We start from the raw sequence: 70951 nt of genomic DNA on the forward strand, positions 1-70951 counted from the left end.
TTAACAAGATCATCATAAGAAGGTGATTCATATTCTCATCATCACTATCACTATCATCATTGCTAGCATGTTCATCACCACTACTATCATCATTTGATACCTTGCGATCACCCTTGGTCATAAGGCATAGGTGTGTAGAGGATGATGGCGGTGGTGGCAGTGAAGATGATGAAGAGTCAATAACAATGGCGGCCACCTTCTCGTTGTCACTATCATCATCGGATGAGCCACTAGATGAATCAATGTCCGTGAGCCAATCACTGATGATGTATGTCTTTCCACTTTTCTTCTTCTTGTGGAAGTCCTTGCCATCTCTCTTCTTGTATGGCTTGTTTTTCTTCTTCTCATCTTCTTCTTTATTGCTTGAGTCATCTTTCTTGCCCTTGTACTTGTTCTTGAACTTGTCTTTCTTAGGCTTAGTGCATTGGTGTGCTAGATGACCAAGTTCTCCACAATTGTAGCAATCCATCTCTGAGATTGGCTTCCTTCTAGAGCTAGTGAAGAACTTCTTTTTTTGCCATCAAACTTGATGCCACTCTTGTTAAGCTTCTTTAGCATCTTGGCAGTTCTTCTCACCATGAGAGCAAGACTTGCATCATCAATCTCATCATCACTTGAGCTCTCATACTCAAGCCTTGCTTTGCCCTTCTCTTGGCTAGCTTTGAATGCTAAGTCTTTTTCTTTCTTCTTTGTAGAGGATGAGCCATCTTGAGGTGTGATGTGCATGTACATCTCATGAGCATTGATATTTCCCAAGATTTGTGTTGCTGTAGCGGTGGAAAGATCATCTTGATGAAGCACAGTCATAATATGCCCATATTTGTCAATGGGGAGGACACTCAAGATTTTTCTTACAACATCAGATGGTTGCATTTGAGTGAGTCAAAGCCCATTAACTTCCTCTACAAGAACATTCAAACGAGAGTACATCTCATTAGCACATTCTTTAGAAAGCATCTCAAAAGAATTTAGCTTTTTCATGACAAGATGATAGCGTTCCTCACGCTCACTCTTTGTTCCCTCATGGAGCACACAAACGTCTGACTATAGTGCATGGGAGTCCTTGTGGTTCCTTACCCGGTTAAACACATCTTTGCAAAGGCCTCTAAAGATGGTGTTCCGGGCCTTTGCATTCCATTTCTCGTAATTCATCTCATCGCCTTATAGGTGCATAGCAACCCAAGGTTTTGGGAAGCCTTGTGAGGCGGCTCTAAGTATACCAACATCTAGAGCTTCTAAATACGCCTCCATGTGGAATTTCCAATATGGAAAATCATCCCCCTCAAAGATAGGAGGAGGACCATCCCCGTGAGACATCTTTCTCTAGACGGTTAAGTCTAAATACGTGAGCACGAGGCTCTAATACTAATTGAAAGGATCAAGATGCCCAAGAGGGGGGGTGAATTGGGCTAATTCTAAATTTCTTTGCAATAATTAAACCCTATGATTAGCCCAATTAACCTCTTGTGCCTAGAAAGTGTTTCTATTGATCTAAGGCACAAAAGTTTAACAACCTATGTTCCAATCCTACTCTAGCATGGCAATTTTATGAATGTAAATAACAAAAATTGAATTGCTCAAAGTAAAGAGAGAAGGAGGAACGCGGCGATGTTTTGCCGAGGTATCGGAGAGTCGCCACTCCCCACTAGTCCTCGTTGGAGAACCCGCGCAAGGGTGTAGCTCCCCCTTGATCCGTGCAAGGATCAAGTGCTCTCTACGGGTTAATTCTTCGACACTCTATCACGGTGAATCACCCACAACCGCTCACAACTTGAGTTGGGTCATCCACAAGCTCCGTCGGATGATCACCAAGCTCCCAATCACCACCAAGCCATCTAGGTGATGGCGATCACCAAGAGTAACAAGCATGAACTCTCACTTGACCACAACAAGCCTAATGAGAAGGGTGGATGCACACTTTGCTACTCTTGCTTTCACTAATGAGGGCTCTCTTTGGGATTCTCAAATCTCAATCACCTCACTAGGACCTTGCTCTTCTTGGTACTCTCAAAGGTGTTTCTCAGCTGTTGGAATGAGCAAAAGTACCCCCTCACACGAATGGAGGAAGTATTTATAACCTTGGTTGAAAAACGAACCATTATGTGCCTCTACGGGGTGACCGGACGCTCCGATCATGTTGACCGGACGCTCCGGTCAGTTCACCCTGACTTTCAGTGTTTAAGTTGTGTCCAGACGCTGGACAGCGTTCGGTCAGCACTGACCGAACGTGTTTGGTCGTGTTTTTCCCTCTCTGGAACCTTACTTGAGTCGACTGGACGCTGGCACCCAGCGTCCGATCACTCACCTCTCAGTGTCCGGTCGCACCAGATGATTTCACCTTGATCAAATGAACTGACCGGACTCTGCTCCAGCGTCTGGTCACACCGGAACAAGCGTCCGGTCAGTATTTGACCCTCCATTCACTTCTAACTCTTGATCATACATGAATAAAGTTTGCTCCAATGGATCTAAGGGCTTTTTAGGAGCTACCTAGTGCTAGTTTTAGCAAGTGTGCACTACACCTAACCCACTAGACTCACCTAGGTCAAGCTACCCATCCATACCCCCCTTAATAGTATGGCCAAAGGAAAAACAAAGTCCTAAACTATCTCTAAGTGTCTCTTTAACTCCAATCAACACTTAGAACTAGTCCATCCTTAACATTGTCGTCCATCCTTTGAAAACTAAAATGATTTCCATCGTAGGGGCATGACCACCATGATAGCCCAATCGATCTCCATTATCGTGACCTAACTCAATTGCCTCTGCAAAACACATGTTAGTTATAGTAATCACGTATTGTCATTAATCACCAAAATACAACTAGGGGCCTAGATGCTTTTAGCCCCCATTCCGGCAGTAGGGAAAGAGGCCGCGAGTCGGTGTCGCGACGCGGAGCTCTCCGCCTATTGAACGGCGGTGGTTTCTACCAGCACCCGGAGGTTCTGGTGGATCGCCTGCTCCTAGGAGTCGACAGGCTCGGGAAGGCCGCGCAGAAGCATCGTTGTAGCGGCGATGTTCTGGCCAGCCCAAGCGAACTGTGGGGGATTATTTCCTCCATCCATGATGTTACGCTGAACCTGACAGGCGTGACCCCATGCGTCGATCACCGGGTTACGTGCGCATGGTGCAGCATGCTGCGCTGAGCGCGCCGGCGCGGGTGGCGGTAGGCTCTGCCGCCTTTGTCGTAGCTCTTCGCCATGCTCCTACACTCAAGCCAGGGCCTCTACACAAGGGTCCGGAGGGGTGTGAGTCTGTAGGGACTCCGCTACCACCGGTGACTGTCTCGGGGCATCCACCATAGCGCACTCTTGGGACAGATGGTGGCTAGGTGCCACGACGTCGCCGATGTTGGAGCCGTCGCTTTCAACCTCGTCATCCATGAGGTCGTGGAAAGAGGCGGGAGCGTACCCACCATCCCCACAAATTCAGATGTGAGAGGGGGCGGTGTTAGCAACTTTTGGAGCCCCCGTGTGTACGTGTTCACGGGGGACGTGAGGCCATAGGGGAACTGGTCGTATGGTGATTGTGGTGGGGACAACAAGGTCCCTCCGTAGAGTTGGCGAAAGACATTAAATAGCGAGTAAAGAACAATATGTACGTTACTCACAACGAGGTTTGAGCCCAGCGTGGGCTCAGAGCAAAGCGCAGGTGTCTTGTCATTGAGGTCATCGGGTGGTCCGGAGCCGATGGAGGGCGCTCCTCCTCCGACGGGCGCCGGGACAAGTGCCTCCTTGCGGAGGTAAAGCACGTCAAGCCGGGCGGCGACAAAGTCTAGGCTTCCGAAGAGGAAGGTCTGGGACGGCTCGAAGATAGGAGGAACCCACATCCCAACAGGTGGGAGCGTGGGAAACTCCAGCGAGCCAAAGCGAATTATATCGCTTGAGCCCATCATGACGAAGATGGTGGAAAGGTGGGCCATCCGATGACCAAAAGCGTGAACATACAGCATCCTCCCCATGGACGGCGCCAACTATCGGTGCGAAAAGTGACCAACACGTAAATATTTATAGTTTTGTCGTACGTTATGATCGGATGTGGCCTAGCACTCAATGATACAGGGTTTATACTGGTTCAGGCAACGTGCCCTACGTCCAGTTCCAATCGATCGGAGACTTTATTACTGAGTCTAGGTGCTCAAAGTTTGCTGTGGGGTTACAAACGAGTGGGAATAAGATGGGGGTATCAGAGGTCCGGTCCGACTCTAGACCGAAGGGCCAAGAGTGACGGGAGCTCCAACATGAGCTAAGTATTGGAACGTATGCTCTGTGTGGCTTTAGAGTTCTAGAGCCTAGCAGAGAGAGAGTCGGAATGGCTCATCCTTTTTGGAAGAGAGCGCATCTCCTTTTATAGATGAAGGGGATAGCCTTACAAGAGAGAGAGAGAAAGAGAGTGCGTGTGTGCTATCTAGTCTTGTTGCCCACGCCGTCGGGTACAAGACGGTTTGTCGGCGTCGACAACACTGTTGACGCCCAGATGCATGCAGTAGGCTCCATCGTGTTCTTCTGGTATGGCAAATGTCAGCGCCTACTATACTGTGGGACAAATGTCGGCGCCTACAATACTGTTCGTGTTCTGACATGTCTAGAAGGTTGCAGAGCACCATTCTGACATGGTCTGACAGTACTATCCTGCAGGTGTGCAGGGTACGGTCCTCGGTATTACGGTTGACTTGAGCGCCTTGCCTTATCTGCTTCGCCTGACTCTTGGGTCTTTACCGAGCGGGCGTCCCCGTTCGGTCGTTTCTAGTTGGCTCCGACCGCACCGGTCAGAGAAGAACCGTAAATAGAGGTTCAGTGTATCCCCGGTCAGAGACGCAGGTCGAAGTCAGAAGCGAGCGTCATCCCCTCCTTGGCCAGGCCTCCCGATCGTAGACGCGGGTCGGAGTCGAAAGCGAGCGGCGCCCCCTCCTTGGCCAAACCTCCCGGTCGGAGCCACGGGTCGAAGTCGGAGACGAGCGTCGTCCCCTCCTTGTCCGGGCCTCCGGTCGGAGACTTGGATCGCTCTTCCGGCCTTTTTGTTAGGTATCTGGGCCGGTTCAGGAGTCGCGCGTTGTTGTAATGCCGTCTGCTGGGCCGAGCTTTTTGCTGGGAAGCGAGCCCATCGGGGATCCTGGGTTTATGAACCCAACAGTACATTTCATATATGTGTTTGTAACTTTGTGTTGCGATTTTAGAAAAGGACTATGCTATGTTCACATTATTCAAGATATATTATTCTTAGAGAGGAAATGCTTATAATTGTCAAGATATAATGAAATGATTGAAATTTCTATTTTTTTTTTACTGAAATATGGAATCATCACTTTCTTTTTTTTCCCTCAAGTTTTAAGCCGAACCTTAACATATTATAGTAAACTTAAGTAGAAAAGGCACAATCGCAACAGAGTTGGGATGATCCAGGTTGGAACTCGGAAGTGAAGATGAACGAATCACTTTCCATAATCAGCCAGTCAAAAGTGTTTTCCTCTCACGACAAACTAGCATCAGTCGGGCTATCAGCCTAGAAACCAACCAGCGAACAGACCGAATAAGCTTAGAAAGTAGGCTAGACAAGCAAACGTCTTGTCCTTATTCCTGTCAAGCGGCGTTCCATTTCTAAACTCTGTTTATAATGGGGAATGATCCGAATCACAGAACACAAAAGTTGGCGTGCATAAAAAGCTAGGGTCTAACTGGTTGGCTTTCAATTCTTGGCCAACCGAAACCATAGTATACCAAAATTTATGGCCATCAATTAGTTCATTGCCAAATAATTGGTACACCACTATTTATGGTCAAAGTTTTGGCAAGTCTCTAGAAGGTTCTTGAGCTGCATATAAAAGAGAAAATTAGTAAGCCTTGATTTTGGCAGCCAACCAAATGCACATCTATGATTTTTTTCTCTAACTTTGGCGGCCTTAATTTTAGCAAGCCTAAATCTTAGTTTGTCATAATTGTATAGTTAGGTAAAAATTGGTAGCCAACTAATCACGCTGCTAGAGAAGAAAAGAAAAGCTCCAGTATTAGTACTGCTACGTTGTACTAGCAGCGTCGATGACGACGGGCAAGCTGAGAGAAGTCCATGGGCCGCTTGCTGTCCGCGACGCACTCGCCCGATACATGCGGCCGGCGCCTCGTGAGCCACGCACTCCCGACGCGACACGATCACACGACGATACGTGCGCCGCGAAACCTCTCCTGGTCTCCTCCCTTTTCGCCGCGTGGCCGTGGGACCCACCCACCCAGAGCTGCGAAGCGCAGGAACCGAAGCGAACGCCCAAGACGCGTCCCCACTCCCTTCGCTTTCCCTCAACAATCCGTTTCCCCTTTCCATCTCCCGCGCCCCGCCGCCACCAAATTCCATCTGCAGCCGGAGCGGCGGCTGTGCTTTCTCTCGTCAAACCACCAACCACTCCGCTAGCCACCAGTCCACCACCACGCCCGCCGCTTCCCTGCCGTGGCCTCCGTCGAGGTTGCCCCTCAAGGCCTCAACCTCAACGCCTCCACTGCACCACCCATCGATTCCAAGTGCGAAGTAACCCCTCCCCTCTACTCCCTCTAGGCTCTATCTACAAGCTACTTGCGATCATCATCCCATCCGTGCCGCGTCTTCTGTTGTCTCGCTTTCTTCAGGCTACAGGCACCACTACTATCGCGACATTTCTCTCTCTCTCTCTTTTTCTCTCCCTTTTTCACCTCCAATATTGTTAGGGTTTACGATCCGCAGGTATGCCCCAGCACTCACTCGCCAATGTTATCTGCAAGTCTCAGCGCTTGTGGATGATTTGGATCTTGGTTCCGGTTCCACCACCGTGCTCGATCTGCGCCACAACCGTTGCCTTTGCCTTTTGCTTTATTGATTGATACGTGCTTGTTGCCTGATTCGCTAACTGCAGATTTGGGGCTCTGCGTTGCAGATATTTTTTAAGTTTGGTCGAACCAGTTTCTTCGATAAAATAAAAATTTGCGTTCGGACCACAATTCTTGTTTCTAGTTGAAATAAAGCGGGGGAAAGCTTTTCTCAAAAAAAAAAAAAAAAGCTTGTTCCTTTGTCCGTTTACCGTGCTCGATCTACATCATCACTTCTGTACTTTTCTGTACTTGATGTGGTCTCCACCCTTTCTCATTAGCCTTCCTTGTAATAATATTTATTTCTTCCTTCGGTTGAACACCGGATTTATTTTGTTTTATTCTGACTGGCTTCCTTCTAGAGCTAAAACTAATTTTGACATCCTGCCACTTCACTGTTTGAAATACTATGTAGCCTGTGTATATAACTAATTAAATGTCAGTGACAGCCGATTCTCACTCATTTTCACCTGTGTGCGTGTGCAAGGTCCGTCGGAATGAGGCAGGAGGGGCCTCTGCTGTCGGTTAGGCATGATGCTGCTGGCTCCATGGCAGGAGCTATCTTCATGTCCAACACCCTCACAAGGGAGCAATGCTTCCAAGCAGGCATTTTCGGTCTACCCTTGGAGTATCGATCCTTTGTCAGCCATGTCAGAAAAGGGATGCCTTCGTTTCTCTTTGACCATACTCTGCGCAAGCTTTACGGGGTCTTTGAGGCTGCCTCTGATGGAGGCTTCAATATTAACAGTGCCGCATTTCGGTCGATTCACCGCTCATATCCTGCGCAGGTAATTCGCAGTTAATATGTGCCTCTTGGTTAATCCTACTCTTGTCAGTTTGGATCCCTTTAAACAACGATGCCTTATGAGTTATGTTTTTCCTCAGTTCTCTGTTTTCTGAATATATATGCTTGTTGCTTGCACTACATGTGAGGCTGGTTGTGCTAAGTTGAACTCGCTAAAACTGGGAATACTGTAAGCTGTGTAAGACCAAGAACCGAATCTTGACAATAAATACCTTGGTTTTTTTCTTCTTGTTGTTAATATAAAATATAAAATTTTATGATGGGACTAGGAATAGAAGTGCTCACATTGCTTTTCATGTCTATGACTTGTGCACATTAGATACATCAGCTAAGATATACTAGATCTTGGACAAAGCTGCTTTGATGGTATAGATGATTATATAAAGATAAACTATTCGTTCTGTTTTTGAGCTGTTCTTTTTTCCCCTCTCTAGGTTCCCATCAATATTATTTGGAAGTGCAAACCACTAAGTGAAGATGAGTTTTTTCCTGCTATAGAAGACAACTACTATCAGCCAAGGAAGTTCTACTTTGACCTTTCATATGAGCAGGTTTGCTTCACTACTGCTTTGCTACATGATGTTAGAAATGCACCTTCTGATAGCACGGCTATGACAATGGAAACTTCTTCTGACTAGCAGGTTGTTCGGCTTTATGAACTGTTTGATGACAAGAGGGTAGGACGCCCTATTCATGACTATCCACAAAATGAGTGTTTGCAAACAAACTGCTCCAGCAAAGGGATACCTGACAAAGAAAACTTGACTCCAGACCCTCCTCATTCCAGTGATCAATTGCCCCTTTTGGTTCCCAACATTTCAGAAGTCATAAGATGTTCTACTCCTACAAGAATGCACACAGATGTACCACTTAATGTTGTGGCACACCGGGACATGCCGATGCCCTTAGGAGCTGAAATTAGTGGAGCTCAAATTGCTCCCACCTGCAGCTCCCATCATGACCAAATAGAACCTTTTTCTCAAAGAGAGTTTTTCCCAGCTGCTTCAGTGACAGATGCTGTTTCAACTCAAGTATCTGCCCCTTGCTCTGAAACTGCTAGGCACTACCAGTTGGTTGGGCAATCACATCCATTACCACACAACTATCCACAGAATATCTTGCCTGCTGGATTTACAGCCCAGGGACCAATTGAAGGATCTAAATTTGTTGCAAACCAATCGTATCCATTATGCCGTGGTCATATGCACAATGGCTTATTAACTTCTGGATATGGAACTCAAAATCCAACTTACAAAGGGATGAATCACTTGAATTCAACTTTTCCTCCGTATGACCGATTATATCCTCGTTTGCCAGTGTTGAACCCACAAAGTAACTCTGACTATCAGGGTCAATGTGACATCTGCTTCAACCAAGGCCGCCCTGATACACATAATGGCATACATGCATATGAGCGTCAGTGTTTAAGTGAAGGAGAAGTGCTAACAATGGAGGAACTGAACCAACAAGATATTCCCACATGCCCACAAGTTATTGGATGTGATGGGAAAACAGTATCAGCAATCCATCAGCAGAAGATGAGTTCTACTGATTACATTCAGATCCCTGATTGTGATGAAGACTTTGAAAATGATCAGATGAAACATGGTACCCATGGCAATGCCTCAGATTCATCAGATGTTGAAAATGGTATTGTTGATCCACGATATACACAACATACTGTAGGAGCTGAAAACGACACAAAGGATCAGTGTAGCCTGCCAATAAAAGGTGTATTTTCTCGTTTATCAGTGAGGAAGCAACTGACTTCTCAAGAGGCCACTGGTCCCACGCTCAAACAATTGGTTTCTTCTCTTTCTCGGAAGACAGAACAGTGGAGCCACAAAAATAGACCAATTGAAGATGGTCTTATTATTCCGTTGATCGGGGAGCAGGCTGTGGACTGTTCTCATGCATCGCTGAACCAGCTGAGTCAACTAGATCTGGAAGAAGACGTAAGCATAGAGCCACAACTTCCCTTGTTGAACTTCAAGAGACGCAGTGAAGCAGGGAAGGCGTATGCAAATTTAGGAAAGGAGATCAGTGGGAAAGGGAAGAGAAGAAAGCTTGTGCGTCCTTCCTTTGAAGAAAACAATGCTTCTTCAAATGTTGGAGAACAGCTTAAAGGAAATTGCACACAGGACAGGAATCAAAACCATCAGGGAAGTGAAAAGCATTTTGACATTGACCTAAACATACCTGCAGCACCAATAGACAACAATCCAGTGGAGTTTAACAGAATTGCAGTGTGTCCTAGTGTTATTATCAAGGTACAAACAAAGAAACCGTATGAAATAGATACAAACAAGGCAAATTCCTCAAATGTGATGGAGACGACTGAAGAACAAGATCCATCCAGTGCACCTGCACAAAAGGTTAACACTGATTTTGACATCGCAGACTTGAACACAATGGATGAATCGAAACTTCGTACAATCCTAGATCATACATCATCATTGTTGCAAGCACTTGCTAAGCTAAAAAATGGGAAGTCCGACAACTGTGAACAGGCTACGTCAAGCATCTGCCTTGAAGATAAGAAGGTAAACATGCCATTGAACTCTGGTGGGGGCACCAAACCTGAGGGCAATTAGCAGTAGCAGCAAAGAGGGGAGTCCTCTCCATCTCGATTGGAATATATATGCCAGCGCGAGATTGTAGTTTACCGTCAGTACATGTAGCAACGGGTTTATCTTTCTTCATGGTAGTAGCATTTCGTTTTTTTTGGGGGTGACTGTGGGGGGTTATGTTCCCGGAAGAGTGACCATCTCCACTCGTTGGAACTTACACAACAGCTTCTCGAAACAAACTATGTTAACCATGGAATCGTGCATTAAACTTCTGTGTTTATTTACATGTTTCCTACTGTTTATATCCTTCCGTGTGCTACTGCAATTTTAGTGACAAGAAATTTTAGTTCCATGCACTGTCTAATGCAAAGATTTTCGTTAAAACTTCTGTGTTTATTTACATGTTTCCTACTGTTTATATGCTTCCGTGTGCTACTGCAATTTTAGTGACAAGAAATTATTGAATTTTCTGCCAGGCTGCTTTTATTTTTATGTTTCGTGTATGACAGAGGATGTTGAGATGACAGATGAACACATCTAAACACGGTCAGACATGATTTTTTTTAGCAGTGAGCACGGGTCACGGCCATTAAGCTTGAAAAACATATCACTACACCTGACCAGGGCAACTGATATAACAAAAGATGTACAACATTTGGACCTCATCTCGTGGAGCTTTGCCCTCTGTTTTTTGTCCTACCTATTTCTCCTGGTCTATGTCAGAGGACCACCTTGTGTTACTGTACAATTTCTCCCGAGTTGAAGATAACTTTATGTACATTATTACATTAACATTTCACAACATGAGCATCATCTCACAGAGCTTCCTGGTGTTGTTGGACTTGAGGGCGTTCGTGGACTTGAGGCTTGAGGGCGTTCGTGGACTTGAGGGCGTTCGTGGGATGACAAACCGGTCGACAATGCGCACCGCATTGATTGGGTCCAGACCCGACGCAGCCCTCCATTTGCTTGGGAACTTCCTGGTGTAGCTCATCTGGTCTGGAGTGGCTGCTTGGGTTCCATGTCCCAGTCTGGATCCAGCATCCAATCCTTTGGCACCTGGTTCATTCACAAAACTGAATCATTTTACAGAATGTTTGTTTCAAAAAAATCATTTTTACAGAATGGCAGCATAGTTGTTTTTTTTTTTGTGAAAAGTATTGAAGTCAGCGAGCTTCTCACCTTGTCCACGGCCAGGGTGAAGACCTCAAGGTCTCCATTTTTCTTGATGTGGAATCGTGTGAATGCCTTATAATTTGCTATGCGCAGCGAGGAGAAGGCCTCGTCGAAATGGATATGGAACCAGTTTATGCACAAATATAGATGATGGCACCTCCCCGGGGAAGGGACTCTATTCCTTTTCTGCAGATTGTACTTCTAGTTACTGCCATAACCTGAAAGAGAGCATATATGGCGTAAGTGGCAAACAGCACCAACAATCAGAAATGATCTCATTATAGCTTACAAAAATGAAAGAATAACCTCGGATGTCGAATGCCGACATGAGGTACTTAATACATGCAGGGTAAAGTCCAAAGGTCCAATGCTCCAGACGAGCGCGAAGTCCCGTGGGATCAGGAAAATGCAGCATGTTCGGTCGGCTGGTGTTTGTCGTAAACGATCGTAAATTTTTAGCTGGAATAATATTTTTCTCTCATACAAACCAGCCAGCAGTATTTCTTCACGAACCAGCCTGCCGAACTGGCTGATGTTCGCTTTCCACTTTTCGGTACCATTCATAAAGGGTAGGGTAGCCTGCGAACAAGTAAAACAACAATTCCATTTTACATTGTGGATGACAAACATAATAACACACGAGGCCACCTCAAAGAACATACAGCTGTTGCAAGCTACTACACTATCCAGAGAATATAGGGCAGGTCATGAATCATACTGCTCTTCTGCAAATTATGGTTGAGCTTTCTTTAGGAAAAATTGTTTAGCGATGTAAGAATCAAAGCTGTAGTGTTAAAGGATCTGACTGGAAAGAAAATAACTGGTGCACTTGTGACACTATAATCTTATACTTAAGGGTTCAAGACAAACAACCTAGAATGGTACTCCCTCCGTACTAAAAAATAAAGTCATTTTGGACGAGGCTTAGGTCAAACATTGGGAATATAAATCATGAATAACGTTTTAAGTTGTTGAGTTTGTAAATGTGAAAACCATATGTATAGATTTATCTTAAAAAATACTTTTACAAAAATTTACATATATCACTTTTTAATAAATATCTTTATAAAAAATAAGTAGTCAAAGCTATGTTTTGGAGACCGTGTCGCTGTCCAAAACAAGTTCATTTTTTTTATATAGAGGGAGTACATGTTATCAGGCAACGATGCACACAAAAAGAAATGAGAGGAAATGTGAGGAGAGACAGACGAACCTGATGTTGCTAATAGATGGTTGCGAATGCAGATTTCAATAGCTAATTCCATAAATAGCATCAGTAGCACTGCCGAAGTAAGATGAGCAGCGGCATGAAGAAAACCAAGCAAAACACGTCTCCTACGCGACAGTTTCGTGGGTACAAAGAAAAATGATACCATCAATAGAGTAACAACACCACCTAGGGACACATAGGATCGCTCAAGAATCTCAAAAACGACCTACCTCCTTAAACAGTTAATAGCTAGCGAAATTAGGCTATAGCGTCTAAATTGTACATACAGTGAAGCAAATAACTAGATTCTCCTCAAACAACCGTAGCCGGAGATCTAGGGCGTGCTTGGAATCTTTGCTGTTGTTGCTCGCCTCGCCTTGTCCTAGCCAGCAAAGCAAAGTGAGATTGCTTTCTCTGTTTGGTGGTTCTGCAGCTAGTAGCCTTTTCATCGCGGCTTCAAACAGTACTAGCCACTGCTGCCCGCGCTTCGCTGCGGGTGATGTGCTTGGTATAGGTGGCTCATATGTTTAATATGTTCCTCATCGTGTTGGTACAAAATGTTGGTCTATTTGATACATTAAACGGGTAAATATGGGAAGGAAATGTAACATGGCTTCTTTCATTACAATGTTGTAAACGAATATAGAGGTTGATTGTCATTACATGGTGCCTATTGTAGGCCAGCAAATCAATGACATGTTAGTGGAAAGAAGTATTTGATAGAGTTAGGCTCAAGCAACTAAGACACTTAGATTCAAAGCACAACCTTAGCTAGGATTGTATTATAGGTGGAAAGAGCAAAAACTACAACACAAGTATGCCTCTTAACGTGAGGATTTACAAAAGAGTGAATTAGGATCCACTCTTCTTAAGTGAAACTACAACACATTTCGTAAATCTGGAATCACACGAAAGACTACACGGCGTAGAACACTAAATTATACCGGGATTTAAAGTTACATGGTTAAGAGCAACCTAGTACAACCAAGGCTTAGTCCAGAAGTCGGGATAGACGAGGGCAATGAAGAAACAACAAGATAATGATTATCCAAAACATGGCGTATGACCAACAGATCCAGAAAACAGGAGACTGAGAAGTAAAACATCGTTAACCCTAAGACCAAACTAACCAACGGTAGACTTGAACTTCTTTGAAAACCAGATCCTTTCTTCTCAGATTACACCATCACCTCTGTCAAACGAACCTAGTTCCACAATGACGACTGGATCTCTTAGCTCTGGTTCGGATTCGAGAGGGACGAGGATGAAGGAGAAGAGGAAGGACCAAGGGCATCTTATAGTGGTGAACGTAGATAGGGCGCAGCGCACCGAAAGTGGAGATGGCATGGATGGGAAACACTGCTAGTTCACGCTGTGATGATACAGCCGGCCATGGCGTGCTTCTTGCGCAAGCGAGCGGAGGGGGATAAAGGAGAGGAGAGAGGGTTCGCTCGATGAGGGAGGCGTGCGGGCGACCTTGTCCCCAAAAGAAGAAAGAAGGGAGGGGGGTCTGGTACGGGGACGAGGGCGAGTATCAAAAGCGGACCGGAGGACGGGAAAAGTAGAGGCGCACAGCGCACGAGGACGGCGAGTGCGGCATGATGTCGTGGCCATGCGAGGAGAAGGTGCTAACGGGCCCGACACCGACGGCGTCTGTGGGGCACGCGGTGACAGTGACCCGACGTGCGTAGTGTGGTAGAGCTGGGCACAGTGCTTGGTACTTGACATCCACTCAGGCTTTTCTAAGCACTCCCTACTACCCAAGGCTAACTTTTCCTAGGTGTTCTTTCCTTCCCTTCCTTGTCCACAATATGCGCCAACCTTTGTATGAAGTGAGATCGCAACATCTTTTCAGAATTATCTGAACCATGAGGATGCCAGTGACCTCTATTTAGGCATGGCTCCCTTTGCTTTGCTCTGTTGGCTATGTACACCACACCCTGATACCCACATCTTTTTTTTACCTTTTTTCGGTAAAACTATACCGTACTCGAGTGTTTCTCGAGCGGTGAGCACTCAATTTTCTATGGGTACGATCCAAAACCGATCCAGCACGGACAGCCGCCCGCGCCTGTGCACGACGCGTGCTCCAGAGTCCAACGCGTGTTGCCCCGAGGTGCATGGTCTGGTCCGCCTCTGCACCGACCAATTGCAGGTGCATGCATGGCGTGCTGTGGTGTGGTAGACCAGACCAGGGTCACCCGCTGCCATCAATCACCTCGCCCGCTGCATGAACCTATGCATGCATAACTATTTGTAGCGGTAGATAAGTTTGACTTAGAAAAAAGCAAAATAAACTATAATTTGGATTAGAGGGAGCAGTGGTCAACTCTTTATGAACAATTCTAGTAGTCATTTAACATTTGGGTTGCACGGTTGGATGTTCTCTCTTCGTTTTCTACAAGTAAAATAATTGGATAAGAGTTTTGCAGCCCCTAAATGGACTTGTTTGGTTCATGGGCTCATGGGCAAACTCGCCGAGCAATCTTTAGTCTTTGATTCTTTGCACTGTTTGACCACTTCAGCTGTCATGTTTTCTTAGCTCCGTCTCACATGCTGTAGATTTATTTTATAGCCACAACTTCTCACTATTGTGCAGTCCAAAGTTTTCGTCAGGAGTCCAAATTCTCCGCCACAAGAAGTGTGGCTCGTTACACTTGATGACTTGACTAAGCTTAGCCGTGGCAATAGTGGCGGAGCCGCAGGGTATGCCGGGTATGCACCGGCATACCCTGCAAAACCGGCGGCAAGTAGTATATATATACTATATAATATAGTGTATACGCTGTATTTATAAAAAATAAAAATTAAAAAGCATACCTGGACACCATCGCTTGATGACGGGAGGCCCATGTAACGCGGTCCACTCGGCAAGTGAACCCATACGGTATGCGCGCTCTGAGTCTCCGACTCTGTACACGACGTTTCAGTTTCCTAATTTGAGTACGGAGCCACGGAGGAACACACCACCTGCGCCTGACGCCCTAACCGAGTGAGTCGAGTTGGTGCCGCCCTAGCCCCTGGTGCCTGCCGGCTGCCGCCCTCCGCCCTGCTCTGAATTGGAGGATCGCCGTCTATTTCTCGCACATCTCGTCTGCAATATTTATGGTAATTTAAACTTTGTTCTTCAGGTTTTTATAGAAAAGTATTGTTTAGCCTTTTGAATGATTGTCTAGTCACTTTCGTTGAGCGAGATGTTTTTTTAAAGTTGATGAAAATGATATAGTCTAGACATTCATGTCCCTTTGTAAGCGTCGAATAAACCGATGAGAAAAATAGCATTGTAAGTCTCCGGTACCCTTTTATGGCTATATTTGAACTATTTATATTGTATTTAGTGGATGGTCTGAATCTAATCCTTGAAAGTATCGAATCATATTGTAAAATTTACAATTATTATCGAATTGCTAAAATGGATTTACCGAATTGTATATGAAAAATTTTGAGCGGCGTACCCTAAGCTAAAATCCTAGATTCGCCACTGCGTGGCAAGGTTAAGCATGAAATAAACTATAACCAATGGCACTCCTAGCTACAAGTATCAGGGTTAAATTTAATTAATGTACCCGAAAGATCCCTTGATACAATCTTGGATTCTTCGTGAATGAGCATCTATATATGCAAGCAGAATGCATGCATCTATATATGCTAACGATCTTTCGTGTTCTAATCGGCCGTGTGTTCGTGTCATGTTCTTGTCTGTCTCATAAGGGCGTTGTGAACCACGGGGCGTCGGTGCGGGTGGCCCACGACACCGAGAAGGAAGGCAAAGGTGAGAGGCAGTGGAACCGGTTTCTTTCTTTCCAGTGTGGCCTTTTGCTGCTTCGATTGGTTCTTGCGGCTGAACTGAACCCTGTGAGGTTTCTTGGTTTGCCTCAGGCTACTTGGAGGATAGGAGGCCAGTGTGCAACATGGACCCGTACGTGGTGACCTCGCTGATCGCAGAGACAACCATCCTATGGGAGCCCAGCCACTCCAACGGCAGTGGCAAGGGCGCTGTGGCTCCTTGATTCTCCAGCGGGGACTGACCTACCTCTGTGTGAGAGGCGGGCTGCGTAGATGGCAAATGAGACTGACGCTGTCAGAAACTTGAGATGCCCATAATAATAGCTGCGGGTGATGTGCTTGGTATAGGGAAAAATTTGAGAAATATGGCTCATATGTCTAATATGTTTTCTCATCGTGTTGGTACGGAACGTTGGTCTCAATATTGTAAACGAACATAGAGGTTGGTTGTCATTACATGGTGCCTATTCTAGGCCAGCAAATCAATGACATGTTAGTGGAAAGAAGTATTTGATGGAGTTGGGCTCAAGCAACTAACACACCTAGATTTAAAGCACAACATTGGGTAGGATTACATTATAGGTGGGAATAGCAAAAACTACAACACAAGTACTTCTCCTAACGTGAGGGTTTATAAAAAAGTGAATTAGGATCCACTCCCCTTAGGCGAAACTGCAACACGCATCCAACAACTATGGACGACAACAACGGCAAGAGTACAATACAGGAGGACAGCGACAAAAAGCACTACTACTACGGGTACAGCATCCCAAGGCAACTAATCTACCTTGGAACCACACATCTTTATTCCTGTGCTCGGTGGATTCTTCTACCACCCTGGCTATGGATCCGCATCTTTTCGTGGCAATGGCTGAGTGAGAAGAACCAAGGGTTCTGCTTCTCACACTTCCGAAGGTGGAGGTGCTGGCGGTTCTGCATCACCGGTTCTCCTTCCTTCAGGCGGGTGGATAGGGATCCCCTCCAAGATCGGGGCATCCTACCTCTCATCAACCAGCGTCCTCCGCTTGGCCCTAGTGAACAAATAGGCCTCACCCAGCTGGTGAACATGCTGATCTTTAGCCTCCTTTAGAGCTTCTGACATGGCAGTCTCCCGGCTCTCAGTAGCTGCAGCACTGGCTTGCGCTTCGGCGAGCTGCACCTGGAGCATCCGAGTGAAGATCTCGGCTTCTTCGGCACGCTGGAAGCATGCCCTCAGCTCCAAGGCTTGCCGGTCATACTGCTCATCCAGAGCAAGTAGGTACGTGGTCAAGTGCACCATGGTAGGACTATCTTCTTACGCATCCCGCCCTTGCAAAGCCTCCATGTGAGCCTTCCATGCCCACCGATTCCTATCCAAGGGTGGAAAGAACCTCATGGGGGTACGGGCAATGGGCTCTTCATAGAGCTGGCAAAGGTATCGCAAGGCTTTACGGGCCACAACCTGATAGGTGTCAGTGAAGCTAAACCCGGTTGCAGTCATACTCTAGGCTTCGGTGATGTCGGGGAACTCTTCACTCTTCCCAATGTAGATGATAACCTCACACCGATCGGTGCCATGCTTCTCATACTCATGGCCCTCATACTCGGGATGATCTTTGACTCCGAGCTTTTGCAGGGTGGCATGCAGGATTCTAGGAAAACCCTCAACGTTCAGGCAGTAACTACTAACCCAGGCTCCTGCCATTTCTGGCGGTGGCTACAAAGAAGGGCTGAGCAAAAAGCTTGCTTAAAGGGAAAACCTAAGTGAGCTAAAGTGCGCTGAGTGGTGGTACCAATGGCTAAGCCAGGCTCTGCTTATAAAGGCAGAGCGGTCTGTGGTCCTGGCACGGTTCACTTAGAACTGATGAAGATCACTACTTTCCGTCTTTGTCCTACAAGCATGTGTACTGCTTTTGTTTTCCCTTCCCATTTTATCTTTAGTCAGTGCTTCCGTGGAGGCTTCTAGTTGTTCAGTGTCCATAGCTAACAGACCTAGAGATTGCTAAATTCTATATACATTCAATTTTCATGGGCGCATGCATCTTATGTCTTATCATAGGCGTATCCATCCTGACTACTAAACATCTCTGCTTATTAAACATGTCAATAGGACTTTGGTTCTTTACTTAGCAAATTGTGTTTTTGGTATGGGAAAAGGACATTGAAGTGTTAGTATTTTTGTGGGGATGGGTTGAAGGGTCGAGATGGTGACTAGAGGGGGGGTGAATAGTCTTTTCTAAAACTTAATCGCGTCGGCTAACCGATACAAGTGCGGAATTAAAACTATCGGTCTAGCCAAGACTATACCCCACTATATATGTTCACTAGCACCTTGCAAGGATAACAATTATGCAACAAAGGTGCCGGGCTAGTTAGAGCTCTCCTAAACAATTCTAGGAGCAAGGTTACACAAACCTATGCCACTAGTACTTTAAGCAACAAGGGAGCTCCTACACATGCTAGTAAGCAAAAACACAAAGCTAACGATGCTCACTAGCAATGCTCAATAACAAGGCAACCAATGCCTAATTAGAGAGCGTAAATACTTAGCTACACAAACTAAGCAATGTGACCAACAAGGTTACTAAAACCAAATTAGCCACGCAAGGGAGCTACTTCTATGCTACACAAGCAAGAAGGTAATTAGCAAGCTACACAAGCTATCTAATTACAAGAGCAACTACACAAGCTTAATATGTATAAAAGTAATTGCAAGCTTGTGTAATGGGGATGCAAACCAATAGGAAGAACAAGGTTGACACGATGATTTTTCTCCCGAGGTTCACGTGTTTGCCAACACGCTAGTCCCCGTTGTGTCGACCGCTCACTTGGTGGTTCGGCAGCTAATTAGCATCACCCGCTAAGCCCGCATGTCGGACGCCGCAAGAACCTACCCCGAAAGTGAGGGTAGCTCAATGACACGCTTTACTAGAGTTTCTCTTCGCGGCTCCCGCGGGGCGAGCACAATGCCCCTCACAAGCACTTCTCCGGAGCGCCGCACAAGCTTCTTGCGCGCTTCGATGGAGACCACCACCAAGCCGTCTAGGAGGTGGCAACCTCCAAGAGTAACAAGCACCACCGGCTTGCAACTCGATCACCTAGTGCCACTCGATGCAACCTCACGATGCAATCGCACTAGAATCGCTCACTCACATAATTGAATGATCACTATCAAGTATATGTGTGATGGAGGGCTCCCAAGCACTCACAAGCATGGACACTAAGTCCCTTGAGGTGCTCAGCACCAGCCATGGCCGAAGGCCACTTCTATTTATAGCCCCAAGGGCTAAACTAGTCGTTACCCCTTCATTGGGCAACGGTCGGGCCGACCGAACGCTCCGGTCGTGTTGACCGGACGCTGGACCTCAGCGTCCGGTCGCTCGTAGACGACCACGTGTCCTGATTCCAACGGTCACTTGACCTGACCGGACGTAGCAGCTTCAACTGACCGGACGCTGGACCCTCAGCGTCCGGTCGTTTCTAGTAAGCTCCCGAGCATGACCGGACGTGTCCGGTCGAACGCGATCGGACGCAGCACCAGCGTCCGATCACTCTCCAGCTACTGCTACACTCCATGTCAGCGTGACCGGACGCAGGCAGTCAACGTCCGGTGCATTTGGATCCAGCGTCCGGTCACATGATCGACGTTGGCATCTCCTCCATTCTCTTCACCCTTGCTCAAGTGTGCTAACCACAAGAATTTGCATCTGGCGCAATAGAAAATAGGCATTCCATTTCTCGAAAGCACCGAATCCCGCCGAGCTTGCTCGGCGGGAGGGAGAGAGGGACCCAAAACCCATCTCAACCCTGCAAACACCACCTCCTTTGTAAATGTGCCAACACCACCAAGTGTTCACCACCATGTGTATATGTGTTAGCTTTTCACAATCATTTCCCAAAGGATGTTAGCCACTCAACTTGCCACGCCACTAGATCCTAGCGACAATGCAAAGTTAGATCACTCGAGTGGTACTAGATGACCGATATGCAAATAAGTTTGCCCCTCTTGATAGTACGGCCATCTATCCTAAACCCGGTCATAAACTTCTCTACACACCTATGACCGGTGAAATGAAATGCCCTAGGTTATACCTTTGCCTTGCGCATTCCATTCCATCTCCTTCAATGTCGATGCAACACATGCACTAACATGATCAACAATGATATGATCCACTTCATATCATCACATAATCATATTGGTTCATCGATCTTGACTTTACTTACTCTTCACCGTTGCCATCGTCCATCGGCGCCAAGTCTTGCTCAAGCTTCACCGCCACGCGGTCCATCACTCCAAAGCCTTCGACTTGCCCTTCACGCTTGCAACCGGTCCATCAAGCCAAGTCTTGTCTTGATCTTCTCCACCTTGATCACATGACTCAATGTCATGTCTCATGTGCATTTAAGCTCCTTCATCATCACATGTGTGAGCTTTGCAACATCTCCAAGCCATTTTCACCTCCATGGCATATGTTACTCACACACATGTACCTGTGGACTAATCACCTATGTATCTCACATAAACACAATTAGTCCACCTAAGTTGTCACTCAATTACCAAAACCAAACAAGGACCTTTCATGGGTGCTAGTTGGTCTGAAGCCACTACTGGTTTAAAGGCGTGCATGCATGCACTGCTGTTGCCATTGGTCCACTTTTGATGTATTCTCGTAGAGAAAGGACAGGCCATAAAATTTTACCTTCTCACAAGGAGATAAGAACAGGTATAGCTGGGGCACCGGCCATGCATGCAAAGCAAGCAAGGGCCCAGCAGCATGCACGTACGCATACTCGCATGCATGCCAACCACCATGCTAATTAGGCACCGGCCATGCAGGCACACCGTCCGTCTATTACATGCATGGATGCATGTGTAAGTACAAATGTTCCTGCATGGTCAGTGGATTATTTTTATCTGATGGTAAAGAGGAGAGACATTAAATGTGTTCACCTGCCCAACTTGTTTTTATGTGATGGTAGCATGAAGGGAAGGCATTAAATGCATCTACCTGCTTTCAACCCACCATGCGTAGGCAAAGATGTCAGACTACACCAAGACCAATGACCACTCTACCATTACAATCACTCGCTCCGATGGCGAAGGACCCAATGCGCGTTCTTTTATTACAAGAGAAAAACATTATTATTTTACTAAAACAGTACGCCGAATAAGTTCTAAGCGCAAACGAACAGGGCGTTCGGTAACATTCCCGCAAGAACGTGTGCCACAAGACCGCACGCCCAGGCGAACATTTCCGCAAGAACATGTGTGGTTTGCCACAAGACCACGACAATTGTCATGTGCGGGGACAGAAAACAGAGCAGGGACGCGCCCAGCAATAAAGCATCCGTTTGGAACACAATGAATTTGCAAGGAAACTAAAAACAGAAACTAGTTTCCTTACAAAAGATATCACTTCACATATGGAGTATATGCCAGTTCAGATACTATAGTCTTCAGTGTGAGTGCAAATACGGGCACAAATGCCAGTTCAGATACTGTAATCTTCAGTGTGATGAGTGCTCAATCAGCCATCTTCAGAACAAGGCTGCTGAAGAGCTGGAACCAAAAAAACAAGTGGCAATGGCTAATTTCAACAAGTTCAAGAACTGCCATGAGTGAAGTGGATAACGTTTGGGCAGGATTGCTATACAAATGAGGGGGTGATAACTGAATTCAACGAATAAACTATCATGCCTAGTGGAGCCACTGGGCAGCTTCAGATTTCCCCAGTGCCAAGTGGTTTCCTTGAAGCATCACCAGAAGCCCAAACTTGGTAGTCTTTAACAAGCTGAAACAACAAAATAGGAAATCATTTAGAAAAAAAAATATAAATTTAAAGACAAATATGGAAAAGTTGCTCATGAGTCACGACCATCCCTAGACTCAACGTAGTTCCATTTGGCAATTAAACATATCTTTCCCCATATATGGGTCTTCTTTTTAGGTCATCTAGTTCATCATGTATTAGATAGCAAGCAGAACTGAAAACTGTTGCGACTGATTTGTTGTGAGAGAAAAACACTGTTTCGATTGAAAAAAACAAGCTGAAAAGTACGGATTATAAGAGAAACGAACAAGGCCTCATCATTGATTGGCCAGTAAAAATAGATAATGTGGCATGAACAAATGCTATAGGTAAAATAGAGCAACCTTGGCTTAATAGGAGTCTTTTTAAAAAAAAAGGAGAACTGTTCGATTTACAATAAAGAGAGGTAATTCTAGAAATATAATTTCATCTCAAATTCCTATATCAGTATTTTATCTTATAAACCAACTCATTCTTTACTGCTCTAACACAAATTCTTCTAGAGTTGTAATCCAAAAGAAACATGTACTGCAGCTTGGAAGAAAGAGTGAAGACTGAACTGAAGAAAATGTTAATAAAAAAGTAGCTATGGCACGTCAAATAAAATTAAACCAACCTGCTTTAGAAATCTTGGAAGCATGACTCTGAGTAACTGTTCAAGCACGTGCCTGCCACTTGATTCAATGGCTTCAACTGGTATTGCTCGAAATGGAAAAGGTATATTGATTGCAACCTGAAGATTATCAAAATAAGCTGATTATTGTGTTCAAATCAATGATGATTAAACTATGCAAGCTGGGAGCTTGAGAGTGCCTACCTCTATTGTAGTATCTGATGTAAGCTGTTGAATGGTCGAATCTTGCGACCTGCTGCTGCAGAAAACCCTATTCTCCATGGAAGCTGCATCCCACAGCAAATCAAGTCAATGATATCCTGGAACCATGGTTAAATAGTTTATTTATATATGGAAAGAAACCACTATGGATTAGGTGTATTAAACTTTGCTGGATGAGCTAATATAGGTCGACTATGAAAATCTGCAATTATGCCACTAAATATTTGCCTTTCTTTGTCTATCAGAACCATACAAACTTTCCAACAAATTATTAAGTCAAAGAAGTTCGGCAAAAACTAAAAAGAAACTAAGAATAAGATTGTCAACGAGTTAGTTGACACCTATGAGGATATGCCAACGAATTATGTTTGATTTTTGTCCCTTCTCAAATAAACAGAGCATAGAATCACACAAATAGCAGACAAGGGTTTCTCATGCTTATGTGGAATGGTTTCTTTTAAAAAATGCTTATGCAGAATGGTTAAACTTTAATTTGATGGGCCCTTTGGTTAGGTGACCAAAGACTATGTCATAGTAGAATGAAGCTTTTTAAGCCAAAACAGGACGTTAATTTTATAGGACCTTACATGTTTGCTGCAGTTGGAAGAAGAGGGATATTCTTTTAAAACTCTTTAGTTTTTAGTGTATCAACCAAGTTGTGATCACAGCAGTGATGGTTAGCCATTAATAGAAACATAAATCAAAGGCTGTAAGCATCACAGCATGGGATTAGCCATTACAAGCATCAGAAATCAAAACGCATTCCGTTGCATGTGTGTGAGAAGTTTGGCAATACCACTGTGGGAATGATACTCGGCGGTTTAGCATCAACCGCTTTATGTGACATGCCAATGATAAGCATTTTCAGCTTATTTGAGCATTGATTAGGTAATATTATGTAGAATCCATCGACTGAGCCAGTGATTAACAAGAATCAGCAATCAGGCAAGTATCTAGTGAGAACAACGAACCTTACCTGAGAATTTATCATTTTGGGCCTCCACGAGCGGTGACCCCTCCAGCTGCAAGCCGAACCAAATAACCATATCAGCGAGACACTAATCGACTAATCGCTGCTCAGAAAATAAACAACTGCCGCCATTACTAAAGCCTGAAGTTTGTATGGCGAAAGGTACCTTGCAGGAGAGGAGGCGAATGCAACAGCCGTCGGGTTCCTCATCGACGCGGACAAGGAGGACGGGGCAGACCTCAAGCGCGAAGAAGCGGAAGCGGTACACGTAGCACCGGAAGGTGGAGTCGTCGACGCGCTCGATGCGCTCGGCGTCCAGCACCGAGTACTGCCTGGCCGGCAAGCTCATGTACTCCGCTGCAGGAGGCAAACAGGCATGCATCTCAAGCGACCCCTCAACCAGCGAGCAAGTAGAGACCATGAAGTCTGGGGAGAGTTCGGGAGGGGGGAAGGCTCCGGGTACCGAGCGGGCGGGCCAGCTGCTGGACGGGGATGGACTCAGAGCTGCGGGCGATGAACCGCGCCTTGGGGGCGGACGATGACGACGAGACGGCGGATGATGACGAAGAGGAGGAGGAGGCGCGGACGACGGCGCGGCAGCGGCGGAAGGCGGCGGGGAGCGGAGGCGGCGAGCGGAGTGACGCAGCCATTGGGCGCCTGCATGCGTAACTGTGCCGTGCGCGGCCGCGTCGTTCGCCTTGCCGGTGAGTGGCAGCGGGCGGTTGCGTGCCGTCCCCCACGAGAGGAGACGAGGAGCGAGGGAACTGGGCTGAGCCAGGAAAATGAAGTAAGCAAGCAAGCAAGTGTCAGCGGCTTCTGCATGCACGCAAGGAAGGCCCCAGCGGCATATGAGGATGCGTGCGGATCATATGCTAGTTAGGCACCGACCATGTATGTGAAGAATCCACCGTCCTCTGTTAGGCGTCACCGTCCATTTGTGTGTCGCGTACAATCAGTAGAAAGCCGTACTTCATTTAATGGGTGCAGTTGTTTCATATATCTCATCTGAGCCGTGGAATTTCTATCTAACGCACCAAATAAAAAGAGCATACGTGGACACCCTGGGAGACCGCCGATTCGGCGTGCCTTTATATCTTTAATAGGACAGAAAGACACGACCGAGCAGCTAGCTCTTGCTCACGCGGGCGAGCCAATTTGGCTCGCCTGCACGGGCAAGAAAATCCTTCCCGAGGTGAGCGAGCCGGGCAAAGCAAGATTTCAGACTCTTACCAAGCAGCCCCTTAGACTGACTCCAACAACGTGACCCAAATCGGATACCCATTTCACCGTTTAGGTAACGCACAGTAAAAAAAGCTACGAACCCCAAAATCCCACAAAAAAATATCCGTGCTCTCTCTCTCCTCTCTCTCTCCACGCTCCCTCACTCTCTTCTCTCCCCAGGCGGCAACAGCACCTCGCCAGCGGCGGCAGCAGGGCCACGACGCCCCTCGGCACGACGGCGCACCGGCGCAGGCAGGGCTCGGCGGTCTTGCGCTGGCGGCCTAAGCGAGGGCACCTCTCGGCGCGGCGGCGCACCGGCGTGGTGGCGCAGAGGCGCTGGTGGGCTCGGGCGCGGGCGCCCCTCAGCGTGGCGGCGCACCGGCGTAGGTAGGGCCCGACGGCCTTGCGCAGGTGGCCCAGGCGTGGGAGTCCCCCGACGCGGGCAGGCCCCGGTTGTGGCCATGGGCGCGGGGCGAGGGTGGCCCCCGACGCGGCAGCGCACCAGCGAGTGCGAGGGCGTGGCGCAGGGCGAGGGCTGCCCCTGCTGCTGCGGCGGCTCCCCCGAGCTCGCGCCCAGCGGCGGACCCCCGGCGCTCTCTCCTTCGTCAACTCCTCCCGCGGTGGCCCGCCTGCTCCACTCCACTCCTCCCCGAATCCGCCTCGCCACGCCGCGCCACTCTGGGCGCTCCTCGCCTCGAGCCCGCCTCGCCCCGCCGGCCGCGCTCCGCCACGGTTCCGCCTCGCCGAGTCGAGCCGACCGCGCCCTGCCTCAACGGCTCCTACGGGCCCACCACTGCATGTTTGCGTCGTCTCTCTTCGATGACGCATATTTGCCAACCGAATCGCCGAGTACCCAGAATGGGTATCTGGATTCGGTCTTCCGTTGGAGGAGTGTTTTGGTACCCAAAAACACTGTGCATAACACATTTTTGCGTTTGGGTATGCCGTTGGAGACAGTCTTATAACCTTGGTAATTTGGTTTCATACCTCTGAATAAACGAAAAAGGAAAAAAAATTGTAGCTGCCGTGAGGCCCAGTAGCAAACCCTACAGCCCAGGCCCAATACTGAACCCACCGCCCCATCAGCGTCAGCGCCCCTCTGTCCTCCGATCGAGTCTCTGACCGGCGGCGGCTCATCCCGACCTTCCCCCTAACTTTTTCTTAAAAAATTCCAAAAAATATGCAACACCAGAGTTTAAAATCAAGTGGATGGAGACACTATGTTAAAGAGGTGATCAATTAATAGATGAAAAGAAGGAACCAAACCACGTAGGCACGAAAGAAAGGGGGCAACATATATAAATCGCTCGTGTCATCTGCCATGGTGGCAAGAATACACAGCATGACGTACATGTGACTGAAGACGAACACATGCGACAAGTTTATACATTTATTTATACCTTTTCAATGTGTTGGACCAAAGAGATACAATCCTATAAGTTGTTGTATGTAGATGCAATTTACTCGTTAGGTTCATCGAAGATCGAAGTTAACTAAGATCGCACCTTGTGCCAGAACATTTACTGTAATTATTCTCTAATCTTATCGATGAAAGCCGGTAACGGATCTTTCGAAAAAAAGTTAACTAAGATCGAAACCAAAATAACCCAAGCTGAAAATTTTCATAATGTAATTTGTAGTGTTTTAAAACGCCAGCTAACGTATTTAACGATCTACCTCCTTAAACAGTTACTAGCTAGCTAAATTGGGCTATAGCGTCTAAATTGTACATACAATGAAGCAAATAGCTAGATTCTTCTCAAACAACAGTAGCCGGAGATTTAGGGCGTGCTTGAAATCTTTGCTGTTGTTGCTCGCCTCGCCAGCCTCACCTTTGCTTTCTTTGTTTGGTGGTTCTGCAGCTAGTAGCCTTTTCATCGTGGCTTCAAACAGTATAGGACAGAAAGACACGACCGAGCAGCTAGCTCTTGCTCACGCGGGCGAGCCAATTTGGCTCCCCTGCACGGGCAAGAAAATCCTTCCCGAGGTGAGCGAGCCGCTGCCTTCCGCCCTCTCAGGGCTCAACGGCAAAGACCTGGTTCAGCGACGGCGGGATGCTAGCAGGCAGCAGCTGCTAGCAGGTACCCGTGCACCCGAGCGCCTCTTCTCATTTTCGTAGTCGGCGAGCGCCGCCGCCGGTGACCAGAGCACAGACAGGCCAGCAGTTGCTCAAGCGCGGAGGCTGAAAGAACACGAAAAAATCAGTCAGCCAAAGCCCTTTACACCCACACACTAAAAATATCCAGTGCGAGTGCGATTTGAAAACCCAGTTTTTTTTTTTTCTCGCGGTTAAGCTCGTAATTGTTCACTGCTGATCCCCCGACTCTGTCCTTTCGCTTTAAAGCGCGAGGCAGCTTGCCTTGCCATCCGTCATCAGGATCGACTAACTTGGTTTGGATTTCTGCCCCCATTTTAATGTTTTGCCCAAAACATTCACTAGTAGAACATATGTTCATTTGTTGGTTTTTCACTCGCTCAGGTAAAGGATGGCAGCCATCCTGCCTAGGACCGTCCGCAAGGCGGCGGAGGCGGCGCTGTCACTACACTACGTGCCGCCGCGCCCCGCCTGCCACTTTGCGCGGTACCTGGGCGGCGTCTCCTCTGCTTGCAGCAGTAAGTAATCATCGACTCCAGTGCCACAAAACTTCAGTTCCTTTAAAAAAAATTACTTTACTAGTTTTGAAATATTTGTGACCTGTGACTTGCTGAATGATCAGATCCTGGCACTGCTTCAGTGGAGTTCTTGCCGTGGCACAATGGCGGGGGCATCCTGCACCGGGCGGCGTCCATTGACCCCACCGCTGTGGTGGAGCCCGGAGCGGTCGTGCACTCCGGTGCTGTCCTTGGTAGAGAGGTCGTTGTTGGTTCTGGAGCCGTGGTTGGGCCTTCAGTTTCCATTGGGCAGTCAACTAGGATCGGGTATGCTGATTCTTGAATTTAATTTGAGCACCTATATGTACTCTTGATTTAGGGATTTGCTGAGAATGAAGATTGGTTTTAAATGTGTAGGTACAATGCTGTCTTAAGCAATTGCTCAGTGGGTGAGTTCTGTATTATCCACAATGGAGCCTCCATTGGTCAAGACGGTGAGCATATATACTCATTTTAGTGTTTACGTCATCCCATGCCGTGAAAAAAGAAGTAGGTACAAGGTTGCTGGTATCTGGTATCTGTTAGATTGATCTCCTGACCAATAAGCCCAACGACCTATTGGGCCTTGGTCTCGCGCCCTAATCGGGGGCGCCCAATCCTACATGGTTGGTGGGCCCCCGTCGCACTGCGCTATATAAAGAGGTGGGGGCCGGCGGCTCAAAGCACGAGGTTCGCCGTGAGCCGCAAACCCCACCGACAAACCCTAATTCCGATCTCGAAGAGGGCGCGCAGCCAGCGACGGGAAGCCACCACCGTCATCACCGTCATCCCATCGTCACTGCACTGCATCACCGACTCCACTGCGTCGCCTCTCTTCACCGACCGTCGCTGCCCGTGCGCAGCCTACATCGACGAACCTGATGGAGGCTACTGGATCCTCCACCCCTGCGGTCTCAGGTTCGGTACCCTTCCCTTTCTCTCCCTGTCTCTCTGTAGACCGTTCTACATGTCCTAGGATCTACCGTTTTACATGTTATACCGAATAGAACAGTCAAAGTCCAGATCTATGATCCTACAGTCATAACAATGGTACCAGAGCCTTTTCTAGCGGTAGATCTGGATCGGGGAAAAGAAATTAAAAGTTACCCGAGTAGAAAGTTGATTGGATCCGTGCGGATCTAAGCAGAAAAGGGTCGGCCGACGTTCGGTTGAACCCTAAACTCGAGGTTAAAGAAGAACCCGAAGTCGATTTGGGGAAAAATAAGAAAACAGTTTCATCCCCAATCCTAACCCTAATCGGGAAATCGTGCAAAATCCGAATCAAAGAAACCAGAAAAGGATCCCGATCTCGGATCGGATCAGAAAGAACCCTAACCCTAGAAATGAAACCCTAAACCTAGATCGGGTTTTGGGGAAGGAGAAAGATGAAGAGGGGAACCTACCCGGTCCTCCCGACACCGCCGTCACGCGGAAAGCCACCACCGTGCGGGCGGTGATCACCGCCGCCATGGTGGGCGAGCGGACAGAGGCCCGGCTCGGCCGTGGCTCAGGACAGCGGTCCAAAGCCGCTCGACGGCGGCGCGCTCTGCCATGGGCGAGCGCGCGCACCGGCGAGGGGCTTGGCACCGGTGTCGTCCACCCTTCTTCTCCGGTGACGAGGTGGCCGCGCGCTCCCTTCGTCTTCGCTACCGTCGCCGTGGGAGAGGAGAGGAGAAAGAGAAATGGTCTAGGGTTTTTCGGGGGGGGGGGGGGGCGCGGCCGGTCGGGCTTTTGATGCCCCGAGCTGTGCGCTCCACCGCTCGATCGAGACGGACGGCCACGAGCGACTGGGCCAGCGCCGCAGCCCAGGCGGGAAAGGGCGCGAGGCCGAAATCCCGGCCCAGGCCCAGGTTGCGGCCTGGGCGCGGGGGTGCGCTGGTGCGCGCGGCTGGGCCGCGGCAGCTAGGCCGAGTGCGCTGGCGCGCGCGCGCGTGAGCAGGCCGTGGGCCACGCGTGTGCTGGCTGGGCCAAAATGGCCAAATAAATAGTAAAGTCACAGTTTTTGTTTTTCTTATTTTCCAGAAAACAGTTTGATCAATTTGAATTGATTTTTTATGATAATTTTCTGTACAAAATTTATCCAACGATATTTTTTGTTCAGTAAATAGTAATTTTGCTTCTGAAAAATAGGAAAAAGATTATTAAATGTTAAAGTTTCCGCTGCGTATTTAAAGATGTAATTTTCATTATTAAATTCGAACCAACGGGAGAATTTAATTTTGAAAATGGATATGTTTTAAATTGATTATAATATTGTTGTTATTCTGACCAACGTTGATTAATGGCAATATTATAATGATTTTGTTATACATTAATTCTATTTCTGTCCAACGGTGATGTAGAATTAGTGTAGAAAATAATTGTATGTTTTAATTTTGACCAACGTTAAACTAAGGCATGCAATTATTGTTGTTATTTCTGTTCTCACCCTATTTGAATTATGTTTTCAGGAGGATACAACTTAATGAGTTGTATCAAAGAGATCCTCACTCTAAAAGGTGATAACTATATTGAGTGGAAGAAAAAGATAGACCTGGCCTTTATCCTCGCTGAGGTGGACTGGGTTGTCACCACACCGTGTCCCAAAGAACCTATGGCACCGGTGAGGGAGACAGATGAGACTGATGTTGCATGGCAGAACAGAGAGCGGGATTTTGCTCCCGTAAAGATGTCCTATGACCTTGAGCATAGGAAATAGGTCACTGCCAACAAGAAGTGTCTGGCAGTGATAAAGAACACGATTGAGCCTGCTATTGTGGGCTCAATTCCAGACTATGACACGGTCACAGAGTACCTAGACAGAATAAAGAGTCAGTTCACTAGCTCTTCAAAGACATATGCAACCCAGCTGATCAAGCAGCTAGTTACAGAAAGGTACTCTGGTGACGGCAGTGACATTAGAGAGCACATACTGAGAATGAGCAATCTGGCATCTAAGCTCAAACCAATGGATTTGGCACTCAAGGATGAGTTTCTTATTCATTTGATTTTTGCTTCTTTGCCCAAAGAATTTGACACCTTTATTGTTAATTATAACATACAGCCTGAAAAATGGGATTTAGAAAAGCTCATAGCCATGTGTGTGCAGAGGAGGAAAGAATAAAAGTTTCACAAGGTGGTTCTGTCAACTACCTAAAAGATAAGAAAAAGAACTATAATAACAGCTCTTCCTCCAAGTCATCTGGAAAAGGTCCCATGCAACAGTCTCAGAACCAGCAATTCCCAGTGGCCAAAGACCAGTGTCTCCACTGCAAGAAGACGGGACATTATAAAAAGAATTGTCCTGATTTCTTAAAGATGATAATGAAGAATAAAGGTGAGAATATTATTACGTTCGTAAATGAATCCTTGTATGTAAAGTTTTCAAAATCTACTTGGTGGATTGATTCAGGTGCAACTATTCATGTTGCCAATTCATTACAGGGATTCCGTTTGATGAGAACTTTGCAAAGAAGCGAAAGTTTCATTAAAGTCGCAAATGGAGTACAAGCAGATGTTGAGGCCGTTGGAGATCTTCCTCTAGAACTTCCAGATGGCTTCATACTTTTTCTTAGAGATGTTCTTTATGTACCTTCTTTGCAAAGAAACCTTATTAGTGTATCAAAGTTGGACCATGATGGTTATGATTGCCATTTTGGAAATGACAAATGTCAGATATTGTTTAATAATAAATGTGTTAGTCTTGCCTTCCGACAAGACGGGCTTTATTTGTTATCACTTCGTGAAAATGTGAATTCCGTATGTGATGTGAATGAAAATGCATCCTCATCGAACAATGGAAACAGAAAACAAAAGAGAGCTCACGATGCGTTGTCGAAATTATGGCACTGTCGTTTAGGCCATATTTCGAGGGGGAGAATAGAAAGACTAGTTAAGAATGATATTCTTCCTCCATTAGAGCTCTCAGAGTTAGAACAATGTAGAGATTGCATAAAAGGAAAGTATGTAAAGAAAATTAAGAAAGATGCCAAACGAAGCGCAGGAATTCTACAGATTATTCATACAGACATATGTGGTCCTTTTCCTATGAAAAGTGTGGATGGTTATGATTCATTCATAACATTCACAGACGATTACTCTCGGTTTGGCTACATTTATCCAATTAAAGAAAGAACAGAAGCGTTGGATAAATTTAAAATATTTAAAGCAGAAGTTGAAAATCAGCATGATTTAAAGATTAAGATAGTCAGGTCTGACCGTGGAGGAGAGTACTACGGTCGGCATACCCCATATGGACAAGTTCCTGGACCTTTTGCAAGGTTCTTACAGGAGAATGGTATAGTCGCCCAGTATTCAACACCGGGCGAACCTCAGCAGAATGGAGTAGCTGAAAGGCGTAACTGTACCCTGATGGATATGGTATGTAGTATGATAAGTTACTCCACTTTACCCACGAGTCTGTGGATGGAGGCGTTAAAAACCGCCATTCATATTCTCAATAGAGTACCAAGTAAATCGGTGCCCAAAACACCGTATGAGTTGTGGACAGGAAGAGTACCCTCACTTAACCACTTGCGTGTGTGGGGAAGCCCTACTGAGGCTAAAGTTTTTAACCCAAACATTGGGAAGCTAGATCCCAAAACAGTGAGTTGCCATTTCATTGGCTACCCAGAAAAATCAAAAGGTTTTCGTTTCTACTGTCCTAATAGACATACAAAGTTCGTGGAAACGAGACACGCTGTCTTCCTAAAGGATGAAATGATTAGGGGGAGCATGGTAGCTCGGGAAATTGACCTTGAAGAGAAGCGGGTATATGCACCCACTCCGATCATTCATGAGCTATTTTTCTCACTACCTGCTGTTGCTGCACCAACAGTACAAGACACTGTGGTGCCAGCACCTGTTGTTATCCCGCCTGTGGCAACAATGAATGATGATGAGGAACCTGTGGCTCAGGATCCTATAGAACCTATTGCCACACATGAGGGGGAGCAACAACAGCCTCAAACAGAAAATGTGCCAATTGAGGAGGCCCCTAGAAGGTCTCAAAGAGTTAGAAAATCAGCTATTCCTGCTGATTATGAAGTGTACAACACTGAAGAATTTCAAATAGAGGATGATCCCACCTCATTTGAAGAAGCCATGAAAAGTGATCATTCATCAAAGTGGCTTGAGGCCATGGAAGATGAGATGTGATCAATGAATGCAAATAAAGTTTGGGATTTGGAGATAATTCCTAAAGGAGCCAAAACAGTAGGCTGTAAATGGGTCTACAAAACAAAACTTGACTCTCAAGGGAATATAGAGAGATATAAAGCCCGACTTATGGCAAAAGGCTTTACACAAAGAGAAGTGATTGATTACAATGAGCCCTTTTCTCCAGCCTCATGTAAGGATTCCTTCAGAATCATAATGGTATTAGTGGCACATTACGATTTGGAATTACATCAGATGGATGTAAAGACGGCATTTCTCAACGGAGACTTAGAGGAAAATGTTTACATGGCACGACCGAAAGGTTTTGTCATGGAAGGAAAAGAACGTTTGGGATGCCACCTAAAGAAATCTATTTATAGATTAAAACAAGCTTCAAGACAGTGGTACTTGAAGTTTGATCAGACAATAAAGAATTTTGGGTTTAAAGATAATGTTGAGGACAATTGTGTCTACGCAAAGTTTAAGAATGGGAAGTTTATCTTCCTTGTCCTGTATGTGGATGATATTTTACTTGCTAGTAGTGATGTCAGTCTACTACTGGAAACAAAGAAGTTTTTGTCCTCAAAGTTTGATATGAAAGATCTTGGTGAAGCTTCGTTCGTTCTAGGGATCGAGATTCACCGAGATAGAAGTAAAGGGGTATTAGGACTGTCACAAAAGGCATACATAGAAAAAGTCTTAAAGAAATTTAGTATGCGCAAATGTAGTCCCTCACCTGCTCCTATAGTCAAGGACGATAGATATGGGGATTTTCAATGCCCCAGGAACCAATATGAGATCGATCAAATGAAAGTGGTTCCATATGCTTCAGCTGTCGGAAGCTTGCAATATGCTCAAGTGTGTACGCGCCCTGACTTGGCATTTGTTACCGGGTTACTTGGCAGATTCCAGAGCAATCCTGGAATAGAACACTGGAAATTGGTAAAGAAAGTCTTGCGTTATTTGCAAGGAACGAAAGGCCTCATGATGACGTATAGAAGATCTGATTCACTCCATATAGTGGGATATTCAGATTCTGATTATGCGGGAGATAATAGAAAATCCACGTCTGGATATGTGTTTACTCTCGCAGGGGGAGCTATTTCATGGAAAAGCTCAAAGCAAACCGTCACTACATCGTCCACAATGTATGCCGAGTTTGTAGCGTGTTATGAGGCAACGGGGCAGGTGAACTGGCTAAAGAAGTTCATACCCGGTTTGAAGGTGGTTGACGACATCAATAGACCACTGAAGTTATACTGCGATAATAATCCAGCAGTACAATATGCTCACAACAATAGGTCAAGTGGTGCTGCCAAACACATTGACATAAAGTATTATGTTGTGAAGGATAAAGTCCGGGATCAAATGATAAGTCTTGAGCATATAAGTACCGAAAAGATGCTCGCGGATCCGCTTACAAAAGGCTTACCACCCAACGTGTTCAGAGAACATGTAGCCGGCATGGGTTTAAGGGAAAGCCTATGATTCCTGGACTATAAAGGGCCCAAAAGTTAAAGTAACTATTTCAGATCAGAGACGTGCATTGTAGCTGTTAAATCTATCGGCGATTGACCGTGACGATGAGACATGCTCTATGCATTATCTGTGAAGAAATGAGTAAGGATAAAAGGATTGAAGTTTAAAGTTTAAAGATAAAAGTAATAGTGAGATCAAGGGGGAGAATGTTAGATTGATCTCCTGACCAATAAGCCCAACGACCTATTGGGCCTTGGTCTCGCGCCCTAATCGGGGGCGCCCAACCCTACATGGTTGGTGAGCCCCCGTCGCACTGCGCTATATAAAGAGGTGGGGGCCGGCGGCTCAAAGCACGAGGTTCGCCGTGAGCCGCAAACCCCACCGACAAACCCTAATTCCGATCTCGAAGAGGGCGCGCAGCCAGCGACGGGAAGCCGCCACCGTCATCACCGTCATCCCATCGTCACTGCACTGCATCACCGACTCCACTGCGTCGCCTCTCTTCACCGACCGTCGCTGCCCGTGCGCAGCTTACATCGACGAACCTGATGGAGGCTACCGGATCCTCCACCCCTGCGGTCTCAGGTTCGGTACCCTTCCCTTTCTCTCCCTGTCTCTCTGTAGACCGTTCTACATGTCCTAGGATCTACCGTTTTACATGTTATACCGAATAGAACAGTCAAAGTCCAGATCTATGATCCTACAGTCATAACAGTATCATGTGCTGAAATCTCTCAGTTGGATGTGCATGCTATACTTCAGATCGTTTGACGCTGTTTCTTTTTTCTAGTGAGCAGATTGCATTGCCTTTTGGCTACTCACATACCTTTTCGTTTTCTTTTTAAAAATACTTGGTATAATGGTATATGATAAGATTTCTTGATATACTCCTTTCAAAGAATATAATTCATATATTCTCATGATATGCTGATGTCAACATCTTATGGTTGCAGGTTTTGGGTTCTTTGTAGATGAGGCTGGACAGGTTAAGAAGAAACCACAGGTTAGTGCTCAGTTGCTCACCATTGTTGCCCTATGGTAATTTTTTTTTGAAGATTGTCAATTAGTAGACTCCAAATTTAAAGCTACTGAAATGTTCAGAACTAAGGTTACCTTATGGCCTGTGTTACTGCATTATTCAGTGTTATCTTATATAGGTAAGTAAAAACTTAGTCTGACAGTTATCATACTTAATCCATCCTACTTACCTGAAGTCCAATAGCAAAAAGATCTTGAGATAATGCATTGCCACCCAATGTTTAGTAACTAGCTAGCTTATCTCTGTAGATGTTTATTTGAGAGTCTTTATGGACGTGATTTGGATGTCAAACCAAATAGGAAGGTCCATTTACCCCCAAATAATCCACCTTTTCTGCTTAGCCCGTGTGAATAAAATTTAGGCTCCATTTACTCCAAACTATTTAAATTGGTCCAACCGACCCCTAACGAGATTTCTCTTTTTTATTTCCCCACTTACAAGTTGAATATGAAGTTCAAATTTGTGGAGTAACAGAGGACATTATGTTCTATATTAGAAAATTGCATCAAGAATCCCCACCCCCCCCCCCCCCCCCCCCCCCCCCCCCCCCCCCCCCCCCTCTCCCCCGAAAAAACGAACCTAAAGCTCAACTTGTACGTGGACAAACAAAAGGACAAATCTCATTATGGGGTATATTGGACCAACTGAAGTAGCTTTGGGTGTAAAGGGTTGTATGGGGGTAGTAACATGTACTTTTTCGACTATACTGAAATATCTTGCTATTTGTCAGATGCTGTACGTAAGAATTGGAGACCATGTAGAAATAGGCGCAAACACATGCATTGACAGAGGCAGGTAACTTTTAAGTGCTCAAAGGTATTGCTGATATTAAGAAAATGTGATTGGTCCATGATTTTCATTTAACCGAAGCTATAGGCTATCAGCTCTTTTCATTTGATTATATATTTGGCTGCAGTAGAATTTTGCTGAAATTTCACCTGTTATTAACTGCAGCTGGAGAGAGACAATGATTGGAGATCATACCAAGATTGATAATCTGGTCCAGGTATTATCTCTCCTGCATTAGGTGTTTGTTTTTTCTCCCTTTCCTGTCAATTGACAATTTTTCTTGCAGATAGGCCACAATGTGGTAAACGGAAAGTGCTGCATGATATGTGGGCAAGTAGGGATTGCTGGTTCTGCAACATATGTATATAGCTTCATTGGTTATATGTTTCTTCTGCTTAGGATCGTTATATGATTTTTGTGGGCCATTTTTCAAGATTCATCCTGTTATGAGCATGCAGACTGGGGGACTATGTTACATTGGGTGGTAGAGTGGCAATTCGAGACCATGTCTCCATTGTATCAAAGGTGCTGTGTTCACAGCTTTTTTTCTCTCTTCTTCTTTGCCTTCTTTGTGCACCTTGTATCAAAACTAGATTGAATTTAGTACAACATTTTGTTGCCTTGTCTAATGTCATATCCTGGTTACATTACTCCGAGCACTCTTGAATCCTTTTAGTTCTGATTCAGTGCTGCTTACAATGGCGCAAACTGTTCTTTTCTTCATGCTGAGTAGCTGAGCCTAAGAAGTCTATATGCCACTTGTGTCTTCGCATCTGGTGGTTTCAGCAAATAGAATGTAGTCAAACAAATGATGTTCCCTGTTTATAGTTATGGCAAGCATCTGCATACCACCACCCCAACTTCTGATGAAAATTAAGCTGATGCCACTGTCTTTTACTTGACCATCAGGCTTCTTTGTTGTTGTTGTTCTCACTATTTCTGCAACCTTCTTGCAGGTTCGACTCGCAGCTAATAGCTCGGTGACAAAGGATATTCAGGAGCCTGGTCATTATGGTGGATTCCCTGCTGTAAGCATATATCAACGGCCATACCATTTCAACTTTGCTCCCCTCTTTATCCTAGTATAGCAATAAATTCTGACAGTTGGCTATGTATGCTTTAAGTACCGATAAATGAATGGCGCCGGCAAATTGCAAATTTGCGGCTGTGCTCAAAGAAAGATGGCGTGAAGAGATAGCATCCAGCTATCCCCCCGTGCCAAATGTTTTTTTCCTGGCAGTAGTATTTAACCAGTGAAAGTTGTTATTGTAGCTCCTCATTTTTAATAGAGCAACATTTGTTTGGCTTAAGGTTCAGACCAGATCACCTATAGTGGAGAACGAGGGGATGGTGTGGTTCAACATTTCGGCTATACAATGGAATTTGACATTTCGGAAGTTTTTTTATGACTCTTGGTTATTTAACTTGGTCATAAGGAAAGCTCTGCATCAGTAGCGGATTATTTTCTAGCTCTGTCTACTCCTCATGCCTCTTTCAGAGGCCCTGTTTGTTTCGCTGAAATTTAGCGTATGCTGATTGTTTATACCAAAATTTGGAAGAAGACTCACATGGACTTGAAGGCTCCTGAGGTCATGTCGTCATGGAATCAATTGTGTGCAGATCGGAACTAGTTGATTTAAGCGTAAAACTGGAGTCGGCTTTCTTCAGATAGCGCCAGCGGATAATGACGAAGGTTATGATCGGCGCCAGGACGAGACATGCTGGACTTTACAAAAAGGGAAATATTAAAGTCCAAGTTATCTTAAATTAGGAATATTTTCGTTTATGCTAACGAATCGTGCTCGAGTAGGATTAATGTTTAGGTCCCGGGTATAAATATCAAAGCCCCAGCTATTGTAAAAAGAACAATCAATCAAATACAAGTCAATTACTTTTTTCGGCTCCGGCCACCCCTTAGGAGTAGGAGTAGAGTAGATCTCGGCGAGTTCTTCAGTGAGTACGACTGCATCGATCCGGTCGACCTCCACTGCTTGTCTATAAGTACCGTCATGGTTTATACCTCTGTTCGTATGACTGCATCGATTCGGTTGACCCTCACTGCGACTCTGGTATAGGCTAGTTATCGACGCTTGTCTAATTCAAGTATGACCTGTGTGATTCTGCCTTATACTCCACTGCTTAAATTAGATCAAGATCAAGTTATCGGCTCTACCTTAGTATGGCAGTCTTTGGTAGATTCATTAAGTTACCGATATTGCTTATTGCTTTCATCGTTTATCTAATTACAGCAATATCACTCTGCCCGATTGAGATTGATCTGGATTGGCCTTATATCTTGTTTAACTCATCGTTTGCTAATTTAAAGTTGATCTAATCTACACCTTAACGATGAATTATGTTTTTATCGGCTATTTTACATCAATCTTAATCGTGCATAGCGTGCGGTTAAGACATGTCCGATCTCGAGTAGATCTATTGGTTAATGAAAACCGTTCCATGGCCCGTTATCATGGCCTGTGGGATTCTGTCTCTCACCACACTGTTGGCACCATAGAGTGGGGATCGTTAGTTGGTAAACTCGTTCCTGAGGAGGCATGACCTTAACTGTGCGCTATGTTTGAATCGGCTGTTTAGCCGATATCGAGTGCTTTCACGAATAGTTCACATTACGAGATCATTGAAGTAGAGATAAGTTGAAAGATATGTTAGCCCCATGATCTTATTATTGTATTACGGCTTGCATAATTTTGCCTCATGCCCCACTGATATTAGTAATGAGTTAGGGTCATCGAGTCTATTGTTGTTACTGCGGCCTGCATGATTCTGCCTCATGCCCCACTAGTCATGGCGATGGATGAGATCTAACATGTTCATTAGGTTTATCTTTATTAACTGGTTAAGTGGTGTTGAATTGTCTCTTTATATAAAAAGGAGTTCGGTTACTTATAATCATTAGCTCAGTATAAACCGATCATCATTGATATCTTATTGCCATTGATTAATATTTGCTTAAATAATATTTATCCTAAATGATAACCGATTCTTCTTATACGACCCCATGAGCTTTAATCGATTTATTCTTATGAATATGCTGGAATCAACTATTTAGTCGATTTTCTCTCATATCGGCTCTCAGAGCCGCACATTCGGAACTATCTGGTAACACCGGCATGTTCCGCCCTTAATTATCGATGAGCTTTCTCTCCTTGTCAATTGTAGGGTCAAATTGACTGGCACGTCTCAGGAGGATTGCGTAGGATCGACCACCCTTACGCTGAAGCTAGGTGGATCTGCTCCATCGAGCGGACCCTTCCGACTTGCTGCGTGTGTCCTCAGCACGGAGATGAAAATTCTATGTTGACACGATTCTGGCACGCCCGGTGGGACACCACAATCGTCATGGCGGCTCACAACAACGACAACATCCTTATGGTACATTATGAAGAGCTACCTGATGAAGATAATGATACCATCAACAAAGCTACAGAAGAATTTCAGAAGAAGTGTTTGTTGTCCTACACCAAAATACGTGACAATACAATTATTCAGAAATTTCCACTACCAAGAGTTCTACTACATGGGCAGACAGATACAGTCGAAGTTGAAGACAGGCGTTTCTTTACGGAAGCCATAGACAAATCTGTTGTGATGCCATATCGAGCCGCAATGAAGCTTTCGTTGACACATTTCACAACGCCATGAAAGAGGCGATTCGTGGAATTCTAGTTGGTCAGGTTGGATTGATTTGTTACAACATTCTAGATCCATTGACTCAAGGGACTAATCAAGTCGGTACCAGCCATCAAGAAGCAACACTAGCTGATAATGGTGACGTCCAAACACTTCAAGGTTCATCTGAACAAACTCTAGATACTACTACGAATCAGATACAGTACAATCCTGGACCGTCAATACAGCATGTACAACAGCTGGCGGGGCAAGGTCAGAATCAGGTGATCAATTTTGGCACATCAGACCACATATCATCGTCGACTCAAAAAATAGCACCATCAATTCAAAGGATCCGTAGAGATATAGATCCTTATGTTTATAATCAGAGACTTCAAGCAGCGAGCTAGCAAAGGACCCAACAGATTGAAATTCCACATGGCTATCACTATGGCATGGATTATAACACCCTCCACATGATGCCAAATATAGGATATCAAGGCACACGAGATTTCAATCCATAGATAGGTCAGCAAGTACCAAGAAACCCAAATCCGCAAGCTGACGAGTTGCTGCTAAAGATGACTGAGATGATGAAGAATCAGTTCGGTCTGAAGCCAAAGGGGCTAACCTTTTCGTACAAATGCCCATATCCAGAATGGTATGATTTGGTCGCTCTTCCTACAAATTACAGGCTCCCAGAGCTCGCCAAGTTCACCGGTCAAGATAATACAAGCACAATAGAACATGTCAGTTGGTATCTTACACAATTGTGCGAAGTGTCAGTTGAAGATGCCCATCGAGTTCATTTCTTCTCCTTATCCCTATTAGGGCCAGCCTTCACTTGGTTTTCGTCACTACCAGTCAACTCCATTGCCAATTGGACTGACCTAAAACAAAGTTTCATACATATTTTTATACTGGGACTGGAGAAAAGAAGATAACCGATTTGACAACCATGAGACAGAGGACTAATGAATCGGGCATTGAGTTTCTTCAGAGATTTCGAGAGACTAGAAACTTGTGCTTCTCATTGAACTTGGCCGATGATCAGCTAGCTACTTTAGCTGTCCAAAGAATGTTGCCAATATTGAAAGAAAAGCTGACAGGACAAGAATTTGACAACTTGAGTCAATTGGCTCAACGAGTAGTAGCGCTCAATAGCCAATTTCAGAGTATGCGCAGAGATACCTGATTCTAGAAGAGTACCACCGTAGCCGAAGCTTACGATCCATACTCAGCAGATGATGGCTATGAAGATGAAGAAGAGGAGGTTGCTGCAGCTGAATGGAATTGGGGCAAGAAGACAGTAATGGTGCCAAATCCTTGGGGAAGAGGAGTCGAGGAGAGCTATGACTTTGATGTCACAAAATTGGACAAGCTCTTTGACTTCTTACTTGAGAAGGGCCAGATCAAATTGCCGGACAATCATGTTATGTTGCCCCCCGAATAGTTGAAGAATAAGAAGTTCTACAAGTTCCATAATGCTACTTCTCATTCCACCAATGAATGCAGAATTTTTCGGCAGCATATACAAAGGGCTATTCAGCAAGGAAGGCTCAAGTTTGATACACCTCGGAAGATGAAGGTGGATGATAATCCTTTCCTAGGAGATCAAAATATGGTTGATGTTGTGCTATTCAAAGGAAAAACTAAGGTCCTAACATCGACCAAATCGAGAGAAGCTGGAACAGTTGATCCTAAGATGCAAATATCAGATGATGAATACAGAGAGATTAGAAAATGTCGTAATCAGCAGAGGAGCCGATATGGATAGGGGGAAACATCAAAGGGTGGAGCGACAAAGCCGCGAGTCACATCTCAGATCCTATTAAACAAGTGGCAATGACAGAAGGAAAAAGATTATCAGCGATGGTTAGAGGATCAAGAATACCAGTGTCAACTGGAAGAAGACAGGTATGAAAGGAAGCAAGCCGAATCACACTGGAATTGTCCTTTCTTCAGATACTGCTGGAACGAAGGTTTGAAATTGCCTACCAGACATAACTGTCTAGAATGCAGCAATCAATATTGGGAGTTTAGGCAATCTCAAGTCAACCACCGGTCTATCCATCCCCAAGATGCATATCATCATAATAACATGGATCGACTCTTAAAAAATAAAAGTATTCATGATCGGCTGGGAAAAAGAGTTGTTGACCAAGACTGGGCTGATCATGAAGAAGGAAGCAACCAGAGGGAACATGTTTGGTAGGAAGGCCAATGGTGCCCTAGAGGTTTAACAAGAAGCCAGAAAAGAAGAGTGCAATGCCTAAGGAATAAGGAGATGGAACAGGCTCAGCCATCCGATAAAACTCAAGTATGGCGTACCAAGCAAATAGTTGATAAGAAGCAACCATCGGCTAATATCCAAATGGCTTTTCTGTTGCCATTAGAATTTAGAGCTCTAGCAGATCAGGAAGTTTACTTAGACTTCGATGAATCAGAGTATGAAGAGATGGTTGCCAAGTTGATGGTTACACACCAAGCGATATTTGATAAGCCAGTCAAACATCGGCACTTGAAGGCTTTATACATGAAAGGTTTTGTTGATGGGAAGCCGCTGAACAAAATGTTAGTGGACGGAGGTACTTCTGTCAATCTTATGCCATACACTACTTTTTGTAAGCTTGGCAAGGGACTAGGAGATTTGCTTGAGACTGACATGATGCTTAGAGACTTCGGAGGGAATACATCTAAGACCCGGGGGGGGCAATAAACGTCGAATTAGCAATCGGGAGTAAAACTCTGCTCACCACGTTCTTTGTCATCGATGGAAAAGGCTCATACAGTTTACTCCTTGGTCATGACTGGATTCATGCAAACTGTTGCGTGCCATCAACCATGCATCAATGTTTGATTCAATGGCATGGGGATGATGTCGAGGTGGTTCGCGCTGATGAGTCTGTGAGCATCGCAACAGTCGATCCAGTGTTTTGGGAATTAGGAGACTTCGAATGTCTTTCTGGCAAAACATGGGAAGGAGGCTTTATCAGGATTAATAACGAAGGCCAATAGCCAGTTCAAGCAATCGTCTCTGAAAGTTTGTTTTAATCGATAATTATGGCGTCGTGTCGGCCATTGAGTCAAGGAAAAATAAACATTGAGTCTTGGAAATGGGTTTAGGCCGACGTATGTGAATGCTGAATTAAAGTGTAAGTGCGATTCAGAGCTATTGGATTTCTTAAGAGAAGTTCTGTTTCACTTAATAGAATACTTGACTTGGATTGATCGATCGTTTGATCTTTGGAATGAAAAATGCATGAAGAGATGTTATCCTGACATCTGAATTTGATAGCCAATTCATTCTCGGCTCCAACAGCCGGTACCAGGAGGGTATCGCTTCTAGTTCAAAAAGTAAAAATCTTCGAAGATAAGAAAAGCCGATACGAGATGTATCGCCTACAGAGCAAAAACAAAAAAGCAAAAATAGTCATACGCAAGGTTGTCACACTGAAGCACAATCATAAAGGAACAAGAGTCTTCATTCATCGGTTTATCCTAAATACAAACTAGTCGAAGACCTTGTTCACCACGTCCTAAGTGGGTGTGATGTCCATGATGGCTTCTACCGCTACGGTGAAATCTTCTATCAGATCTTCATGTCCCTCAGGGCCATCATCGGTCAGGAAGCCAACCTCCATGGTGTGGAGATCATGCCTAGTTTGGACCTGCGCCGCAGCTAGCGCCACCGACGCACCGTGATGAACGCCGTGAAGGGCAATCTCCTAGACACGGATCGAGATGTCTTGGAGACGAGCATCAATGAGGGAACCCCAGGCATTAACGATGTCCACAGCTGTGTTCGCCGCTAAGTGAAGAGACTCCAGTTGCACCATTTGGGCTGGCGATTGCAGAAGAATATCAAGGCGAAGGCAATGGAAACCAGAATGGAAACATTCATGGAGCTCATCTTACCTGTTATCGTGACGTCAGACTCAGCCAGTTGCGCTCAAACAGCGTTGGTTGTAACACCTTAGGTGTTTGACTTCCACATTTGCACTTGCATTTCATAAACATGAGCATTATTCATCCATTCATGAGTTTAGAATTGTATGAAACATGCTTTTGAAACATTGCAACATATTGTTATATGCTATGCGTGAGTGTTCTAGGAAAATGAATAGTGTGTAACACTCAAGTGCAACATGTGCAACACACTTTAGTGAAACATGGTTAGCTAGTACAATGCCACAAACTCATGAAACATGGTTTTGAAACAGAAGTAACAAAGTCACTTATTCTTCCTTGTTTCAATACCTGTGATACTTGATTTTGTGTGACCAATGTGTGGTGTGGCTAATTATCCTCTTAAGCAACTTAGTTATACTTAGAATGTCATTAGGAACAATGTTCATGTTGATCATTTTGCCTAACTAAGTTTCCAAGTCATGGTTTGACTAGTGTTGACCTCTAGAGCTCCTTGGTTTGAGTGTTTAAAAAGTATAGCTTAGAGTGTTTGCATGTCTGAGCAGCCTAAAGCAATGCTGTAGAAAATTTTATGAAGAACAAACTTTGTTTAGAGGCCAAGTCATGAAAATGTGCAGAACATGCTCTAAAGGGGCCCACAAGTCAGTTTTGAGGTTCATTTGGAGACTCTAAAAAATTCTAAGTCATAAAATCGAGTTTCAGTTTCCTATACCCAACTTGTTAGCCTTGTAGCTCCCTAACCAAGCCGAATCAACTCAAGCTCTAATTGGCAAAGTTGTAGCCCTCACTTAGATCTCCCACTTTGTCAATTACACCTAAGCCTGGATCATCACGGATTTAGAGTTTGAAGGTCATCAAGTACCGCTGTCTGACGTAGATGGCTTAACTGAATGGATGCTATAGTGGCGATCATCTTCATGACTTCACCGCCGCATGGAGGCCACCCATCGCCGACGTCCTGACCGGCCAGGCCATGACGGGCTACCGCGTGCCACATCAAGCCATAACACGCGCTCGTGAGCCTCCCAGCATCCCAGTTCATTTTGCCTCCTCCTTTGCCTCAGCACAGCGTCCGCCGCGACAGCACCGCCTCTGCCATCGATGCCAAGCAAGCGCCATCGCCTATCTCACTCGCCACCGCAAAATCGCCGCCTCCAGCTAACCCACAGCTCCGCCGTAGCCTCCTCTAGCTCGTCCATCATGCCGTTGAGCTGGTGAACCGAGGTAGTGGCCACATTTCGCTTCCCGTCGCTGTCCGGACCTCGTCGGAGTGGCGCTCTCCGTGGCCAGCACTGCACCGCTCCTCTCTTCCTTCCCTAGCTCCCGTCTTGTCTTCTCCGTCACACACTGATGCTCGGGTGATGATGTCACCGTCCCCGCCGGTCTAGTCAGGCTAGAACACGGCCGCGTGCCACCGTGTGCCACGGTCGAGTCACCGAGCTCCGTGGCCGGGGTACTTAGAGGTCAGTAGAGAGTGGGGTTAGGGTACCAATCGACGTGGGAGGTCGAGGCGGTCACGCTGGTGCCATCATCGTCACCGGAGACGCCGCCGTCGGCGAGCTCCATCGGGTTCCCGTCAAGCGAGCTGTGTCCCTTGTTTTTCATGTCGCTGACGCGTGGGCCAGCTGACATGTGGACCCCGCCTGACAGTGACTGTGTATTCAAAAGCTAGCTCATTTATTCCAGATTTGATTGCTGTTTTGTAAAAATTGTATCTCCAGTTTTATAAATCCAAATTTGGTGGTTCCAATTTTGTTAGGATCATAGTGAAGTGTAGTATTTAGGAAAAATATAACATGAACACGTGTAGTGGAAGTTTTGGATGAATTAAATTGAAACTTGAAATGTGTTTTTAAATGCATGCAAACTTGTTTAAATTATATCTTGAGTTCCTATGCTCCAAAAATTATGAAATTTTGTTGGTGAGCTCTTCTTGATGAGTAGAAGCTTTGGTAAAAATTTGAGAACTATTGCATGTATGGTTTTTGAGTTATAGATTTTCCTTTTATCATTGAATGATCCTTGTGTGAATTTTAGTAACTTATCTATGAATCCAATGACCATGAAATTTATTGGAGGATGTTCTAGTACCTTAAGGATGCTAGGAAAAATATAAAATATGTTGCTTGACACTTTTCACTAGGGTTTCCTAATTATGTCATTTTAATCCTTTATACTTTGTTATTTTTGTGTAGGATGTTATACTTGCTCAAATGATGTGAAATTTTTATAGTAGTCTACTTAGAGCATGTAGTACCTACTGTAATTTTTATAGATTAAATGGTGCAGTTTTCATATAAGTTTATCATTCCTCTTAATTAATTAAATAAATTAAGAAAGGCATTAAAAGAAATGAATTGGGAGTGAACACTTTACTTTCTGGTGTTCTTGTGATATGTGTGATAAGTGAGTAAAGTTGGTTTTATCCAATTATATGTTTACAACATGAGTTAATAAATATTTTCTTGCATTATGTGTTTCTGGACAGTTCTCGGGACTTTACAAAGTTCCCCTTGATATTTTGGTTTGCTGAAAAAGTGGTGAATACAAAAGTTGTAGATAAATTATGTATCAAGCTCCTGTCAAAATTTGGTGGTATTTGGCCCAGTAGCTTAGGAGCTACAGTCGTTCAAAGTTAGATCACAGTTTTGCTTGCTCTCTGTCTTGTTGGACCTGATTATGTGGTTCTGTAAATTCGACCTGGTAAAGGTTGGAATCATGCCTTGAGGTCTGAAAATGAATTGTAGGTAATTTCATAAGATTTCCAAATTGTCTTATTGCCTATCATTTTGATTTGTAGATCTCCAGTTATGATTAGTTTACTGTACCACTATATAAGTTCCTATTTTGCTAAAATACGAATGATTGTGTGTGTGCTCAGTTGCGATGTTCTTATTGATTGTTTAGGTGCTAGCCTAACTTGAGAACATGCTTAGGTGCAGGTGCTAGGTCCTTAACTAAAGATGAGCAATTGTACATTAGATTGTATAAACTTGGTAAGTTAAAGTGATTTGAATAGAGCTTAAGTCAGAAAATGCGGACTGCAGTAAGCATGTGCATTCCCCGGGCATTTCTAACTTTGTTCATGTGCATCCATGATATTTATCTTGCACATACATGCAATAGGTGTGCTGGAGGGAGTGACGCTTCTGGAGTTCGAGGGAGCGAGCCAGGAGGAGGAGCCCGAGGTGCAGGCAATCGACGAAGCAGCCGCTGAGGAGGAATTGCCCGAGTGCCCTGACCACCGTCCTTCCTCTTTCCTGAAAGGCAAGCCCCGGAGCATATTAAGTCTCCCATGTTTTTACAAATATCTTGAGTATCTCTTATTATTGATGATGCATTAAGTATAGGAATTGGTTGGAACCAATTGTTGCATTATATATCTATCCTTGTCCGGATATCGCACTTAAATACTATTTAAGTTCAGGAACGGGTTAAATGCTTAGCCATGCTTAGTGCGGTAGAAGTCAGGTGATTTCCTGTCACCTGTGAGCTTTAGGATGAGGTGGATCACGGTTGGCTATATTTGCTATCGTGGAAAAGAACCATGTTAATAATGAATTAAGACCGGGCGAAGTCTTGGGTAGGTTTGGACATAGTGACTCTGTCTGTGTCGTTTAAGGACCGATATGCTATACGTCCTCATGTCATGTTGAACGCAACCTAACACTTAGCTGGTCAGATAACTCGTTCCGACCGCGAAGCCTAGTAGCTCGATTCAGGCTAGGGACGTGAGCAGGGGTCGCAATCTGGATGGTAGTAAGGATGTGCGGAGAGCCATTAGCATAAGTCCAAGGTGGGTTAGAGTCCCAAGCAACCTTGGTGGACTGGTTCTCTGAGAATGCCGATCTGTTCAGACTCGCGACTCCTAAATTGTACCAAAGGTGACTTGTTTGTGACCCTGACGGGGAAGCAAGGTTTATGTTAGGAATACCCCTCTAGCTGGATAGGAATCGATTCGAATCGCCATCTCTCCCGGATAGTGAGAACTTGACTGAGCAGCAGCAACGTAGATTCAATTAATTTAACGATATGGTTAAATGGATGATGATGATAATGTTGCCACGATTTATACCTGCTATGGTTATTAATGTTTGTATCTTAATGAAATGATTGCTTAGTACATGTGCTAATATAGATGACAGGTTAATGGCTAAAAGTCACTGCTAGCTCAGGTTAAGAGTTGCTCATTATTACTTATGCTTTTCTGCAAAAAGATTATGTTAGCCAGATCCACTAAATTAAGCTTTGCCTGATCCTTGGTGTCATTTGTCTTGGTTTTCGACGGGTAAGTCTAGCTGAGTACATTCTCGTACTCAAGGTTTATTCCCTCTTGTTGCAGATGACCTTCTATATCAGGGCTTCTGTAAGTATTGTCTCCACCCAGCGGGTGATGAAGACTAGATCACATGCATGATCTCTGTTATCTTATCTAGATGCTTTTATGGGTTGTGATCGACAAACTGGTACTTGTATTTGAACTCGGGTGTGTAAGTTAAACTATTTGCTTTCGCTACTTTACAAGACTTGTTTTGTAATAACGATGACTCTGAGTTGTTGTAATCTATTTGCAAACCGTCTGTGAAATGTTGTAACATATGATGTGTTATGTTGAATTATAGTGATCTTGGTTGTATGCAAGTTGGTTTGAAATCCTTCATGATTTCAGTTGACTACCGGGTTTATATGGGCTCAAGTGCGAGAATTTGATCGTTTTGGCGATTGTTTTTGTACTTGTGTTCTTATAAATTGGTCGGTTCTATGACAGCTGGCATCAGAGCTAGATTCAACACTAAACATGTCATACGGGTATTTAAAAACAAAAGCTTTTGTTGTGAAAACGGTTTTCCAACTTATAGTTGTATATAAGTGTTTAAAAATCTAAAATTTTATAGTGTGCTGGTGATCACATCCCTTGTAGCCCACTTAAGGACTTCTAGGTGGCTTATATAATTACTAACTTGGGGGAAATTGATTGTTTCTATTTCGTCGTCCATGCGGCGTGCTATTGCATGGGTGCCATTCGCTTGAATGGTAATGTATGGATCAATTACCTCTACGCCAAGGTAAGTGTGAGTTGTGAGAGCATGACCGTCCAACCGTCAGTATAGGGGAGAGTTTGTTGTGGTTACTGGAATATTTACATGTTGCATACATGTACATATGAAGGTACTTAATTGTGGATATATCTATCGGGTAGTTTGGATACCAAAGTATATATATCTGAGGATGTATATATGGAGAGTATCTTAGTTTACTACTTTTATTGTTAGCATTATATCTTGTTGGGTTGGGCTATAATGAAATTTTCTGTAGGTACGCTAACAACGCACCGTGTAGATCGACTAGTTACCGCTAATTGAGAGAACGTATGTATGCCACCGTATATTGCGCTAGAACTTAAATTTTCTTAGGTTTGTGAGGACGTATGGAATGAGCATGCATCATATTCACTCATGTCATTCATATTGCATTACTCCCTCCCTTATAATTGCTTATCCCAATTATTAAGTTCCATCTCTCACCAAAATAATCCTCTCACGAGAGTTGCATCCCTTTTTGATACAGATGGCCGCGCCCGTGTTTCCTCATGGTAGCAGCACCTGCAAATGAAGAAGAAGAGGAAGATCCTGAAGAAGTCCAGGGCATTTCCGATGTGGACAGTGACCACTTTGATGAGTAGTTAGCTAGCAAGTCTCACTAGTTTAAGCTTTTGCAGCCATTTGTGTAATGGACTTAGTACTATGACTGATGTTGAATGTACCTTTTAATTTGAACTTGGCATGTAATGTACCTTAATCCGCTCCCTTTAGGATGCGTATCTTGTTGGTTAAGTTTAAAACTTGTCATGTTGGAATGCACTGCGTATGGCGCTAGTAATCTAATTGATGATGTGGTGATTGGAGAATGAATTATTGCCTCGGTTTATTGTATGAATTTTATATTCTCTCCAGTAAATTCAGTTTGGCGTAATTACATTGTTCCTCTCCAATGTGCTAACATCACCAATAATTGCTGGTTGCGCATTATTGCAGATGCCTCACACTCGTTCCACTGGTGCGGCTGGTGATGATGATGATCTTCCACCGCCACCACCACCCACACCAACAGAATTGATGGCAATTCTTGCTGAAGGACAGCGCACTATGGCTGAGGCTCTCCGCACGATTGCAAATCGTGATGGTCGTGGTGCACGCCAAGGACCGGAACCAAATCAGTATAGCGACTTCAAAGATTTCCTTGACACTAAACCACCGATCTTCAAGGAGGCTGAAGAGCCCCTCCAAGCTAATGAGTGGTTGAACACTCTTGAGCATAAATTTGGTCTGCTTCGCTTGACTGAGGTGCTGAAGACTGAGTATGCATCTCACCAACTGCATGGGCCAGCTGGTATTCGGTGGAGTCATCATCGGTCCACTATGCCCGCTAATGCCCAAATCACTTGGGATCAGTTCAAGTCTGCTTTTAGGGGAAATTATATTCCTTCTGGTCTCATGGCAATCAAGCATATAGAGTTCATGAAGCTAACCCAGGGAAACAAGAGCTTGAATGAATACCTGCAGGCTTTCAATAACCTCGCAAGGTATGCTACTGAGTTCGTTGACACTGATGCCAAGAAGATCGCTAGTTTCAAGCGGGGACTTAGCCCCAAATTGATGAAGACCCTGGGAAATTGCAAGTGTGCTCATTTTAATGAGTTTGTGAGTGATGCTTTATCTCAAGAAAACAACAATGATGTATATGCTACTTCAAAGAATCGCAAGAGGGCCTATGAGGTGGGTGCCTCACAATCCAAGGCTGCAGTCACGCATAGAACTTCATTCTGTCCTCTGGCATCAGCTGCTAAGTTCCGCCCACCGCTAAAGAAGAATCCAGGCAAGACTAGATTTCACAAGGCTTTTATAGTTGCTCTTCCCAAGGGCACTACCAGTCAAGGCAGTTCTAATGTTCCTCCAAGCAACATGCCATGCTGGAACTACAACAAGACATGTCATTGGGCAAGGAAGTGTCCTTACCCTAAGAAGAATAACTACCAAGGTGGCCATCAGGGGCAGGTGAACCACACTAATATTGCTGATATTCCTTCAGGAGAGGTACTAATTGCCGGTAAGTTTCTGGTTGATCAACACCTCGCAGTTGTACTATTTGATTCGGGTGCTTCGCATTCTTTTATTAGTCCCACATTTGCATCCAAGTTTATGTAAAAAACATACACTGTTGAGGGTGATGATTATTGTATTAGGGCTGCCAGTGGTACTATCCCAACCAAGCTTGTAGTTAGGGATGTGCAACTTGAGATAGAGGGGCGAAGTTATTAGGTTGATCTGGTAGTTTTACTGGGGCTAGGTATTGACGTGATATTGGGAATGAACTAGATGAGCAGTCATGGAGTGCTTATTGATACATCGACTAGAGTAGTCATGCTCAGAGATTCTTGTAATCAGGAAGGTTTTCTAGTATAGCTATTGTCGACAGAATATGCTCGGCAGTCCATCGAGGGGTATCCCACGATGGTAGATTTGTCGGTGGGGGTGCGCGTAATCAGGAACCGGATGGTGACACAAGGCGTAGAGACATCGATTTAGATAGGTTCGGGTTGTCTGATCGATGTAATACCCTATGTCCTGTGTCTTTGGTGTATTGTATTGATCTGGATGACCAAGTAGCTTGATGTGGCCTATTCGCTAGGGGACCCCTGCCTCTCCTTATATAGTCTAGAGGAGCAGGGTTACAAGGTAAGTATCCTATTTGGTACTATATAATGTCTTGCGATGCACGCCGAGCAGCGCCGTGCATGCCTTGATCTTATGGGCTGGGCCACCACCGATGGTGCGGCCCATGTCTTGGGGGCCATACCCCCACAGCTAGTCCCCGAGCCTGATAGTAGGTGACACAGTCATGTGGTGCCAGGGTCATAAAGTAGAAGACCAGCCGAGCAGGCAGCCAGTCCCCGGGCGTAGCCTCAAGATGAGAACAAGCACATTCACCACAAGGTGAAGTGTGCCCACTTAGTCCCTGTGCCTGCTAGAAGATGAAGAATGAATCTTGTAGCAGGGTCTATCGATGTTTTACCATCGATAGCCTGCCACGGGGGTACCCGGGACAGTTGTTTGGGCTTTGGCGAATAGTGGAATTCGGCGGTTACGCAAAGAGACTCACGATTTATACTAGTTCAGGCCCTCGACTTGGTCGAGTAATAACCTTACATCCAGTTTTGGCGTTAGCCTGTTTGCGTTGTATTGCTTTGAGTATCGGGTATGTGTCCTCCTCTTACAATGGGTACCCTCGCCAGCCCTTTATAGTCCAGGTGCTGAGAGGCGTTGTTTGTGTCCTATTCGGATACAAGGTCAGAGTCCTAAGCTATGCTTCGGGCGCCTTTCCTTGTATAGTTTGAGTTGGAATTTCGGTTTTGCATGTTGCTTTGCTCCGCATTCTTCTTGGCGATTGGGCTGTAGGCCTTGTTACCAAGGCCTACCTCCCTGCAGTATGGTCTATGGGGGGCCCGTAGGGTTCCCCATCGACAAGCCCCTGAGCATTTCATGATTGAGCTTCAAGGGCCGAGTTGTTGTAGTCTTGATCCGGGTCCTTCTTGAAGTGAAATCTTGAGATGGTCTTCTTTGATTCTTCTTTTGGCTGATGTGCACTTTTGCTTGATGTCCTCCGGGTTCTTTTTCCTTTGAGTGCAGCGAGTGCAATTTTGCAAAAATTGCACTCATTGAGTGTAGCCCCCGAGCCTCTTATTTTTTGGTACAAAAAGCTAGAGGGTCAAAAAATTTGAAAATATGTTTTTCTGTGGTAGGTACTTGCAGCCCCCGAGCCTTCTCCGGGTTCTTTTCTATTGAAAAGAAGCTAGAAGAAGGGTCTTGATTTGTACTCCTTTGATCTTTGTCTTTTGCTGGTCACGGATGGGTCTTGTATAGCCATGAGTGAGCGTCTTCTTTTACTTTTTGTCAGGAATCTTGCTTTTGGGTACTATTCGCCTTTGTTGCTTTGCTCTTTTGTTCTTTTCCTCTTTCTTTCTTGTGATCTTTAGCCTTGTTTACCTCTGGTTTGCTATAAATACCTTCTTTGTTGGTTGTGGTTCTTCCTCGAGTAGGAAATTTCTTCTTCAATTCTTTCTTCATTCGTAGATATGCTGGTGTGTGAGGTTGAGCAGCCCCCGGGCTTATGCTTGCTTGGTAATGAACATGCTGCTCTATCTGTTCTTCTGCGTCTGGGCTACCACTGCTGCCGCCACTGGGTTCCTTGTTGCAATATTTAAGAATCTTGTCTCTATCTTATGTCTGAGTTTATCCGGTCCTGTTTGGCCATCTATAACCTTTGTATTTGTCTTCGATCAATGAGATGTATAATTTTTCTCTGTCCGAGTTCTTTTTCGACTGTAATCCTGGTTATTCATGAGGCTCCTGAGTTCTTTCTTTAATAACCGGGTTCTTTTGTTCCTTGCGAGGTGGCCCTTCATTTCTTCATGGTTGACGGGTTGTTCTTGTAGTAATCTGAAAACTCTGCCGTGGTGCTGGATGGATAAGTTTGAAATCTGTCCGTTGGATCGTACCATTGTAGATTTGTGCCTTCTGTCATTTTAGGTGTGTCAGTAAATGGATCGTCACGTGGTTGATGGTAGAAGCCGAATCGCCATATTGGTTTTGATGAAGGAATTAACTCCGCCCTTAACCTTTTATGAAGAAAGTTTTAACTCCATCCTTATCTCGAGGAGGCTGTTGAACTGCCTGGGATGGCAATTTGGTCTCTATTTAACTGGCCACTCTGCAATTGTTTCGCCATAGCCACAATGACGAAGAAGAAGTTCATCCATAGGCAGAGTGTTTGTAAGGTGTTGCGTTCTTTGCTTGTTCGCTCTCCAAGGACGGCCGTGGTGGAGTCATCGAGCGGAAGGTCTTTGTCGTCGCCTTTATTGCCAGCCCCTCCGGTGGTGGGGAAGGCTCCCCTTGTTGGGACATCAGTGCCGATTGTCCCTCTGTAGAAGAAGGAGGATCCCTCAGCTACTCCTGTGGTCACTCTTGTCCCCCTCTCTGCTGCTGACGCTACTTCGACAAGGGCAGATTTGATCGTCCTTAGTAGTGATAGTGAAGATGAGGTTGATTGGGAGGCGCTCGCCGCCGAAGATGAAGTCGACTGGGGCGCCCTTGCTGTCGAAGATGACGATGATGTCGAATCTATGGGTAGCGGGTCTCCGGCGAGGAACTGATGATGGCTGAATGCGTTATCATTAGCCCTCGCTTTGATGTTGGCATAAAGGATATCGAAGGGCAGATTGTCCGGTCATAGATTTATCTTGGTGATTTGATGTATGTAGTAGTCGTGTTCTTCTATGATCATCATAAACTTTGTTTCCCCAATTTCTCTTTTCCTTTTCTTTTGATGTGGCTTCTTTTGTTTCTCTGTGTGGATGTCTCTGCTTTACTTATTCGTCAGACGAATTGTGTGAGTGATCAGGATTTCTTCCGAGCAGTTGCTTCGTGGTATGTATCCGTAGCTTTGAGTAGACGAGTTGTTTCCATTTGTTGTGAAATGACTCTTTGGTAGGTGGAGTGCTTTGTCTGGCTTTCGTTTGCGCCATGTAAACAACTTGGTATGTGTAGAACGTCGTCTTGAGAGACTGTCTTTGAGTGCTTTGTCTGGCTCTCGTGCAAACAACTCGGTATAAATTGTTGTTTTGTCAGACTTCATGTTCTTGCTAGTACTAAAAAGACTTAGGATCAGCGATCTTGAGATTGATAAGCCTCTGAGTACTTCATGGTGGAGTTCTAGGAATTTCTTCTTGTTCCTTCAGGTCTTTGCCGAGCAGGGATTACCAATGCTTTTTTTCCGGTTTTATGATTTTGTGAAGGGTGGCTTTTACCGGTGCATCAACAATGTGGTTTCGTATGTCTGGGTTGTTGCCCCTGATGCTCCTTTTGAGTGGATTACTGAAGCTTCTGTAATGGCTGAGTTTTCAAGACACTGGGAGGAGGCCAAAGTATAGCTTAGTGGTCTATCAGACCAAATTCTTGATCAAATGAATGTACTTCCTCCTTCTCTTCTGTCTTCTTGAACAGATGTGAAAAGTCAACCTTCTTTTGATGTCCTTGTAATATATTTTGTCTCTGAATTTTTAAGATGTGAGCAGGCTTCGTCCTGTCTTTCTTTTCTTCTTAGATGTCTTTGAATAATATGGACTAGTTTCGCCCTATCTTTCCTTGTGGCTTTTTTCTGCTTTGCCATAGCTTGTTTCACTCTTTGGGTCGGCGACCGAGTTGTTTGGACTGTTTGTGCCGCTCTTTGGTTGAAGTAGTCGATTATACCGCTCTTAGGGTAGACGATCGAGTTGTTGGAGTGTTTGTGCCCCTCCTTGGGCAATGTAGTCGATCGTGTCGCTCTTGGGGTAGGCGACCGAGTTGTTGGAGTGCTTGTGTCCCTTTCTGGGTGAAGTAGTTGATCGTACCACTCTTGGGGTAGGCGACCGAGCTATTGGAGTGCTTGTGCCACTTCTTGGGCGAAGTAGTCGATCGTACCACTCTTGGGGTAGGCGACCGAGTTGTTGGAGTGCTTGTGTCGCTTCTTGGGCAAAGTAGTCGATCATACCACTCTTGGGGTAGGCGATCGAGTTGTTGGAGTGTTTGTGCTCCTCCTTGGGCAACGTAGTCGATTGTGCTGCTCTTGGGGTAGGTGATCGAGTTGTTGGAGTGCTTGTGCCGCTTCTTGGGCGAAGTAGTCGATCGTACCACTCTTGGGGTAGGCGACTGAGCTATTGGAGTGCTTGTGCTACTTCTTGGGCAAAGTAGTCGATCGTACCACTCTTGGGGTAGGCGACCGAGTTGTTGGAGTGTTTGTGCCGCTTCTTAGGCGAAGTAGTCGATCGTATCACTCTTGGGGTAGGTGACCGAGTTGTTGGAGTGCTTGTGCCGCTTCTTGGGCGAAGTATTCGATCGTACCACTCTTGGGGTAGGCGACCGGACCTGTATAGCACAACTGTTTCTGGGTTAGCTGTTTGTAGGGTAAGTAAGCAATCGTACCAGCTCTTGGGGTAAGCGATTGCGTCCGTATAGCAACAACCATTTTTGGGTTGAGCTGTTTGCAGGGCTGCCCCTTTTTCCCCAACCTGATTATAGGTTGGTTCTATCCGTTGGACAGGGCTGTCAGTCGTACCATCTCTTTATGGTAGAGTGACAAATGCTAGCTTGGGTCTCCTTACCCAAGAAGCTATTTGGTCGTTGGCTGTCAGTCAGACCATCTCCATATGGTTGAGTGACAAGATTGCCCATGTAGCGCAACCATTTTTGGGTTGGCTGTTAACAGGGAAGCCCCTTTTTCCCCAGCCTGATTATGGGTTGGTTCTGTCCGTTGGACAGGGCTCATATTTGAAGCTGTTCTTCTTGAATAATCTCTGTTTTATTTCTCTTGAAACTTGAGTACAATCTGTTGTACTTAATTGTAGAATCTTTTGAGCTGGCTGATATGCCAAGTGTTCTTTATAGGTATTTCATCTGGAGTCATCAACTCGTATGTGCCGAGTCCTGTTGCTGTCTTCACGATGAAGGGTCCTTTCCATGGACTGAGTAGTTTGTGTCGTCCATCTTTCTTCTGGATTAGTCATAGTACTGAGTCCCCTAGCTTTAGTGATCGGGGTTGAGTACTTTTGTCATAATGTCTTCATAACCCTTGCTGATATCTTGCATTTTGTATGATTGCACTGTCTCTTATTTCTTCTATTGAATCAATTTCTAACCGCCTTGTTTCTTCTACTTCGCCTTCTTCATATTGTTCTATTCTTGGAGATAGCCATATTAAGTCGGCTGGTAGTACTGCCTCTGATCCGTAGACCAGAAAGAACGATGAGTATCTAGTTGCTCTGCTGATCTAGGTTCTTAGACCCCATACTACTTTTGGTAATTCGTCGATCCATTTTCCACCATAATCTTTCAAATGTTCATATAATCTTGGTTTTAAACCTTGTAATATGAGTCCATTTGCTCTTTCAACTTGTCCATTGGCCTGCGGGTGTGCTACTGATGCAAAGTCGATTTCTATCCCACAATCTCTTGCCCAGTATTGGAATTCTCTTGCTATAAAGGGTGAACCAAGATCTATGATTATTCTGTTGGGTATGCCGAACCTATGCATGATGTCTTGTATGAATTCCACTGCCTTTTCTGCACTGTATTTGACCAAAGGTTTGTATTCAATTCACTTTGTAAATTTGTCGATTGCCACAAATATGTATTCGAAGCCTCCTTTTGCTTTTTTGAGTGGTCCGACTTGATCCATCCCCCAGCATGAGAATGGCCAAGCCGGTGTTATGCATATTAAGTTGTGAGCCGGCACATGTGATTGCCTAGCAAACATTTGGCAATTCTTGCATGTTCTGATGAGCTCTTCTGCATCTTTGAGTGCTGTTGTCTAATAGAAACCGGTTCTGAATGCTTTGCCGACTAGTGTCCTAGAGGCTGCATGATTTCCACAGCATCCTGAGTGGATTTCATCCAAGATTTCCTTTCCTTTATCTGTCGGAGCACATTTAAGCAGTACTCCTGATGATGCTGCTCTTTTATATAGTTTATCCCCCACCAGAACGTAGTTTTTGCTTCTTCGTACAACCCGAGTTGCTTCTGCTTTGTCTTCGAGTAGTTTCTTCTCTTTGATAAAATCAATGTATGTTTGTCTCCAATCATTTTGTATGACCATGATTTGTCTTGACTGGTCTAGTTCTTCTGCTTGATCTATTTCCATTGGATCTGTTGTCTCCTTCTCTTTTTCTGTGTTTCCGAGTTGTTTGATGGATGAGGCTGTGAGTTCTTCCACAAATATACCGGGTGGTACTTTTGCTCTATCTGATCCTAATTTGGCTAGCACATCTGCTGCAACATTGGAATCTCTTAGTACATGATGGATTTCGAGCCCTTGGAAAATTTTCTCCAATTTTTTGACTTCTGCACAGTACGCATCCATATTATCTTTTGTACAATCCCAATCCTTGTTGACTTGATTGATTACTACAGCTGAATCACTGTAGACAAGTAGTCTTTTAATCCCAAGCGAGCTTGCAACTCTTAGACCGTGTATTAATGCTTCGTATTCTGCCTCATTGTTAGTTGCCTGCCAAAGTATTTGTAGCACATATTTTAACTGTCTCCCTTCTGGTGATATGAATAGTACTCTTGCTCCAGCTCCTCCTAACTTTAGGGAACCATCAAAATACATTTTCTAATGATCAAGTATTGGTTCAGGTTCTTTTTGACTGATTTATGTCCATTTAGCAATGAAGTTGGATAATGCTTGAGATTTGATTGCTGTTCTTGGTTTGAAGTCTAGGTTGAGAGCACCAAGTTCTACTGCCCATTTTGATATCCGACCTATTGCATCTTTGTTGTGTAGAATGTCTTAAAGTGGAAAATTGGTTACCACTGTAATCTTGTGTTCATGGAAATAATGTCTCAGCTTTCTTGATGATATCAACACTGCATAAAGTAGTTTTTGCACGTGTGGGTATCTCACTTTTGATTCTGTTAGTACTTCGCTTATGTAATAGACTGGTCTTTGCATTTTGTATGCGTGTCCAGGTTCTTCTCTCTCAACCACAATTGCTGTGCTGACAACGTTCTTGGTTGCTGTAATGTATAGCATTATGCCCTCTTTGTCTTTTGGTGGTGTCATTACTAGTGATGATGCCAAGTATTCTTTTAACTTTTGGAATGCTTCTTCTGCCTCTTCTTTCCATTCAAAATTTCCTGTCTTTTTCAATAATTTGAAGAAAGGTAGCCCTTTTTCTCCTAGTTGGGAGATGAATCTATTGAGTGCTGTCATGCATCCTATAAGCTTCTATATGTCTTTAACTTTCTTTGGAGGTTTCATATCCATGATGGCTTTAACTTGCTTTGTACTTGCTTCAATTCCTCGGTTACTGACTAGAAACCTGAGTAGTTGTGCTGATGGTACCCCAAAAACACACTTTGTGGGGTTTAGCTTCCACTGCCATGCTTTTAGATTCTTGAAAGTCTCCTCGAGGTCTTCTATCAATGATCCGGGTTCTTTTGTCTTGATTACTACATCATCAATGTATGCTTCTGCATTTCTTCTGACTTGACTCCCCAAGCAAGTTTGAATTGCTCTTTGATATGTTGCCCCTGCATTTTTTAGCCCAAAAGGCATTGATTTATAGCAATATGCCCCAAAGGGTGTAATGAATGAAGTCTTGCTTTGGTCTTCTTCTCTTAATGATATTTGATGATAGCCTGAATAGCAATCTAGAAAGGATAACAGAGCTGATCCTATTGTCTAGTCGATGATTTGATCAATCCTTGGTGGGACATATGGATCTTTTGAGCAATGTTTGTTGAGGTCTATGTAGTCGATGCACATGCGCCATTCTTTTGAATTCTTCTTCTCTACTAGGACCGGGTTGGCAAGCCAATCCAGGTTGATTATTTCTCTGATGAATCCTACTGCCATGAGCTTGGTGATCTCTTTTTTGATTGCTGTTTTTCTGTCTGGAGTGAATCTTCATAACTTCTGCTTAACGGGTTTGGACCCTTTGTTCACATCAATTATGTGCTCAGCCAACTCCCTTGGGACCCCTGGCATGTCTGCTGGCTTCCAAGCGAAAATATCTTTGTTGTCCTGAAGAAAGTTGGTGAGCGCGAGTTCCTATTTGGGGTCGAGATTTGCACTGATGATTGTCGTCTTCTCCGGATCACCAGTCAGTAGGTCAATAGTCTTGATAGCGGCTTCTTTTGGTGGTGCGAAGTTGCTTGGCTTCTTAGCCGTTATCTTAATCTCATCTAGGTTCATTTCGTTGGCCAGTATTGCAATCTCCTTTCCTTCCTTTATATCTTGTAATCTTTTGGATATTTGTACTGCTTGTACATTGCAATCATGTGCTTTCTTTATATCTCCTTTCAATGATAATACGCCCTTTGTTGTTGGCATCTTGAGCAGTAGGTATGGATAATGTGGTACTGCCATGTATTTTGTTAAAGCTGGTCTCCCAAGTATTGCATGGTAGCATGATTCAAAGTCTGCAACTTCGAATTTTATGAATTCCATCCGGTATTTGTCTGGTGTGCCAAAGGTGACGGGTAGGGTTATCTGTCCGAGGGGCATAGCTGCTCTGCCGAGTACTATTCCATAGAATGGTGTGCTTGTGGGTGTCATTAGACCTTCACAATCCAGATTCATCCTTTTGAGAGTATCTGAGAAAATTATGTTAAGCCCGGCTCCTCCATCGATGAGTACTTTAGTTACTGCTACTCCTGCGATAGTCAGACCTAGTACCAGCGGGTAGCATCCTACGTTTGCTGCACTGGTCCATTGGTCTTCTCTTGTGAAGTGGATGGGGTACTTTGACTAATCTAGATATCTTGGGATGGCTGGTTCAGCTGCCATGATGGCTCGGTGAGCTAGTTTCTCTTGTCTTTTGCTTCGTGTGTTAGGAACACCTGAAAATATCACCGCTAATTGGCGTTGGGGTTCTTGATAATCTCCTTCAGCTCTCTTTTCCTCCTTCTTGGATTCTTCTTGCTTTGGCTCTAAGTTGTTTTGATTCCTGTTTTCTCTCTTCATGAATTGCCGCTGAAAAGTGCTGCATTCAACTAACTTGTGTCTGGCCCCTAGGTGTATGTGACACGGCATGTTTTCCATGTTTTTCGGCGCTCTTCCTCAGTAGTTGTTACTCTAATAGTTGCTATTACTGTTGTAACCGCTGTTGTTACGGTTGTTGCTATTATTGTAGTTGCCATTGTGATTGCTACCATTGCTGTCATTGCCGTTGCCATTGTATCTTCTTTTGTTGTGTGTGGTTGCCACCATATTGTCCTGCCTTGGTCTTTTGTCTTGCTGTCTATAATCGGGTCTTCTATTCTCTGGGTTGTCCCTAGCAAATCTATGCCGAGTTCTTTCTTCTGACGAAATTAGCTTCTCAACAACCCTCTTGAAGTCTTCATTTGTTCTTGGGTTTTCATTGAAATAGTCCTTGTATTGCTAGTTTGCCCAGATTCCTTCTGCAAAGGCCTCTATCACCTCCCTATCAGTAATGTCATGGACTTGAGCCCTGAATTCTCCAAATCTTCCATAGTATTCCCTTAGACTTTCTCCTCTCCTTTGCTTTACTCCTTTCAATTCGGCTACAGTCATTGGATGGGTAATAATGCCTGCGAAGTTGTTGCAGAAAGCTTCTTGCAAGTCTTCCCAATACCTGATTGATCTTGGCCTCAATTTGTCAAACCATTGTAGCGGCATTGCTTCGAGGGCCATTGGGAAGAATAGAGCCTTGATGTCATCGTCTCCTCTAGCTAATTCAATAGATTGGGAGTAAACCCTTAGCCATTGTCTTGGTTCGACTTTGCCATCATACTTGGAATGATTTGCTGGTTTAAACTTGTGCGGTAGCTTTAAAGTTTGTAGTCTTCCTACGAAACAAGGGAATCTGTCATATGGTTCCGTTCTTCCATAATCTGGTGATCTTGCCCTTCTATAATAAGACCTGTCTTCTTTTAACTCAGACTCTCCGTAGTCATCTTCTTTGTCAAATCTTCTTGATATTTCTTGGTAGCGTTGGCTCAATTCTGGTTTGTCTCTTTCTTGTTGCTTTGAGTAGTGTTCCTTCCTTCCATTGATATCAGCACTTTCTACTGGTCCTATCCATTGAAAATTCGATTTTTTGGGTGGCTGCTCCCTTTGTGGCTCCTGTGGAATTTCTTCGCCGGGTTGTTTTTCTGATCCCCCGACTTCTTTCTTCTGGTCTTCCTTTGCTTTTCCGTTATTCATGAGGGTGTACAACTCCTTTGTTAATTCTTCAATTCTTTCCCTTTTTGTATTTTTTGTGGCTTCTTTTTCTGCCTTCTTTCTGTTGTATTCTGTTAGCTCCGCTTTGTATTTATTCCAGACTTGCTTCCGTTGTTTAGCCCGATTCCTCCTTCCAGCTTTCAATTTGTTCTTCTTTAGCCTTGCTAGTCTTTGCTCATCATTTTCGTTGCTGTCGCTTTTCTCATCTAGCGAGATGTCGCCTTCTGATTCGTCTAAAGATTTTATATCTGGTATCTATGGTGGTTCCAAAGGTTGTTCTAACTGCTCCGCCATGTATACAGTATACCTCTTCTGAGCTCTTCTTGTACGGTATTCCATCCTTCATTTGGTTGAGCTGTCTGTAGCTTCTGAACTAGATCCGAGTTCTTTTCCCTCTTGATAAGGTAGTTCTTCAACACGCGTGCCAGTCTGGACTTTGCTTGAGGTGAAAGAACCTAGCCAATGCACCACACAATCTTGCGGGGTCATTGTCATGATCATCCCTTCTTGTGCTCCCTCTAGAAGTATTCTTCTTGCTGAGTTCATCTTGTTTTGGGTAAAGTGTTGATAGACTGATGCCGCGTTGCGCAGTCCGTAAGTTCCCAAGTTCTTCTTTGAGTTGTACGGGTCGTATCCCTTCACGATCGTTGTTGTGTCTCTGAGTCCAATTAGGCTTGGCTCTTGTGCCATGAAGATTGTCTTGGAATCGGGTTGTATCTCTTTTTCAGAGTCGGTTTCGTATCCGCTTTCTTCCTTATTCTGAATTGTATCCGAAGTTGAGAGTTTCATCATCTTCTCAGCGAGTTTGTATTGAACTTCATCATTGAATTCTTTTTCTTCTCAGAGATGGGTACGAAGCTTGCCGTCGCCGTTAGCCTTGCAGATCCAGGATCCGAAGACAAAGGTTGTTCCTGCCAAAAAGGTCATCTTGAGGTTGAGGTCCGCCGAACTCTCGAGAAAAAATCATCGAAAGCCCCTACCTGGCGCGCCAGCTGTCGATGTTTTACCACCGATAGCCTACCATAGGGGTACCCGGGATAGTTGTTCGAGCTTCAGCGAATAGCGGAATTCGGCGGTTATGCAAAGAGACTCACGATTTATACTGGTTTAGGCCCTCGACTTGGTCGAGTAATAACCTTACGTCTAGTTTTGGCGTTAGCCTGTTTGCGTTGTATTGCTTTGAGTATCGGGTATGCGTCCTCCTCTTACAATGGGTACCCTCGCCAGCCCTTTATAGTCCAGGCGCTGAGAGGCGTTGTTTGTGTCCTATTCGGATACAAGGTCAGTCCTAAGCTACGCTTCGGGCGCCTTTCCTTGTATAGTTTGAGTTGGAATTTCGGTTTTGCGTGTTGCTTTGCTCCGTGTTCTTCTTGGCGATTGGGCTGTAGGCCTTGTTACCAAGGCCTACCTCCCTATAGTATGGTCTATGGGGGGCCTATAGGGTTCCCCATCGATAGGGTCAAAGAAGTCTGAAAGCTTGCCGACGTCGTTCGATATGTGTGTATCAAGACCCTAGATGTGCTACCCAAGATCAGCACCTTGATTCGAACAGCATGGAGCAACTTGTTAGCGCACCAATGAGACGTAGCAAGATCTGACCACCAAGGGAGCACCGAGGAGCGAGGAGTCCCCGGTGTCGCTGGCGACAATAGAGCATCGAGGAACGAGGAGTCCCTAGCATCGCTGGCGATGACCGAGCATCGAGGAGTCCCCAGCGTCGCTGGCGATGTCTGAGCACCGAGGAGTCCCCGGCGTCGCTGGCGATGACTGAGCATCGAGGAGCGAGGAGTCCCCGGTGTCACTGGCGATGTCCGAGCACCGAGGAGCGAGGAGTCCCCAGCGTCCCTGTCGATGACCGAGCACCGAGGAGCGAGGAGTCCCCGGCATCGCTGGCGATGACCAAGCACCAAGGAGCGAGGAGTCCCCAGCGTCGCTGGCGATGACCGAGCACCAAGGAGCGAGGAGTCCCCAGCGTCGCTGGCGATAACCGAGCACCGAGGAGTGAGGAGTCCCCGGTGTCGCTGGCAATGTCAGAGCACCAAGGAGCGTGGAGTCCCTAGCGTCGTTGGCAATGACCGAGCACTGAGGTGCGAGGAGTCCCCGGCGTCGCTGGCGATGACCAAGCATCGAGGAGTCCCCGACGTAGGCGGCGATGTTCGAGCATCGAGGAGTCCTTGGCGTAGGCGGTGAGGTTCAAGCACCGAGGAGTTCCCAGCGTAGGCAGTGAGGTCCGAGCACCGACATAGCTGACGACGTCTGTGCGGTGAAGTGTGCCCACTTAGTCCTCGAGCACGATGTATCCATGCACCGAGGAGTAACCGGAGTAGCTGGCGATCAGTTCGATCAACTGGTCGGCGACGGAGTCCATGAACCAAGCGGTCCGACCAGTTGATCGGTGGAGAAGTCCGAGCACTAGGTGGACGATGATCCTACAATACAAACATGTAGAACGGATAGTACATGATGTAAAAAAAATGAACTCTAGAGAAAAATCAGCAATGGTGATGAAACGACGTATGCAGTTTGGCAATCAGTTGGTGTGAAAATATATTTATGTTTAATATAAACCGCCCGAATAGTTAGTGTGTAGCTGAGTCTACAGCCCTAGATAGCCCATAGTCCATAACATTGAGCACAGAGCCCGTGCACGTGTAGGAGGAACAGGCATGACCAAGGAGCCGCTGCCGACCACCCATAACGCAGAGCGCGGAGCCCATAGCATGTGTAGGGAGGAGTCAGAGACAGGGCCATCTCTGGAGGCGTCCGAGCATCAATAGGACTGTTCAGGGGTTTGGAAAATCGTTTGGAGAGCAAACATGGAGAAAACAGTTCGGAGAAACATTATGGCGATATACAGAGATTGGAGAATATTTAGAAGAATATTAAAGCGTGACTTAGCTTTGGACGGAGCATCTAGTCAGCGACGTATGGCGTTGTCTGGTCAGAGTTGACAAAATTGCTCGGTCCTCGAGCTTTCTGAACTGTGGTCATGATGGCGGTCGTGGTTGTCACAGCGCTATTCTTCACGGCGATCATCGTTGCAATGCGACATGTGGTCAGAGTCTATCATCATTGTGACATGGGAACAAAGCATGGGCGAAGGCTCCCAAGTCCAATGCTACAGGTCTTGGCGGCGTCGACGTCGGATCAGGAAGATATACATACGGCGACAAGCAAGGGAAATTGCTTTGTTTGTTATGCATGCACACATGCATGAGTAGCCTGCTTGTCCTATAGATCGTATGTCTTGGTTGTTTTGCTTGTGGCTGCATCTACATCTATGCTTGTATAGATGCATACGCACTCCATGCAAATCAATCTTTGTTCGTAGGCATTGTTTTACGGTCAACATGTGCTTGATTTCAGATCAGATCTGGCATGCATCATCGACGTCACCATGGCCCATATTCGATGGCTTGCTTTTCGCGCAGGGGCCTGGCCCAGCACCGTGCATGGTGCAAGCAGGCCACAAGCGACACGGGGTGGTCTGCAGCGTCGTTGGTGGAGAACATGGTGAGAGCGTGGAGCCCTTAACGTGTAGCATGGAGTGATGATGGAGACACGGTCGAAGTCGAGGTCCACCCATGGCCGGAAGGGAGCTGAGGCGGTAGTCATGTTGACGTTGCCTCTCATAGGATTTTTGGTGTAGAAGTTGTTGAAGGAGGCGTCGATCGAGTTGTGCCACAGTGTCGCCACAGCGCGTGTCGATGTCGTGCCTCTCTAGGTAAGCTCAGGATGCCATCACAGCTAAACGAGTTGCCACAAATGATATTGATCTTGAGGTACGCTATCTGGTTCGCCATGGATCAGCATGCACAACCCCTACCTAGTGCACCAATTGTCGATAGAGTATGCTCGGTAGTCCACCGAGGGGTATCTCATGATGGTAGATTTGTTGGTGGGGGTGTGCGTAATCAGGAACCGGATGGTGACACAAGGCACAGAGACAGCGATTTAGACATGTTTGGGCTATCTGATCGACGTAATACCCTACGTCCAGTGTCTTTGGTGTATTGTATTGATCTAGATGACCAAGTAGCTTGATGTAGCCTATCCGCTAGGGGACCCCTGCCTCTCCTTATATAGTCTGGAGGAGCAGAGTTATAAGGTAAGTATCCTATTTGGTACTATACAATGTCTTGCGGTGCACGCCGAGCAGCGCCATGCATGCCTTGATCTTGTGGGCCAGGCCACCTCCGATGGTGCATCCCATGTCTTGGGGGCCATACCCCCATAGCTATCTAGGGACATCAATCTTTCTTGTGCGGCTAATGTGGTGCAAGCAAAGGTTGTGGCAGACATCCCTGTCGTGTGTGATTTTCTGGATGTTTTTCCTGATGATTTGCCTGGATTGCCCTTGGATCAGGATGTGGAGTTCAAGATAGAGTTGCTACCTGGTACAGCGCCCATCTCTAGAAGGCCTTATAGAATGCCTCTCAATGAACTATCCAAACTTAAGACCCAGTTGAATGAACTTCTAAAGAAAGGCCTTATCCGTCCTAGTTCATCTCCGTGGGGGTGTCCAGCTATCTTTGTGAAAAAGAAGGATCAATCACTACACATGTGTGTAGATTATAGGCCATTGAATGCAATCACAATCAAGAATAAGTACTCTCTGCCACGCATAGATATCTTATTTGATTAGTTGTCTAAAGAAAAAGTCTTTTCCAAGATTGATTTGAGATCTGGTTATCATCAAATCAAAATTTGGCCTGAGGATGTTCCAAAAACTGCATTCTCTACAAGATATGGTCTGTATGAGTATCTTGTTATGTCTTTTGGATTGACCAATGCCCCCGCACACTTCATGTATTTGATGAATTTGGTGTTTATGCCTGAGTTGGATAAATTTGTGGTGGTATTTATAGATGATATCTTGGTCTATTATGAGAATGAAGAAGATCATGTTGAACATTTGCGAGTGGTTCTCACTAGATTGCGTGAACAAAAGCTTTATGGAATGTTCAGCAAGTGTGAATTCTGGCTTCGTGAGGTACCTTTTCTCGAACACATGTTGTCCGATGGTGGAATTATGGTGGATCCCACCAAGGTGCAAGAAGTGTTGGACTGGAAGGCACCAATCTCGGTGCATGAGGTTCAAAGTTTTCTAGGATTGGCTGGCTATTATCGTTGCTTCATCCTAGATTTCTCTAAAATGGCCAAGTCTATGACTCGGTTGCTACAAAAAGACAAGAGGTTTGTCTGGACTTCTGAGTGTGATGCGGCCTTTCACACCCTACGAACCCTTCTAACTTCGGCTCTGGTTCTGGCGCAACCGGATATCGAGAAACCTTTTGATGTGTTTTGCGATGCATCAGGGATAGGTTTAGAAGGTGTTCTTATGTAGGAGGGTAGAGTCATTGCTTATACCTCACGCCAACTTTAGAAGCATGAGGTGAACTATCCGACGCATGACTTAGAACTCGCTGCAGTTGTTCATGCTTTGAAGGCCTAGAGACATTATTTGCTTGGCAATGTGTGCAACATCTACACTGATCATAAAAGTCTTAAGTACATCTTCACTCAACCTGAGTTGAATATGCATCAGAGAAGATGGCTCGAGTTGATCAAGGATTATAACCTCCAAGTGCACTATCACCCTGGCAAGGCAAACGTCATTGCGGATGCCTTAAGCAGGAAATCTCATTGCCACTCTTTGATTGAAAGTGACTTCCATTTGTCAAAACTCCTACATCCTACAGTCCTTCACAACATCACTATTAGTTGTACTCTACAGAGTCAAATTATTGAGCTATAGAAGACAGATCTAGGTGTGTTCCACATCAAGCGCAAGATGAAAGAGCAAGAAACCAAGCATTTTTGGGCAGATGAGAATGACGTGCTATGGTTCAAGGATAGGTTAGTGGTTCCAAAGGATAGAGAGCTTAGAAATCAAATCATATCCGAAGCACATTCCTTGAAATGATCTATTCATCCTAGTAGTAGCAAAATGTATCATGATTTGAAGCCTCACTTTTGGTGGACCAAGATGAAGAAAGAGATAGCCGCTTATGTGGCTAGGTGTGACACTTGTTGTTGAGTCAAAGCTGTGCACATGAAAGCTAGATTGCTTCAGCCACTCTCTATTCCAGGTTGGAAATGGGAGGAGATAAGTATGGATTTTATTGTTGGGCTCCCTACTACTCAGAGGAATTTTAACTCCATTTGGGTGATTGTAGACCGTCTGACCAAGTCTGCACACTTCATTCCTGTCCGCATAGATTTCCATCCAACTGACTATGCAGAGTTGTACTTTAATCAGATAGTTCGACTTCATAGGATACCTCGCACTATTGTCTCTGATAGAGGACCATAGTTCACTGCTCGCTTTTGGGAGCACTTACACGGATTGTTGGGAACTAGGTTAGTAAGAAGCTCTGCCTATCAGCCCCAAATCAATGGGCAAACTGAGCGAGTGAATCAAATCTTAGAAGATATGTTGAGAGCATGTGTTATCTCAGCTAAGGGTTCATGGGAAAAGTGGTTGCCCCTAGCTGAATTCTCTTACAATAATAGTTATCAAGAGAGTATCAAGATGGCACCGTTTGAAGCTTTGTATGGCCGGAAGTGTAGAACCCCGATGAATTGGGTTGAAGTCGGTGAAAGGAGATATTATGGAATTGATTTTGTTCAGGAAGCTGAAGAACAAGTCCGTACTATCCAAACCCATATGGCCGTAGCTCAAGCTAGGCAGAACAGTTATGCTGATCGTCGTAGAAAACCTATTGAGTTCGAAGTTGGAGACTTCGTTTATCTAAAAGTCTCACCCATGAAGAGTGTCCAACGCTTTGGTGTGAAGTGAAAGCTTGCACTGAGATATGTCGGTCCATTTGAAATCATTGGACAAAGTGGTAAGGTAGCATACAAGATCCAATTACCTCCTGAGATGAGTGCTATCTTCAATGTCTTTCACATATCCCAATTGAAGAAATGTCTTTGCGTCCCTAAAGAGAGAGTTCCACTGGGGGATATCGAGTTAAAATCTGATTTGACTTTTGAAGAGAAACCGGTCCGAGTAATTGACACTCGGGAGCCAGTGACTCGGAGTTGTTTGGTCAAGTTTTACAAGGTCATGTGGAGTAATCAGGGTAGTGAACATGATACAACGTGGGAAAGAGAAGATTATTTGAGGGACAGTTATAAGGAATTGTATCAACAATGGTACGTTTGTCAAATCTTGGGATGAGATTTTTATAAGGGGGGAGGGCTATAACACCTTAGGTGTTTGGCTTCCACATTTGCACTTGCATTTCATAAACATGAGCATCATTCATCCATTCATGAGTTTAGAATTGTATGAAACATGCTTTTGAAACATTGCAACATATTGTTATATGCTATGCGTGAGTGTTCTAGGAAAATGAATAGTGTGGAACACTCAAGTGCAACATGTGCAACACACTTTAGTGAAACATGGTTAGCTAGTACAATGCCACAAACTCATGAAACACATGAAACATGGTTTTGAAACAGAAGTAACAAAGTCACTTATTCTTCCTTGTTTCAATACCTGTGATACTTGATTTTGTGTGACCAATGTGTGGTGTGGCTAATTATCCCCTTAAGCAACTTAGTTATACTTAGAATGTCATTACGAACAATGTTCATGTTGATCATTTTGCCTAACTAAGTTTCCAAGTCATGGTTTGACTAGTGTTGATCTCTAGAGCTCCTTGGTTTGAGTGTTTAAAAAGTATAGCTTAGAGTGTTTGCATGTCTGAGCAACCTAAAGCAATGTTGTAGCAAATTTTATGAAGAACAAACTTTGTTTAGAGGTCAAGTCATGAAAATGTGCAGAACATGCTCTAAAGGGGCCCACAAGTCAGTTTTGAGGTTCATTTGGAGACTAAAAAATTCTAAGTCATAAAATCGAGTTTCAGTTTCCTGTACCCAACTTGTTAGCCTTGTAGCTCCCTAACCAAGCCAAATCAGCTCAAGCTCTAATTGGCAAAGTTGTAGCCCTCACTTAGATCTCCCACTTTGTCAATTACACCTAAGCCTAGATCATCATGGATTTGGAGTTTGAAGGTCATCAAGTACCACTATCAGACGTAGATGGCTTAACTGAATGGATGCTACAGTGGCCGACCATCTTCAGGACTTACCGCCTCTAGCTCACCAATAAGTTTTGGATGAATTAAATTGAAACTTGAAATGTGTTTTTAAATGCATGCAAACTTGTTTAAATTATATTTTGAGTTCCTGTGCTCCACAAATTATGAAATTTTGTTGGTGAGCTCTTCTTGATGAGTAGAAGCTCTGGTAAAAACTTGAGAGCCATTGCATCTATGGTTTTTGAGTTATAGATTTTCCTTTTATCATTGAATGATCCTTGTGTAAATTTTAGTAATTTATCTATGAATCCAATGACCATGAAATTTATTGGAGGATGTCCTAGTACCTTAAGGATGCTAGGAAAAATATAAAATCTGTTGCTTGATACTTTTCACTAGGGTTTCCTAATTATGTCATTTTAAGCCTTTATGTGTTGTCATTTTTGTGTAGGATGTTATACTTGCTCAAATGATGTGAAAGTTTTACAGTAGTCTACTTGGAGTATGTAGTACCTACTGTAATTTTTATAGATTAAATGGTACAATTTTCATATATGTTTATCATTCCTCTTAATTAATTAAATAAATTAAGAAAGGCATTAAAAGAAATGAATTGGGAGTGAACACTTTACTTTTTGGTGTTCTTGTGATATGTGTGATAAGTGAGTAAAGTTGGTTTTGTTCAATTATATGTTTACAACATAAGTTAATAAATATTTCCTTGTATTATGTCTTTCTGAATAGTTCTCGGGACTTTACAAAGTTCCCCATGATATTTTGGTTTGCTGAAAAAGTGGTGAATACAAAAGTTGTAGATAAATTATGTATCAAGCTCTTGTCAAAATTTGGTGGTATGTGGCCCAGTAGCTAAGGAGCTACAGTCGTTCAAAGTTAGATCACAGTTTTGCTTGCTCTCTGTCTTGTTGGACCTGATTATGTGGTTCTATAAATTCGACCTGGTAAAAGTTGGAATCATGCCTTGAGGTCTGAAAATGAATTGTAGGCAATTTCATAAGATTTCCAAATTGTCTTGTTGCCTATTATTTCGATTTGTAGATCTCTAGTTATGATCAGTTTACTGTACCGCTATATAAATTCCTGTTTTGCTGAAATACGAATGATTGTGTGTGTGCTCAGTTGCGATGTTCTTGTTGATTGTTTAGGTGCTAGCCTAACTTGAGAACATGCTTAGGTGCAGGTGCTAGGTCCTTAACTGAAGATGAGCAATTGTACATTAGATTGTATAAACTTGGTAAGTTAAAGTGATTTGAATAGAGCTTAAGTCAGAAA

At 44.8% G+C, this 70951-nt stretch overlaps 3 protein-coding genes and 1 long non-coding RNA gene across 6 annotated transcripts; 2 read left to right on the forward strand and 2 right to left on the reverse strand.

The window, feature by feature from the left end:
- Positions 1–6370: 6370 nt before the first annotated feature.
- On the forward strand, positions 6371–11247 carry LOC136541723 (uncharacterized). 3 transcript variants are annotated; one of them, XM_066533777.1, is made up of 5 exons: positions 6371–6509; positions 7318–7618; positions 8070–8186; positions 8277–10178; positions 10682–11247. In XM_066533777.1, exons 2-5 carry the CDS (start codon positions 7328–7330, stop codon positions 10709–10711), a joined length of 2340 nt encoding a protein of 779 aa, XP_066389874.1. In that variant the 5' UTR covers positions 6371–6509; positions 7318–7327; the 3' UTR covers positions 10712–11247. The 3 variants fall into 3 exon arrangements, with proteins under 3 accessions (XP_066389874.1, XP_066389872.1, XP_066389873.1); XM_066533775.1 differs by lacking the exon at positions 10682–11247 and having other exon boundaries at positions 8277–10456; XM_066533776.1 differs by lacking the exons at positions 6371–6509; positions 10682–11247 and adding an exon at positions 6579–6708 and having other exon boundaries at positions 8277–10456.
- LOC136541725 (uncharacterized) lies at positions 10801–11797 on the reverse strand. The gene is made up of 2 exons (XR_010780448.1): positions 11388–11797; positions 10801–11264 (listed from the first exon to the last, which is right to left on the reverse strand). It is a non-coding gene; the product is annotated as an uncharacterized lncRNA (long non-coding RNA).
- Positions 11798–21819: 10022 nt separating this feature from the next.
- Positions 21820–24720, reverse strand: LOC136545849 (uncharacterized). Its single transcript, XM_066537825.1, has 6 exons — positions 24435–24720; positions 24138–24328; positions 23978–24023; positions 22984–23066; positions 22783–22899; positions 21820–22148 (listed from the first exon to the last, which is right to left on the reverse strand). Exons 1-6 carry the CDS (start codon positions 24619–24621, stop codon positions 22077–22079), a joined length of 696 nt encoding a protein of 231 aa, XP_066393922.1. The 5' UTR covers positions 24622–24720; the 3' UTR covers positions 21820–22076.
- Positions 24721–27125: 2405 nt separating this feature from the next.
- LOC136545851 (probable UDP-3-O-acylglucosamine N-acyltransferase 2, mitochondrial) lies at positions 27126–37663 on the forward strand. The gene is made up of 11 exons (XM_066537826.1): positions 27126–27583; positions 27672–27805; positions 27910–28111; positions 28202–28278; positions 35392–35441; positions 36208–36272; positions 36432–36483; positions 36553–36623; positions 36725–36791; positions 37223–37294; positions 37390–37663. The coding sequence occupies exons 2-11, from the start codon at positions 27679–27681 to the stop codon at positions 37462–37464; spliced, it is 858 nt and encodes a 285-aa protein (XP_066393923.1). The 5' UTR covers positions 27126–27583; positions 27672–27678; the 3' UTR covers positions 37465–37663.
- The last annotated feature ends 33288 nt before the right edge of the window (positions 37664–70951 follow it).

This window comes from Miscanthus floridulus, chromosome 3, assembly GCF_019320115.1.
Source record: "Miscanthus floridulus cultivar M001 chromosome 3, ASM1932011v1, whole genome shotgun sequence".
NCBI classification, from domain to species: domain Eukaryota; kingdom Viridiplantae; phylum Streptophyta; class Magnoliopsida; order Poales; family Poaceae; genus Miscanthus; species Miscanthus floridulus.

What these genes read in the sequence shown, in the direction of transcription:
- LOC136545849 (XM_066537825.1), bottom strand. Translation starts at nt 24,621, where the DNA reads ATGGCTGCGTCACTCCGCTCGCCGCCTCCGCTCCCCGCCGCCTTCCGC. An exon ending in TTCGCCTCCTCTCCTGCAAG is followed by an intron (nt 24,024 to 24,137) that starts GTACCTTTCGCC and finishes TTCGGCTTGCAG; the next exon opens with CTGGAGGGGTCACCGCTCGT. An exon ending in CCAAAATGATAAATTCTCAG is followed by an intron (nt 23,067 to 23,977) that starts GTAAGGTTCGTT and finishes TGTGGGATGCAG; the next exon opens with CTTCCATGGAGAATAGGGTT.
- LOC136545851 (XM_066537826.1), top strand. Translation starts at nt 27,679, where the DNA reads ATGGCAGCCATCCTGCCTAGGACCGTCCGCAAGGCGGCGGAGGCGGCG. An exon ending in GGGCAGTCAACTAGGATCGG is followed by an intron (nt 28,112 to 28,201) that starts GTATGCTGATTC and finishes TTAAATGTGTAG; the next exon opens with GTACAATGCTGTCTTAAGCA. An exon ending in ATGTCTCCATTGTATCAAAG is followed by an intron (nt 36,792 to 37,222) that starts GTGCTGTGTTCA and finishes ACCTTCTTGCAG; the next exon opens with GTTCGACTCGCAGCTAATAG.
- LOC136541723 (XM_066533775.1), top strand. Translation starts at nt 7,328, where the DNA reads ATGAGGCAGGAGGGGCCTCTGCTGTCGGTTAGGCATGATGCTGCTGGC. An exon ending in ACCGCTCATATCCTGCGCAG is followed by an intron (nt 7,619 to 8,069) that starts GTAATTCGCAGT and finishes TCCCCTCTCTAG; the next exon opens with GTTCCCATCAATATTATTTG. An exon ending in TTGACCTTTCATATGAGCAG is followed by an intron (nt 8,187 to 8,276) that starts GTTTGCTTCACT and finishes TCTGACTAGCAG; the next exon opens with GTTGTTCGGCTTTATGAACT.